Below are 72,089 nucleotides of genomic sequence, written 5' to 3'. Positions count from 1 at the left end.
CAGAAGGTAACAGATTATAATGCTCCAGGACCTTGCAAAGGTAGGAATGAGCTGACATTTTCAAGTATGCAAGAAGAATGTTGTGGATAGAGTGGGTTGAATGAGAAGGAAAATTGTAGGAACTAAGTTGGAAAGGAGGAAGTGGAGATAGGAGGGCAAGTTCAAGTAGAGCCTTGCAGGAATTTGTATTTATTCTAATGATATGGTTTGTATTTTCAAAAGATCATTCAGACTGCTGTCGGAGATGGTCTTATGGGACCGAGAGCGGAATCAGGGAGACTGTTTAGAAAGTTATTGCAAAAATCCAGGTGAAGGGTAATGGTGGCTTTGGGGCCAGTGTGGTAAGATGTTTTAGGATTTTAAATATATTTTGTAGGAAAAATAAAGAAATGAAACTCCAGGTGAATAATGCAAATGCAATAAAATCTACTTGGCTATATATTTATTCTTAAGGGAACAAGACAGAGATACCAGGAAAAAAAAAAAAAGGAAAAAGAAAAAGAAGTATAGAAAGAGGGATTAGCTAGATAGAAGACAAAAAAGACAAAGAATTGTGAATCTTTGAGGCTCCTTAAGGATGATCAAGGTCGGCTCCTTATTTTTTATACTGAGCTTCGAATCGATGGTTCTCTGGGACTTTGTTTTAGGTATTTCTGCAGGATATGTTCTGTGGTCTGGATTGCAGAATTTCAATGTGAGAACAGCTGAAAACTATATGATTAAAAAACAGCTTGACCAAATAATCTTTATTAGATTTTACTATTGAACTTCATATCTTAAGTGAATACAAAATCTCCTTCTACTTACGTGGCCTAAAGGGGAGAGGCAAAATCACAGTGTCTATGCTTCCTGCTCCTGACAAAATAATATAAAAATATTTTAAATCCTAATGCTCTATAATTTTGAGTATTTCTTCTGAATTATTTGATGCATGTATTGGTGTGTGACTATGAAAGTGTGTAACATCAATGTTTTATTCTACTCTACACAGAGAAAGGGAGTCCAGCCTGCAGTTCTTGTTTTATATCAGGATGAAAGAGAAGGGAGATGAAGTTCTCCCCAGGTCCATTTTGCATGAATTTTGTGCATTCTTTCAAGACAAGAATAACTGTCAGATCATAGATATTTTATTTATATTTCTAACTATCTGAGTTAGGGTAGTAATATAGAAATAATGTAGGGATTGGTGTTAGATTTAGAGTCTGCTCTCCACCACTTAGTAGTTGCATGACTTTTTGAAAGACAGTCAATATATCTAATCCTCAGATTCCTTCCCTTTGAAATAAAGAAAATAGTACCTAGTTTGTATCATCAAGTGAGACATGCATGTGGCAGTGCTTTATACATTTTAAAGCACGCTAAAATGCCAGGCATTTTGTTATATGGTTATTTAGGTTGACCTCTATATTTCACATAATAGATATGAAAGTATATTAAGATGTATCATCATGCACAAAATTGGGCTTCTAGGGCAGAGCTCCCGCCATTATCCTGGAATATTGTCCAAACCCCAGGGTCATGGAAAAAGTGAGGATTGGAAGGGAAAGAAGATAAGGAGCCAAGAGTCACATTAAAATAAATGTTGGTAAGGGAATTTGAAGGATGTTATAGAACAGGGGTCAGCAATTTTTTTCTACAAAAGACCAGAGAGTAAATATTTTAGGGTCCGTGGGCCACATGGTCTCTTTTGCAACATCTCAATTCTGTCATTGTAGCATGAAAGCAGCATGGATTTTTATGTCTGTGTTCCAAGCAAACTTTACTGATAGAACAGAAATTTGAATTTTGTATAATTTTCACGGGTCATGAAATATTCTTCTTTTGTTTTTTTTCCAACCTTTTAAAAATGTAAAAATCATTCTTAGCTCGCAGTCCATACAAAAGCAGGTGGTGGACTGGATTTGGCCCAAGAGCCATAGTTTGCCAACTGCTGATGTCATCCATTCCTCTCTCACCTGAATTAACCGTGAGAGACAACCCAAACCTACTAGTTGCTAATTTATCTATTAGGGACACTTGAGAAGGTAGGATAATTAAAACTTTGCTGTGAGAGAACTTCATTCAAAAATCCAATATTGAAAAAAACTCGACATCCTGAGAATTTTAAAAAGACTTCATTTAAATAAGGAGAATGACTTCCAAACACTGAGCTCCAGCAAATGAAGACTTATTGTGGACTTCCACTGATAAGAGTGTCCAGCTAGATTAAGAAGTGTGCTAATTGACACATGTAAGTTTATAAAAGATAAATAGAGCTTCATTTGTAGAACACATAGGCTGTGTTGTTATGCACAGGCAGACCAAATTCTCTGTTGCTAAGAATCCTGTCAGATTAAATCAACCTGCAAATATATAATTGTGACATCTTGTTCTCATTGGTACAGTGCGTGCCACTATAGTCATTATCTCAAAGCCCTTTCACTCTGAAGAGCATCAGTGTTTAATTATATTCTTTTATGAGACCTCATTTGTAGACATCATCCCCTTTCAGAGTTGGCTTTGCTGAGGAAAAGTAGGTCATTATTCCCAAGACTGTCCCCAGTAAGCCTCTCCACAGTGTCCTTTTAAATAAAGCATCTTGTGGAACCAAAACTCCATATTCCTGCTTCCAATTATTTTTTAAAAGCAAAAAGTTTTAATATTCTGCTGCATAATACTACAACTATGTATTTATTTTCATTAATTAATTTTAACAAATACTCTCCCTCCCTGCATCCTCCAATCTGCTTTCTATCTCTGCAAATTTGCTCTTTCTCATCCTGCTTCAAATTCTTTAGCTGTAAGCTGACAGATGAGCTCATTTCCCAATTCCTACAGGCCCTCGCTGTCCTCAACTGGACCCAAGAGATGGGAAGTTGACAGTTTTGTGGTCTGTTAAGTTTAGCAGACGGGTCATATTCTTCATAACAAATGGGGACAAGCAATATTTTATGTCCATATTTTTAGAAAATAAGCTATGGTTATGAATAATTTGAGAATAATGTCCAATAAGCCCTGTGAGGAAAGGAATTACAGTTAACACGTGAGGTGAGAGTTGCTTAAGAGCAGGGGTTGACAAACTATGACCTGTGGACCAAATCCAGCACTCTGTCTATTTTAGTAAAGAAATTTTTATTGGAACACTGCCTTCTTCATTTGTTTCTGTATCATCTATGACTGTTTTCATGCTACAACAGCAGTGCTGAGTAGCTGTAACAGAGATTGTGTGGCCTGCAGAGTGTACAACATTTGCTTGTCCTATATAGAAAAATTTTGCTGATCCATGCTAAAGACTGTAAAATTTACAAAGTTAAAGAAAAATAAATAAACTCGGGTTAGTTTTTGACAACACTCAAAGAATTTTGCAGAATTAAATTCTAGCATGCTATTTTCAACATAAAAATGAGACACGGTGACTGAAGTATTTTTGTTCCTTAGAATTCCATAAATGCTATTCTATTTCTAATAAGAAACTTTTCCTTACTAGAATCCATCCACCAATGCCAAATGAAACATTGTGGTTAAATACAGCTTAGAAAAATAAAGGAATATATAAGCATCTCCTCTAGCAATTATGATTTTTCTCATATGTATTTTCCTTTTGAGAGTCCAAAAGTAATCCAAAGAAACCATCATCTAACCCACTCGATACTTACCATTAATTATGATTTACTTATAAAGGCCCTCTGTTACATGAACAAGGGCTCAGTATGTGGAATGGCAGCTTGATTTTCCTTCTTTTGACATCTGTTAAAAATGAGCTATGATATCATCAATCATATTAACTCTGTGGTATTGTGTTATTCCTTGGGTGTTCCCAGGTTTCATCTGACAAGTTTTTCTAGGATTCAAACTATAAATACTTCCTCCAGAGACTTTAATTAGAGGTACAGTTATAAATCCAGGGTACTGTAATTGTTTAAAATTTTTAAATACAAACTTCTGTGCCCCCTCTTTCAATGTTCACAAAATTAATTCTTTACCATAATTTCCTATGAATTTAGGAAACCAGTAGAACCACCGGAAGCTGAATATCTAAAGAAATAAAGGTTTAATAACCCAGAACTGAAGATAAGAATTTGGGGAGTAATATTAAATTTGTTCTAAAATGATATAAAACAATATAAGAAAATAAAAATTATCATGAATTTGGGCAGAATATAGTAATCTGTACAGTGATAACTAAAGGATAATTAAGCATGGAAATGTTTATCCTTGAGAATTACGAAGTATTTTACTGACAATTTCTGGTAGTATTCATTTATACATTAAGGAACACAAAGAAAATAGTTTTGTTTAAAACAATGACTGACTGGAAAATAGCACAGTATTTTCTCATACCTAGACTATCTCTGTTTCTTTTTTTTAGATATCTATCTATAACCTGAGAGTTTGGAACCTAACTTGCAATTAAGTGTCAAAATGTTGCGTGCTTTTTTTTTTAACAGCAAAATAACATACAGAACATTTTGTCATAATAATTTAACAATATATTGATTTCAAATGTGGTTGAATGGTTTTCAATTCAGTTTGTATTAAATAAACTTACACTATATTATTACCCATGGCAAGGAAAGTACTGTGAGAGATTTCTAGATTTGTTTCTGGATTGGCCCAGAATATAGGGGCAAATGAATGAATGTCAGGTTCAAGGCTCCCAAGGACAGGCCTGCTCTGGCTAGTATTAAACTCCTCGTTATGCCTGAATGGACCTTCCTCTTTCAACTACTCCCCAAACTTTGCATAATATTTTCTCTCTGCTTTACTAATTTTTCAGCAAGTGATTTCCTCCTTATCTGTCAAGATCTGGATCGAGTATCAACTCCTCTGTGAAGTTTTATCAAATTCTGTTAGACAGAGTTAGTCATTTCTGCACCTGTGTTTTCACAGTACTTTCCACATTCCTGAGTTATAACTATTTGCTTATGCAACTCTCACCCACCAAACTGGGCGTACTTGTGGGTAGGACTTTCTTTAAATCTTCAGCCTCTACCAGTGTCTAGCACCTAGTAGGTGCACAACAAATGGTCATTAAATAAATGAGTAAATGCAACCAATTTAGTTGGTGTTATTTCCTCAGTGATGTCTTAAAACACCAAGGATACTCAAAAAATGCTGTGGGAACCCTCAGCCTTTTGAAGAGTCTTTTCCTTCTAAAAGAAAACTTACTAATGGGACTCTCTGCCTCCTTGCCCCCTGCTTCATAATCATCTTGAGGCAGGATCTTTCTAGAATACTTATTATCTTTCAATTGCACTATTTTTTCATAAGAATTGACTCAATCCTGAATAAAGTTAGGGAACATTAGCAAATGAGGCCTTTACACTCCAAATATCACTCCTAAAGTGAGTTTACACTTAGAAAATTATATAGAAAAATTAATTTGCAAAGCTTCAGAAATTACCATGATTTAGAATTATTGACAGGAGGTAGCCTACTGTATTGTTCATATTAACAATAGTTATACCATAAAACATCAAACTGCTTTGAAGAAAAGTAAAATCATAAGACAAAGTTTTTCAGGGCCCATATGTCTAAAGCATATTATCAGAACTGTGAGTGAAACAACTTATATGTTCTAAGTCTCAACAACACTGACTTTCTCTATATCACATTGGAATCCAGATTTCCAGTCTCACTACTCTGAATTCAGGGGGTAAATAGTTACTAAAATCTGTGTATAGCACATGGGCTTCTGTTTTCTTATTTTTTGAAGAGGCATGAGCTCACCAGATTTGAAAATATCTACAGAAGGGAAAAAAGAAAGGATCAAAAGCAAAGGGATGTGTTTGTGTTTACGTTTCTGTCTGTTTTTCTCTATGTGTATTATATGCAAATTACATATAGATGCACATATATGTGTATGGTGTATATACATATAGATTATATGTAGACATATATCTATTATTATTAATTTTTCAATCTGAAAGGCCTCTTCTGATTTTTTCCCCCAACCTTTCATAAGGTGAAGTTTCATCAAGCCACATCATGTGACTCTCCAGGAACCTCACTGAATGGGTCTGACTCATCGTCTGGGAATTTTAAATAGGCATGTGCTTCCATGAGAGTTAATACTTAAAAACACACATGCACACAGACTGGCAGTGAAAGAAAGAAAGAAACAACAACAAAAAAAGCAAGTGAAACTATTGCTTAGCACAAACATTCAGGTCAGACACTGGCCACTCAATATTTCACAGTTAATTACCAGGTGGAATTACCTTTAGAGTAAAGGTGGTTGCTCAAGTGCTTAGGAGGCAAAGGCAGTAAATCTACAGTTTATATTGTTAAGTCAGCCAGTTTGGATTAAGCAGTGAAAGAAACTGCCCCTGAAACAGTTGACCCTGATTCCCCTCTACATAGGAAGTTTTCCTCAAAACCGAGGGTTGTCTGCCCACTAGTGGTGAGATGGCAGAGTTTGTGCCCAGAGTCCCTAGAGGATTTTATGCCAAATTCTATCAGGATCAGTGTGAGGATGGCGACAGTTACCCAGTCTGATTTTTAAGCAAGGATTTGGGGATCTATCAATTACAGCTCTAATGGAGATGTTAGTAAAAATAACACAGGGTAAGTCAATTTTAAAGAAAAGTTTTTGTTTGCTAGAGTTACTTAAAACTCTTGATGATGAGTAAACATTGAATTAGGTACGGAGACTTCTAATCTGTTACCAAACGTTCAGCTGTGTTACTAACATCCGGTAAAAAGCTGATAACTTTATTCTCTCTCTCCTCCTAGATCTTCATAAAATCCCTCGCTGATATTTTCTGGTTTGAAAACCACTGAATATTCTTCCACTGCCAATGAAATAAATGTGAAAAACTTTAGGATGAAATTAAAACTTTCATTAATTTGGCCCAAACTATGTTTTCATCATTATCTTTAGTAAGTGCCTAAATGAAATCTATATTCTAGTTAAACTCAAGCACTGTTCTTAGCAGAATTTTGGCAGTTTGTCCTCCATGCTTTACTTGCTACTGCCAACCTGTTGTATCTATCATGTTCTAATATCTACCTATAAAAATATTACCTTTGATTCAAAGACAAATCCTAGATCACTGTCAAACTCTAGTTCTCTTCAATTCCTATAACTAGCATGTATCTTTTTATGGAACTAGTCAGAGTCTACTTTCATCACCATTTTTGTATCTCAAACAATCAGATAGGTATATGCCTTCTCAATAGGCACTATATCATATACTCTTTTTTACCCTCCTTATGTCCAGCAAAGTTATTTTCCTTGTAATAAGGTGTCTGCAAGTGTTTGTTCAAAATAAAATATGGAAATAAGTCAGTTATTTGATTTCTAAGTGAAGACTCAAATGTAACCCAGTTTTGTTGTGGTCCGAGGCAATGCCCCTTAATAGAGCTACTCCTCTCTGGGTTTAGTTGTCTCTGTCACTCCCTAGGAACTTAGTCTTGCATTATGGGTAGGAGGCCGCTGGATGGCATATCAACTTCCTGGGAAAATAGAGATTTTCTCTGACCTTCACATGAGTAGTAGATTTCACCTTTATATGAGTATTAGAATTCATGATGTGCAAATTAATGGTCTCAATTTTAATACACTTTGAAATAAAAATGTGATCCCATTAGTACCCTTGAAAAACAAACAAGCTCTAAAAATAGTATATCTCTTATAATTGTTAATAAATTGGATATTTCTCTTTCTAATTTGTAACTCTTAGCTCCTCTAACCACTCAAATTTTTAACCTCAAAGACTGATGCAAAAAGTACATTGGTTTCATTCATATATTCATGTAACATTTTACAAAAATTTCTTCCTATTGTTTTCCTTTAGTTCCATTTTCATAATTGTTCAAGATAAATAACCTGTCAACTTTTCTTCATTCCAATATGCTTCCTTCCTTGATTAAAGAAAGGTTGAACTCATTAACTAACCAAGAGAAACATTTCAAAAACGTTTTGTCTTTCTCTTTAAATTTCCTCTTTAAAATGACTGTATCTCTCTCAAAAGATAATGGAAAAAAAGTATTATATTCAGAAAGTCCATATAATTTGGTTCTTTTCAAATATGAGGTGGTGCACTTCTACTTATTTGTTTTTGTCTATGTATTTAATTATCTAAATTATCTAGTGGCAGCTCACCTATTCTTTTCCCTTAACATCAATTCTGTCCAGGACGAGCTGTTGTGATCTGCCTAAAAATTGAGTTTCCCCAAACAATCCCACCAGATGAAACATACCATGTCAGCTTTTTCAGGAACTATTCATTTAGAGAGTTTAAAGTTTCAAAATCCAAACTTGGTCCAAAATCCAAACTTGGAACAAAACAGTTACCTAAATTTGATTATACTGGCCCAAATAAATTCAAAAGAGAATATATAAAAATGGAGAAAGTAATTAAACCATCAACCTAGGAACTGTCAAGGAACTGCACTTTTTAATCCCTTCTCCCCAAAATATCATCAGAAATCATACTTCAAACACGTGAGAGAAGAGATGGGATGGGGATAGCTGGAGGACAGAGAGTAGCTGGTAATGTAGTATGGAGGTGAGGACAGTTGTGTTGTTTAACTATGAAGAATTCATCATTATATAATTAGAAAACTGTTTTCAAAAATATTGCAATTCCCTCCTTCATTCCTTAAACATTTATTGAACATCTTGTGTGTCTCAAGTACTGTGAGAGGCATTGGAGGAAACGTGGGAAACATCCTCTGGAATATCCGTCATCAGTTACAGTTTTGAGTCTTTGTGGACTGAGGGGTGTTTTACATAAGTCTTTGTTATAATATCAACTATGACCATATAGACTCCCAGCCACTACAGGCATGCACTATTTTTCAAATCATTACCTTTTTTCCCTATTTACTTACTGATTAGATCAATTTTCATAGAAATATAGCATAGTCATGGAAAAAACCAAAAACCCTGGATTCATTGATATGCAACTTGTCGTTGGTCATTGGTTTGTATGTTAGTTACCCTTAGAGAAAAGACAAGATTAGTTAGAAATATATGAAAACAACGAGGTGAAAAGAAGAAATGACATAGTAAGAAAAAAAGGATAATGATTTTTCTATGATATTAACGTTTAAAAAATATCTAATCTTTCTAGCTCATTGGTGACTTAGGAAAGTGGAAACAATTTACAGGCTATCATCTTTCAGAAATATTTTATTTTGTTATCTATCTTAACAGGTTTGTATCAAAAGGGACATCCTTTGCTATGCAAAGATAGTCTTTAAAGCATTTATCTCTCCAGTCTACAAGTTAAAACAATTTGCCCCAACAGGAAAATATGGGTGTAGATTATAATGAGTATAATATCCCAGGGCAGGAGGTTAAGATAAAAGCTATTTCACCTTTTTATAACAGGCAGGGAAACCAATAGTGTTCCATTATTGCCAGTGGTGTATACTTTCCTTTTAAAGTCATTTCTTATATGAGATTGTTAGTTCACATGTAGGCAAGACTAGATACTATGGTAGTAGTGAAATGGAATATTAGAGACATATTTTTCAATTTTATATAATTCCTATTTTGTTCCAGAGATGCACTCAAGAATTGTTTTAAGTTTGTTCACTCATTAATTTTGTTATATGACAGTAAGAATTTCTCATGTTCAGGGAAGAATCATGGAATTATAGGGGTGGAAGAGAATTTACTAGTTATTTAATCCAATCACATATTTTAGAAATGAAAAAATTAGGGACCATAGAGTTTCAGTGATTTACCCAATGTCATATAGCTAGTTATTAAAAAAAAAAAAATCACAGAACAGATTTCTTATGGGTCATAATTTGATATTCATTCCATAACACGTAACACATTTCCTCCTTGATATTTTGGTGGTAATGATGTTGTCTGAGTGTTTCATGTGAAAGGCTTGAAGTATTCTTCTTTGATATTGCATTGATTACTATACCATAGGCTTCTACCTTCTAGATCAAATCCAATTGCAATTTCTACAAAATCTTTAATGGCTGATAGTTCCTGGGATAAAGGGAAGTTATTTTGGGTTAAAGAGTTGGGGAATGGTTACCATGTTGCTAGAAGAAAATTTCCAGCATAGGCCAAATTCAGGCTCATTAAAGGTATGGGAAAATTCTTAAAGTAAAAAAGTATTGTCAATTATTACAAAGTTAATGCATTCCTGTAAAATACTTCCAAAACACTAATACTAAGCACCAATGACCATGGATGCAATAACGAGTAAGGAAGTCTTCCTTTCTCTCTTGTCAAAATTTTTAAATTCACTCATTAAGAGTATACTATTTCTTTTTCAAAAAAGTAATTGTCATTTACTCTTTCTTTTTTGACTAAGAAAGGAATACATACTATCTGTGAATGTGCTGAAGAACTGAAAAGACAGAAGGAAATAAGAATAACATCTAATAGCATTGCCCAAAGAATAAAAAAAAAATTCTAATGTTAAATATTATTAATATATTAGAATATTTATAGCATATGTACATCCTTTTTAATAGGGAAAATAATTCTCAGAGAATTCAAATTAAGTTTTTTATGGTAATTTCATTAAGATTTCCTCATGCAAGGGGTAAAGTATAGAGGAATACTATCCTATGGAAAAGTTCAAACTCTAGTGCTGAGATTTAAAGGCAGGATATGAGCATTTCTCAGATTTTATATTTTGTTCTAGTGAGAAGAAAAATTCTTTCTTTGTAGTCAATGGTTTGCTTCAAAAAGGAAATGGGGAATTTCAGGCATACTTAGGGCAGTGTACTTAATTTTGAAGTGTTATGACCAGCCGCTCCCAGACTTAGGCTTAATGGCTGCTTTTTTTTAAAATTCAGTTTTATTGAGATATATTCACATATCATGCAGTCATCCATGGTGTACAACCAACTGTTCACAATACTATCATATAGTTGTGCATTCATCACCTCAATCTATTTTTTGAACATTTTCCTTATACCAGAAGAAGTAAAAATAAGAATAAAAAGTAAAAGTAAAAAAGAACACCTAAATCATCCCCCCACCCTATTTTTCATTTAGTTTTTGTCCCCATTTTTCTACTCATCTATCCATACACTGGATAAAGGGAGTGTGATCCATAAGGCTTTCACAATCACACTGTCACACCTTGTAAGCTACATTGCTATACAATCGTCTTCAAGAGTCAAGACTACTGGGTTGCAGTTTGATAGTTTCAGGTATTTATTTTTAGCTATTCCAATGCATTAAAACCTAAAAAAGGGTTATCTATATAGTGCACAGGAATGCCCACCAGAGTGACCTCTCGACTCCATTTGGAATCTCTCAGCCATTGAAACTTTATTTTATTTCATTTCGCATCCCCCTTTTAGTCAAGAAGATATTCTCAATCCCATGATGTTGGGTCCAGATTCATCCTCAGGAGTCATATCCTGCATTGCCAGGGAGATTTACATCCCTGGGAGTCAGATCCCACATAGTGGGGAGGGCAGTGAGTTCACCTGCCAAGTTGGGTTAGCTAGAGAGAGAGGGCCACATCTGAGCAACAAGGAGGTATTCGGGGGGAGACGCTTAGGCACAATTATAAGCAGGTTTAGCCTCACCTTTGCAGTAATGAGCCTAATAAGGGCAAGCCCTAAAATAGAGGGCTCAGCATACCAAACCTTCAGTCCTCAATATTTGTGAGAATATCAGCAACAACCCAGTGAGGCAGCCCAACACCTCCACATTTTCCCCCAGCTCCTCAGGGGGGGCTGCATATAAATTTTTATTCTCTGCCCAAATTACTTTGCAATGTGTCGCTATTTCACACTAACCTGTACAAACCTACCAGGTCTCACTTCCTATTCAAAGATCCATGTAATTATGGTATTTGAACAAACTGTATTAGTTAAATTGTTTAGGAAATAAAGATTCTGCACCAACTAAACATCTCTTCCCTTGGTCTCACATAGAAGTTGAAGTTTTAAAACATAGCCAGTATCGTTCTTTACCCTTTGGCCTGATTTGCCCTAGTCCTAACAAGATCTGCTTCATTCATATCTCTAGTTGAAGTGTGGACTCTTTTTCAGCTTTTTAAGCACTTTCTATATGTGCTAATACTGACAATCGTACCTGCCGAGTTCTAGCTATGAGTTTCAGGTGTCACAGATACCCAGAGTTCCAGGGATCGATCAGGTTATACATAAAGGGAGCAGCATCTCGAAATCTGAGAATTGCCATTACAATTTAGGAATAGATGGGATGGCTGTAAGAGCTTATTATCTAGGGACCATTACAGTAAGCGTTCCCCTAATAAGCTGTGCCCTAAGATTCAGTTCTGAGTTTACACACTGTAGTTAGTCCCTATCGGTGAGGCATTGTAGTGTTCGCCTTTGTTTCTGGCGTAGTTCATTCAAAATGCTGCCTACAGGATCCATTCACCTCATTGCGTGTCTCACAGCTTCACTCCTTCTCACAATTGCTCAGTATTCCATTGTATGTACACACCACAGTTCACCGTTCTGTTCCTCAATCTATGTACCCTTAGGCCACCTCCAGCCATTACAAATCATGCATACTGTCTCCATAAACACCAGTGTGCAAATGTCCATTCATGCCCCTGCTCTCAGATCCTCCAAGTATAGGCCCCCTAATGAGGCTGCAAGACCTATGGGACCCACATACTTAGCTGCTTGTGGAACTGCATGACTGAATGTCTGCTTCTTAAAATGTGTACTGGACAGATTCTCAGCCTTTCAAGACCTTTTCTGGACACTGGTTATTAACAAAATTTGTCAATAGCAAGATGCTTAGTGTATTTAGATTAGCTGCTCAACTCCAAGTACTAACAGAGAGATACTTTCACACATCCTTTCTTAGGCATTCCAAATGACTTCCATTGGCATAGATCCAGTCATTTCACCTTAAATAATCTTTGCACTCCTTAGAATACCTTTCTATCAGACAGACTGCAATTTGCTTCAAGGCACACAAGATACCTTTTGAAACAATACAGTCTCATTAAAACTGTGTTGAATCTCTTTATTCTAGCAGCCTTTATTACAATATCTATTTTTACACCTAATTTTTTTCCTACTTTTGAGCTGATTAAGATTGTGAAACACGAAGTAAAATCATACCTTTAGCTTTCCAACATTTTAGATCATTTGAATGATCAATACATTTAAAATATTTCATAAGGAAATGAAAGTAAAGATGTGCAACCACATGTACTTTTGAACTTTAAAACTGGTAGTATAGGGAAATGAAGGACTAATTCATGATGTTCTGAACATTAAATATGTAGTTTATCTCAGAATATAAAAAGCTGCATGTTTTCCTCTGAGAGAAGTCTTTATTAAAAAAATTAATTTAGGCCTTTTCTCACTTACTCTATGCAAAAGGCAATATGCTGAAATCACAAATCATCAGTATTTATTTGATATTCACATAGCTTAGACTTCAGAATCAGGTTCCTTTAGCAGTCTTCAGTACTTGTCCCTTTCTTTTTTGTAATACTTTCTAGTTGACATCATAGATTGTGTCATTTCTCTCTTGCCCTTCAGAAAGCCGATTCCCACTCTTTCATCAAATCTCATTTCTTCTAGCCCATCTCCTTAAAAAGGTATGTTTACTTGTTTTGATAGTGGTTGTTTCTTACACAAGAAACACATAAATTATCACTGTAAAAGATTCAAACTTTACAGAGTCACTTAGAATAAACTGTAGAAGTCACTCCGTCACCAACCACATGCAATATTCTCGTAAGCAATAACCCCTGTTAATAATCCAGGGTGATGCTTCTTGTTTGTTTCTTTTCTCTATTCATTAATGTGTGTGTATGCGTATACACACACACACACATATATATAACTTTATGCATAAATAAAATTATAGTACATCCTTGTGCTGTGACATGATTTTTCATTTTGCAGTGAGTTTGGGAGCATTTTCTCTGTTAGTTCATGGGTCTACCTTTTTCTTTTCACTTGCTACATAGCATTCCATAATATTGGATAGTTGATTTTTATTTAGAGCTCCCTGCTTGACACATTTTAGTTCTTTTCCAATTTTTCAGTAGTTTATATAAATCACAACAAACCCTGTATACATATATCATTATGCACATGTGTAAGTATTTCTTTGGGATAGAGTCCTTGGAGTAGAATTCTGGATCAAATCACATATATTTACATTTTTGATAACTACTGACACATTGCTCTCAAATGATTTTTTCTTTTTTTCTTTTTTTAGCCAACACTGAATATTAGTCAGGGCCACTCAGGAAAATAGAAATCATTCAGTCAGGGTAATAGAAACCATACAAGTTATTTAAAAAGATAAAATACTATATAAAAAAGCTGGTTAAACAGGTATTGGAAGACTTAAAGGCAAAATAAGGAGTAGTGAGTGAGCTCTGAACACTGCAGGAAACAACTACCATTCCTTTTTGTTTGTTTGTTTGTTTGTTTGTTTTTTATTCTTTTATTTTTAATTTTTATTGAGATTGTTCACATACCATGCAATTATTCAAAGATCTAAAGTGTATAATCAATTGCCTACAGCACCATCATACAGCTGTGCATCCATCACCACAGTTAATTTTTTTTCAATTTTTAAAACATTTTCATTACTCCAGAAAAGAAACAAAGACATAAAAAGGAAACTCAAATCCTCCCATACCCCTAACCACCCCCCTCCATTATTGGTTCATAATATTGGTATAGTACATTTGTTACTGTAGATGAAAGAATGTTAAAATACTACTAACTGTAGTATATAGTTTGCAATAGGTATGTATTTTTCCTATATGCTCCCCTATTATTAACTTCTAGTTATAGTGTCACACATTTGTTCTAGTTCATGAGAGAGATTTCTAATATTTGTACAGTTAATAACAGACATTGTCCACAACAAGATTCACTGTTTTATACATTCCCATCTTTTAACATCCAACTTTCCTTATGGTGACATACATGACTCTGAGCTTCCCCTTTCCACCACATTCACGCACCATTCAGCACTGTTAGTTATTCTCACAATGTGTTACCGTCACCTCTGTCCATTTCCAAATGTTTAAGTTCACCCTAGTTGTACATTCTGCTTATAATAAGCAACCGCTCCCCATTCTTTGGCCTCATTCTATATCCTGATAAATTACATTTCTTGTTTATGAGTTTACATATTATAATTAGTTCATATCAGTGAGACCCTGCAATCTTTGTCTTTATGTGTCCGTTTTATTTCACTCAATGTAGTGCCCTCAGGGTTTCTTCATCAACTTCTGTTTTTAAGATGGTTTTTTTCACACACCATGCATTCCATCCTAAGTAAACAATCGATGATTCCCTGTATAGTCACGTATTTATGTATTCACCACCATTCACTGTATAAGGACATCTCCATTTCTTCCACAAAGGAGGAGGAAGAGTCAAAGAAGGTAGAGAGAGAGGAGAAAAAGAAAAAGAGAGAGAAAACAAAACAAAACAAAACATGACAGCTAGGAAGCAACAAAAGGAAAGATAGCATTAAACTAAAGTAGAATAAAGAGTCAGACATCACCAATGCCAAGAGTCCCATACCCTTCCCCTATGTCCCTCCCTCCATATGCATATAGCTTTGGTATATTGCCTATGTTATATTAAAGGAAACATAACACAATGTTTCTGTTAACTATAGTCTCTAGCTTTCATTGGTTGTATTTTTCCCCAAATCCCACCCCATTTTTAACAATTGCAATGTTAACATTCATTTGTTCTACCTCATGTAAAAACATATTTGTACATTTTATCACAATTGTTGAGCACTCTAGGTTTCACTGACTTATGCAGTCCCAGTCTTTATCTTTCCTCTTTCCGTCTGGTGCCCCACATGCTCCTAGCTTTCCTCTTTCAACCATACTCACAGTCATCTTTGTTCAGTGTACTTACATTGCTGTGCTACTATCTCCCAAAATCGTGTTCCAAACCTCTCACTCCTATCTTTTCCTTTCTGTCTGTAATGCCCCCTTTAGTGTTTCCTGTAGAGCAGGTATCTTTTCATAAACTCTGTCATTGTCTGTTTGTCAGAGAATATTTTAACCTCTCCCTCATATTTGAAGGACAGTTTTGCCAGATATAGGATTCTTGGTCAGTGGTTTTTCTCTTTAAGTATCTTAAATATATCACCCCACTCTTTCTTGCCTCCCTGGTTTCTATTGATAAATCTGCACATAGTCTTACCAAGCTTCCTTTGTATGTGATGGATTGCTTTTCTCTACCTGCTTTCAGGATTCTTTTTTATGTTTGATGCTTAATAATCTGATTATTAAGTGTGTTGGTGTAGGCCTATTAGGGTCTATTCTGTTTGGGGTATGCTGCACTTCTTGGATCTCTAATTTTATGTCTTTTATAAGAGATGGGAAATTTTCATTGATTATTTCCTATATTATTGCTTCTGCCCCTTTTCCCTTCTCGTCTCCTTGTGGGACACCCATGACACGTACATTCCTGCATTTCATTTTGTCCTTAAGTTCCTGGAGACATTGTTTGTATTTTTCCATTCCTTTCTCTATCTGTTCTTTTGTGAGTAGGCTTTCAGGTGCCTTGTTCTCCAGTTCCTGAGTATTTTCCTCTGCCTCTTGAGATCTGCTATTGTATGGTTCCACTGTGTCCTTCATCTCATGTGTTGTGCCTTTCATTTCCATAAATTGTGTCAGTTGTTTTTTCGAGCTTTCGATTTCTCCATTATGTATGCCCAGTGTTTTCATTATATTATTCATCTCTTTTGCCATATCTTCCCTAGACTTTCTGAATTGATCCAGCACTAGTTGTTTAAATTCCAGTATCTCAGTTGAAGTGTAAGTTTGTTCCTTTGACTGGGCCATAACGTCACTCCTCCTAGTGTAGGCTGTAGTTTTCTGTTGTCTGGCAATCTGACCTGCTTGGTTACCCCAATCAGGTTTTCTTAGACCAGAATGGGCTCAGGTCTTGGAAGAAGGCAATAGTATCACATTTTCCTGAAGGTGTGTCTTAGAAGATTGGTACACCCTGTGAGGCCTCAAGTCACTGTGCTTTTCTGCCCAGCAAGTGGCACAGGTATGGCCCATGGCTGTTTTCCCCCAGGCTCTGTGGTCTGGTTCTGAATGGAAGGCAGGTAGTAGAGCTTGGCACTGCCTCTTTCCTCGTAGGGAAGATATACCCCCTGGTATATCTGGGGAGAGGTCATTAGCATTTGAATAGTCTGTGACTCTGTTATCTCTACCCTTGTCTGGGTCTAAGCGCTGGGAATTGAAAATGGCTGAGGCTTTCTCCACTGAGCTGAAAAAGGGACAGAATGACCCTCTTCAGGTCAGTCTGCATCCCCACTCAGTTTCACCTGTTGGCCAGAGACAGCACCCGGTCCTCTGGGCTCCCCCTCCCTCCCAGAGAGGTCCTCCAGCTCTCCAAGGCAGTCGTCACCAAAGCCTCTGCTTGTTGGGGATTTGTAGCCTCCTAATTAAAACCCCAGTTGGAGCTCAGCTGAGCTGTATTCGCTTGCTAGGGGAGTGCTGCTCTCTAGCACAGCAAGGCTTTGCAGTTGGGGCCATGGGTGGAGGGGGCTGCCAGCTTGGATCTGCAGTTTTCACTTACTGATTTTATGTTGCAATCTTGGGCATTCCTCCCAATTCAGGTTGGTGCATGATGAGTGGATGGTCACATCTGTCCCCCCAAAGTTATTCCAGATTATTTACTATTTGTTCCTGGTTGTTTATTAATTGTTCCAGAGGCTGACTAACTTCCACTCCTCTTTATGCCGCCATCTTCTTCTGTCTCCATCCTATGTAATTTTAATACTAAGTTTCATTCAAAATTCTTGATTCTTTGCTGAACTGTGTGCTAAAGGGCCCATATAAAATGCTTTATTTCCCAATATGAATTTTCTGAGGGGAAATCCAGTTGAAGATTTCCCTGAATTGAGTAGAAGTGTTTCCTCAGCACAAGAATATTAATGCTATGACTGATTATTGAAGACATGATTTAATTCATAACACCAATAAGAGTTTCATACAGTGTGAGTTCTCACTTGCATAAAGTGTTGCTGTAAGAATAAATGACTCTGCATGATTTTTCACTGTACCATTCCTTTTTTTTTTTTCCATTTTTATTGAGATTGTTCAGATACCATACAATTATCCAAAGATCCAAAGTGTACAATCACTTGCCCCTGGGTACCCTCATACAGCTGTACATCCATCACCACACTTAATTTTTGTTCAATTTTTAGAAACTTTTCATTACTCCAGACAAGAAATAAAGTGAAAGATGAAAAAAGAAAAAAAGAAAAGGAAACTCTAATCCTCCCCTATCCCTAACCAACCCCCCTCAATTGTTGACTCGTAGTATTGGTATAGTACATTTGTTACTGTTTATGAAAAAATGTTGAAATACTACTAACTGTAGTATATAGTTTGCAATAGGTATGTATTTCTTCCCTATATGCCCCTCTATTATTAACTTCTAATTGTACTGTCATACATTTGTTCTGGTTCATGGAAGCGATTTCTAGTATTTGTACAGTTGATCATGGACATTGCCCACCATAGGATTCAGTTTTATACATTCCCATCTTTTGACCTCCAACTTTCCTTCTGGTGCCATATATGACTCTGAGCTTCCCCTTTCCACCTCATTCACACACCATTCGGCACTGTTAGTTATTCTCACATCTTGCTACCGACACCCCTGTTCATTTCCAAACATTTAAGTTCATCCTAATTGAACATTCTGCTCATACTAAGCAACCACTCCCCATTCTTAAGCCTCGCCCTATATCTTGGTACCTTATATTTCATGTCTATGAGTTTACATTTTATAATTAGTTCCTATCAGTGAGACCCTGCAATAATTGTCCTTATGTGTCTGGCTTATTTCACTCAGTATATTGCCCTTGAGATTTTGTCATCAACCCATTTTTTTATTTTAATATGGTTTTGTTCACTCACCATACATTCCATCCTAAGTAAATAATTGATGGTTCTCTGTATGGTCATATATTTATGTGTTCACCACTATCTACATAAGGGCATCTATATTTCTTCCACAAGGCAGGAGGGAGAGTCAAAGAAGGTAGAGAGGCAAAAGAAAGAGGAAAAAAAATGACAGCTACGAAGCAGCAAAAGGAAAAATAACCTTAAATCAAAGTAGAATAAAGAATCAGACAATACCACCAATGTCAAGTGTCTAACATGCCTCCCCTATTCCCCCCTATTATCTGCATTTTACCTTGGTATATCACCCTTGTTACATTAAAGGAAGCATGATACAATGATTCTATTAGTTACAGTCTCTAGTTTATGCTGATTGCATCCCTCCCCCAATGCCTCCCCATTTTTAACACCTTGCAAGGTTGACATTTGCTTGTTCTCCCTCATAAAAGAACATATTTGTACATTTTATCACAATTGTTGAATACTCTAGATTGCACCAAGTTACACAGTCCCAGTCTTTATCTTTCCTCCTTTCTTCTGGTGTCTCACACGCTCCCCACCTTCCTCTCTCAACCGTATTCATAGTTATCTTTGTTCAGTGTACTTACATTGTTGTGCTACCATCTCCCAAAATTGTGTTCCAAACCACGCACTCCTGTCTTCTATCACCCTGTAGTGCTCCCTTTAGTATTTCCTGTAGGGCGGGTGTCTTGTTCACAAAGTCTCTCATTGTCTGTTTGTCAGAAAATATTTTGAGCTCTCCCTCATATTTGAAGGACAGCTTTGCTGGATATAGGATTCTTGGTTGGCGGTTTTTCTCTTTCAGTATCTTAAATATATCACACCACTTCCTTCTTGCCTCCATGGTTTCTGCTGAGAGATCCGCACATAGTCTTATTAAGCTTCCTTTGTATGTAATGGATCGCTTTTCTCTTGCTGCTTTCAGGATTCTCTCTTTGTCTTTGACATTTGATAATCTGATTATTAAGTGTCTTGGCGTAAGCCTATTCATATCTCTTCTGTTTGGAGTACACTGCGCTTCTTGGTTCTGTAATTTTATGTCTTTCATAAGAGATGGGAAATTTTCATGAATTATTTCCTCTATTATTGCTTCTTCCCCTTTTCTCTTCTCTTCTCCTGGGACACCAATGATACGTACATTATTGTACTTTGTTTCATCTTTGAGTTCCCGGAGACGTTGCTCATATTTTTTCATTCTTTTCTCCATCTGTTCCTTTGCATGTAGGCTTTCAGGTGTTTTGTTCTCCAGTTCCTGAGTGTTTTCTTCTGCCTCTTGAGATCTGCTGTTGTATGTTTCCATTGTGTCTTTCATCTCTTGTGTTGTGCCTTTCATTTCCATAGATTCTGCTAGTTGTTTTTTTGAACTTTTGATTTCTGCCATATATATGCCCAGTGTTTCCTTTACAGCCTCTATCTCTTTTGCAATATCTTCTCTAAACTTTTTGAATTGATTTAGCATTAGTTGTTTAAATTCCTGTATCTCAGTTGAAGTGTACGTTTGTCCCTTTGACTGGGCCATAACTTTGTTTTTCTTAGTGTAGGTTGTAACTTTCTGTTGTCTAGGCATGGTTTCCTTGGTTACCCAAATCAGGTTTTCCCAGACCAGAACAGGCTCAGGTCCCAGAGGGAAGAAATATTCAGTATCTGGTTTCCCTGAGGGTGTGTCTTAGAAAATTGCTCCACCCTGTGATGCCTCAGGTCACTGTGCTTTTCTGCCCAGCTGGTGGCACCTGTTAGCCTGTAATTCTTGACTGGTGTGAGGAGGTATGGCCATGTTCCCCCAGGCTCTGGGGTCTGGTTCTGAATGGAAAGGGCCCCACCCCTTTCCTCCTAGAGAAGACAGACCCCCCCCCCCAGGTGGAGGTCATTAGCACCTCAATGGTCTCGCTCTCTGCTTGTGCTGTCTCCACCCTTCCCCGAGTCACAGTCCTGGAAACTGAAAATGACTGGGGCTTTCTCCACTGAGCTGAAAAAGAAACAGATAGTCCCCTTCAGACCCAGTCCAAGGCGACCCTCCGGCTCTCCAAGGTCAGTCGTCACCCAAAGCCTCTGTCTGTTTTTTGGGGATGCGTAGCTGTAGTGAGCAGTTCACACTCGCTACTTAAAACCCCAGTTGGAGCTCAGCTGAGCTATATTCGCTTGCTGGGAGAGAGCTTCTCTCTGGCACCACTAGGCTTTGCAGCTTGGGCTATGGGGGAGGGGGTCTCACGACTTGGATCTGTAGGTTTTATTTACAGATTTTATGCTGTAATCTCGGGCATTCCTCTCTATTCAGGTTGGTGTATGATGAGTGGATGGTCTTGTTTGTCCCCCCGCAGTTATTCTGGATTATTTACTAGCTGTTTCTGGTTTTTTGTAGTTGTTCCAGGGGGACTACTTAGCTTCCACTCCTCTCTATGCCGCCATCTTGCCCAACCTCAGCTCCAAAAGGAACTTTTTATTATGGGTCTTAGGGTCACTTCCCTCTCCTCCTTCCCTATCCCTAACTTGCATCATTTCATCCATCTGTCCATTCAGCATTTCAGAGTCTGCTGAGTACAGTGCACTGGGGACATAATACTCTGTACCATTCCTTTTTAATTGTGAGGAAACAAAAGGAATAAGTTGGGGTTATTAACAGTTATGAACTTGCAGTATGGACTCTACAGAGCTAGAGCCCATACCACTGGGAAGGGATGTCTGACCAGTTGGCGCTGGAACATGAACACTCCAGAGTAGGACCTCTGAAGAGTAGGGAATGTCTAGAGAAAAACTGGAAACTGGAACCAACAGCTGTACTAGAACCAACTGCCATTTCCAAGATGAAAAATTATAGTTGGAGTGATTTTGAAAGCTACAGAAAGCAAACAGGTAGGGGCAGATCAATCTAAGAACAGTAGTTAAAACTGAAAGGGGCTTTGCAGAATCCAATTCATGCATGAATTCAACTGGATTGTATAAGGTTGGAGTGCTGGAGCAGTCTGAGTGCTATAAAGTCTCAAAACTAATAAACTAAGTCTGTTTTCCAGTACAAATCCCCACATAAAAAAGTTTCTAGGAATTTAATCCAGTTTGAGAAGGATATGGACAATAGTGGGCAAAAAGATGATCAAGATCAGGATTTGGCTAACTTTTATTGTAAAGGGCCAGAAAGTACATATTTTAGGTTTCACTAGCCAGAGAGTCTCTTTTACAACTACTCATCTCTACCATTGCAGCATGAAAGCAGCCATTGACAATACATAAATCAATGGCTGTTCTGTATCCCAATAAAACTTTATTCACAAAATAGGCAATGGGCAAGATTTGGCCCATGGGTAAGCATGGTTGAAGGAATCAGGTGAGGCAGTTCTTAGGAAGTATAAAGGTACATCTTCATGAATTTTCAAAACAGCAAGAGAGGGAGATCTAAAGTAGTGATGGTATAAATGCTCTTGGCCCACTACTCCCTGTAAAAGTACAGAAAAAAGCATCTCTTACAAAGAAAAAAAGAAAGCAACAGAAAAGGAGTGAGGTTGAATCCTAAGAAAATTTATTGCGAGACAGCAATATCAAAGTATAGGTTAATATGCCTACAGACAATGAAATCACACAGAATGGTATGTCCAGAAAAACACATGAAAACTGTAACCTCTTATTTCAAAATGAACTAAAAGAAATTAAGACTATAATAAAAACAACCTATATCAGAATTAGGAAAATTGACTGAAGAAAAGGAATATTTGAAAAGATATACAATAGAATTAAAAAACAAAGTATTAGTATTTAAAGAAGACAGCTGTGAAATAAAGACCAAATTAAAAGAAGCATGAGCAAGAATAAACACAATAGGTGATGCTTTAAGAAAAACATAAGGGAAAAAAGAGCATTTTTAGAAATCAAGGAGATATATAAGGATAAAAGGATTTTAGAAAAAGTGATAGAGGTAGAAAATAGGCAATGAAGATCCATATATATATAAGTGTTCTTGAAAAAGAAAACCAAAGCAATAGAATGGAAGAAATACTAAAAAGCATGATTTGCCAAAATGTCTCTACAATGAAGGCAACCTAAAAATACATATTGAAAGTCACACTATGTTTCTTTGAAAACTGACCCCAAATAGCCAATATTAACTTATAGTCCAGAAAGTTGTTGGACTTTAAAGAAATTTTTTTAAAAAAAGACCAAGGCACGTATTGTCATCATTGTTTATACCAAACATCAGTGGAATAAGAAATATCAGATACTCAAGGAAAGACGATATGAGCTAGAGTTTTATATCCAGCCCAAATAACCTTCAATTCTAATCATTGTCAAACTATTATGAATGTGCAAGAATTCAAGTGATATTGTTTCTTGGGCCCTTCCTAATGATTCTCCCAGACAACAAGTTTCAGAAAACAGAAATGACTGGAGAGGCATCAACCAGTACTGTGGGTCTTAAATTCCGTATAATTGCAGAATATCAGAGACAAAGAGAAATTCTTAAAGACAAAAATAAAAAGGATTATTTTCAATAATTAGATTGACAGATGAATTCTCATCAGGACCAATCAGGACCAATTGCCAACGATTAGTTTTATTCCTAGGAAAAATAACTTTTAAGAATGATACCAAAATAGAGACATTTTCTTAAGACAAAATTTTTTTTAGACCAAAAAAAAGTTTGCTACCAAAAGATCCTAATTAAAGGAAATTCTAAAGGTATAAGAAAATTAACAGATGGATTGTATGAAACATTAAGAACGAATGAAAATCGAAGAAAATGGTAAACGTATGGCTAAATCTAAACAAATCTAATCAAACTTTAATTGTATAATGCAACAATAATGCTGTCTTAGTTAAAAAAGTCTCCAGATAATACTAAATGATAACTATGTCAGCAGAGGGTGAGAGTGTGAAGACATACACCACAAAATAGGGGAGGTATTGGAGCACTTTAGGTATTAAATAATAATTGTGAAGTACTAGGATGTTCCTTTTATCATTATCTTTGTATATTATACATATTTTATAAAATTTATTTTTAATTGCCTTTATATTAATAAGAAAAGCAAATTTTGAAAAAATAAAACCTTGTAATTTTCAGTGGTTGCTTTAAATTGGTAAGAGTATTTTTTAGCAATATTGTCAAATTTATTACTTGTGATACGCTAACCACAAAGTGTGAGTTTTTCTGAAGACCTGTTTTGTTTCATGTTATATAAGCCACATATAATAAAGAAAAAACAATTTTATTTTTTTATTCACGGGAAGTTACAGTTAGAATAACACTAAAGTCAAGATAATGTAGAGTATTAACTACTTTCCTTATTTGCTATGTGATTTCCCCAGCTAATTTCTAGTTTCTTTTCTATATATTAAGGTAATTACAGTCATTAGTATTACATTGTGGTAAAGAGACTATCACTATTATAGTTTCATATGAGCACCATCATGATACCTAAAGTGAGAAAATGTGAACATCTGTCCTCAGAGAGCTTCTATGTAGTGATATGTTAAGTCAGCACAGGGCACGAGAAGGGAGGAATGGAGACAATGGAGGAAAGAACTTGGAAGCTTTAAATGAAAGTGAATGTTAATCATGAAAAACACTGATTAAAGTGTAATGATGTAAAAGTTAATCTAGCTACTATGCAATTAACTCAAAATTACAACCATATATTTTATGTGTAGTCACATTCTAAGAAACATATTACATTTTGAAAAATGGAAACACTTTAACAGGATGCTTATGGGAGTCTGCTGACAGATAGCTATACCAATTTGATAATTAACTTTTTAAGACTAGTTCACATTTTGTGTTCCTAATTAATGCCTACTTTATTTTTGATACATTCTATGTTAGGTTAAGTGCCAGTTAAATGCTGTGCAAGCTCTAGGAGAGGAAAACTCTCTAAACCTCAAAAACCGTGTGATTTTATCATTAGATCACTCAACAGAAATCAACTAAAAATACCACTTCCTCACTAATACTCTAAGAAATTTACCCTTGAATGACCTAGTGATTTCAAGTGATCATAATGATCATTATGATAATATTTTCTAATTATATAGTCACTTGTAAAAGTTTAAGGTAACTTGCATAAAATCCCCCACTAATCTCTGTAAGATCCCAACAGATATACTTAATTATTACATCATTTGCAAATGAAAGTAACAGTCTCCAAGGTAGGACTCTTACCCAAGAACACAATGGAAGACAGATGGCAGAATGAGAACAAGACCTGAAATCAGAAGACATGGAATGAAACATTGGGGAAGTTTGTTTAATCTTAATTTTCAGTTTCCCATTAATACAACAGGGATGACAATATTTACCTCAATAGTGGCTGGGAGGATTAAATAAACTCGCCAGACAACAACAATTACAACAAACCATACTAATAGCTAGGGTTTACTCATTCTAAGAATGTGCCACAAAAAATCCTAAATTCTTTGAATACACAAATTTATGTCAGTCTCATGACAGTGCTATGAATGAAGAGGGGGTTCTTCTCCCCATTTTACAGATGGGAAATCTGAAGCACAGAGGGCTTAAGGAAGATGCCAGAAGTCACAGTTAGCAACTGGTCGAGCTTGGGAGTGAATCAAGGCATTCTAATTCCAGAACCCCTGCTCTTAATCACTAAGCCATTCAATTCAATAAAAGTTAACTGAATTTACAGGCAATTTCCTACCACTGTTTTCTTCAGTATACCTGTGTTCCTTAAAATGGTATGCTCTTAAGACCTCAGGATATTCAATGTTGTGCACACTATGCTTTTATCAACCGTGGGGTAATATGGCAATTTTCCTGGATGTACAGTTAGAAGTACCTTGAAGAAAAACTGAGCATTAGTACATTGTAAGTAGATTTTAATTTTAGATATATAATGAATATTATTTTTTGAGCATACTAGTTACTGACATATCATATATAGAAAAGTACACAAATGATTTTTGTGCTACATGGATTTAAAAATGAAAACATACTTGGCACCAATATCCACATCAAAAATAGATAATCGTTAGCACTCTATAAGCTCTCCACAATCCCCAACTCCCTACCTTCTCCCCAAGATTAATCACTACCCTGACTTCCAATACCATGTATTATTTTTGCTTATTTTTGAACTATATTTAAGTGGAATCATACCCAATGTATTCTTTTGTCTTTTCTGTTTTGGGCTTCATACATTAATTGTTCTATTTGTTCAATTCACCCATTTGGTTATCCACAGTTACATCTCATTTTTTCTCATTGCTGTGTAGTATTACATTATATGAAAATATGACAATTTATTAATCCTTTCTATTGCTGATGAATATTTAGATTGTTTCTAGTTTGGGGATATTATGTATAGTGATGCTATACTTGTGCTTCTTTTTTTGGTGAATATATGAACAAATTTCTATTGAGTATATTCTAAGAGTGGAATTGCTGTATGTGTTGAGTGACCAACTATCCTGGTTAGCCCTGGACTGTCCTGGTTTTAGCTCTTTGACGTGAGAGTCCTTAAGTCCAAGGAAAACCAGGAAAGCTGGTCATCTAGGTATGTGTATATTCATTTTTAGTAGATAGTGCCAAAGAATTTTCCCAAAAAATCCAACTAACACTTCCACAGTGTATGGTATTTGCCATTCCATCATGTTCTTGGAAAATATTTGGTGTTCCTAGTTTTAAGAGTTCTGGCATGGATGGGTCTTGACTTTTTATTTATTTTTTGGCAGTTTTATAGAGATTTAATTTACATACCATATACATTTCCACCAGTCACTGCTTCTTATCCCCACTAGCAATAGGTATTATCTGTCTTTTTCACTTAACCATTCTGCAAAATTTGTACTAGCATGTCACTGTGGTTTTGATGAATATGGGTTTGAGCACCTTTTACATCCTTATGGGCCATTTGGCTCTATTCTTTGTGAAGTTTCTGTTCTAGAATCCTGTCCATTTTTTTATTTAATTATCTGACTTCTTACTATTGATTTATTGGTTATATGTGTTGCAAATAACATCTTACACTGTCCCTTGCCTTTTCATTCTCTTAACTAATGTATTTTGATGAACAACAATTCACACTTTCAATGTAATCCAAGTTACCATCTTTTCCTTCATGGGTAGTGCTTTCTGTCAACTGTTTAAGAAACATTTTTCTACCCTATGGCCATAAGATTATTGTCTTTTGCTACTTTCTAGAAGCTTTATTATTTTATCCTTTATATTGAGACCTTCAGTCCACCTGGAACTGGGTTTTATTTGAAGGACAAATCAAGATTCATCTTATAAAAAATGGATATCCAATTGGCCCAACACCATAATACTCTGCAGTGCTAATACTGTCATAAATTAAGGATCTATTTGTATATTTACTGTTTCTGGGCCAAATATTATGTTCTGTTTTTCTATTTAATGATCTTGCACCAATACCACATTATTTTATTTACTGCAACATTATACTAAATTTATTTTTTTGATATCTTGTCCAAAATATCCTTCCACTTGGTTCTTCTCTGTCAAGAATGTCTAAAAACATTCTTGGCACTTTGAATTTTGATACATATTTTAGAATTTTTTTCCAGTTTACACAAAAAAATAAAACATGGGAATTTGGGGGATCACATTGAATCTTGAAATCAATAAATGGGTAACTGATATTGTTACAATATTGAGCTTTCTAATTCATTAGCATAAATGAATTTATACATTCATTTATGCATTATTTAATTCCTTTCAATAAAGTCTTAGCTTGGTATATAGAGATCTTTTATATCTTTCATTAGATTTATTCCTATCTATTTGATAGTGTGGTACTGTTATAATTGCATAATTTTTGAATTATGTTTTCTATCTGCTTGTGGCTGGTATATAGAAAATCACTTGTTTTATATAATGAACTTGTATCCAGCAACCTTATTAAATACCAATTAATAATTTGAATTACTAATTTTAATAACTTATCTGATTCTTTGTTATTTTATATTGATGAAATCATATCTGCAAATAGGTCAGTTTTATTGCTTCTTTTGAATTGATAAAAGTGAACAGAGAATGTTGAAAGAACAGATGAATCTGGGCTTCCTTGTCTTGTTTCCAACCTCGGAAGTAAAAATTTAAACATTTTATTGTTACTGTGAGGTTTGCCATAGAATGTGTGTGTGTGGGAAGACTGTCAGATAGTGTAAGCATCTATTCAAATTTGATAGATAATGTCACAATGTTTCCAAAGTGGTTAATCCAACTAACACTTCCACGGTGTATGGTATTTGCCATTCCATCATGTCCTTGGAAATTATTTGGTATTCGTAGTTTTAAGAGTTCTGGCATGGATGGGTCTTTACTTTTTATTAATTTTTTGGCATCTTTATAGAAACATAATTTATATACCATACAATTCATCCCTTTTAATGTGTACAATTAAGTGGTTTTTAGTATATTCACAGATATGACAGCAAAGTCAACTTTAGAATATTTTCATCATCTCAAATATAAATCGCCTGCCCTTTAGCTATCACTCCCCTATCCTGTCATCACCATCCATCCTTAAAAAAACCACTAATCTACTATCTGTCTAAATAGATTTCCCTGTTCTATATATTTCATATGAATGGAATCATATAGTATGTCTTTGGTGTCTTGCTTATTTCACTTAGCATAATGTTTTCAAGTTCAGCTATGTTGTAGCATGGAGCAGTACTTCATTCCTTTTTATGGCCAAATTATATTCCATTGTATGGATATACCACATTTTATGTGTTATCAAGTAATGGAAATTTGGTTTGTCTCCATCTTTTGAATTTTAGGAATAATTCTGCTATAAACATTTGTGTATAAGTTTTTGTGGGGACATATATTGTCATTTCTCTTGGGTGTGTCTGGGAGTAGAATTGCAGGGTCATATATGGTAACTCTGTGTTTAATCATTTGAGGAACTGCCAGACTGTCTTCCAAAGTGGCTACACCATCTACATTCCCAGCTGCAGCATATGAGGTTCCAATTTTTCTCAGTCTTCTCCAACAATTGTTATTATCTGACATTTTGATTCCAGTCTTCTACTGTGGGCACATCCTAGTGTAAAGTTGTATTGCCATGGATTTTGATTTGAACTTGCCTGATAACTAATGATATCAATCTTCTTTTCATATGCCTTTTATTCATTTGTATATCTTCCTTGGAGAAACTTTGGTTTGAATCCTTTGCCTCTTTTTAAAATGAGTTATTTTTCTTTTTATTATTGAGTTGTAATAAGTGTTTATATAGTCTGGATACAAGTCCCATATCAGATGTCTGATTTGAAAATATTTTCTTCCATTGTGTGGGTTGTCTTTTCCTTTTCTTAATGGTGTCCTTTGAAACACAGAAGTTTAAAGTTTGATGATTTCAAATTTATCTGTTTTTTTTATTTTGTTGTTCCTGCTCTTTGTGTCATATCTAAGAATCCTTTGCCAAATTTAAGATCATGAAGATTTACTCATGTTTTATGAGTTTTATTATTTTAAAGTTATGTCTTTGATCCATTTTGAGTTAATTTTTGTAAATGGTATGAAGTAAGAGTACAACTTCATTCTTTTGCATACAGGTATCCAATTGCCCCGGCACCATTTGTTGAAGACTATTCTTTCCCTCTTGAATGTATTGGTGCCAGTGTTGAAAATCAGTAAACCATAGATGTGTGGGTTTATATCTGGATGTCAAGCCTGTTCTGTTGATCTATATGTCTTTCCTTGTGCAAGTGCCACACTGTCTTGATTACCATTGTTCTGTAGTAAGTTTTGAAATCAGAAAGTATGGGTCCTCCTACATTTTTCTTCTTTTTTAAGGTTGTTTTGGCTCTTCAGTTTCCCTTGCAATTCCTTATGAATTTTAGAATCAGTTTGTCAATTTCTACAAAGAAGTCAGTTGAGATTCTGATGATAATTGCAGTGAATCTATAGATCAGTTTGGGGACTATTACTTCTTAATAATATTAACTCTTTCAATCAAAGAACATGGGACATTTTCCCAAATATTTAGATCTTAACTTTCTTTCAACAATGTTTTGTAATTTTCAGAGTCAAAGTTTTATACATGTTTTGTAAAATTCATTCCTAGACATTTTATTTCTTTTCATGTTATTTCAAATGAAATTGTTTTCTTAATTCTATTTTTGATTGTTTAGAAATACAGTTTTCTTTTTTGTATTTTGATCTTTTATTGCTGCAACCTTGCTGAAATTGTTTCTTGTTTCTAATAGGTTTTAGTGCATTTCTTAAGATTTTCTAAATACAGAATTGGGTCATCTCTGAATATTGATAGTTTTAATTCTTCCTTTCCAGTCTGGGTGAGTTTTATACTTTTTTGTGTGTGTCTAATTCCCCTGACTAGAACTTCCAGTACAGTGTTTTATAGATGTGTTAAAAGCAGAAGTCTTTATTTTATTCCTAATCTTAAGGGGAAAACATCCAGTTTCACCATTAAGTATGATGTTAGCTTTGTGCTTTTCATAGGCACCCTTCATCAGGTTGAAGAAGTTTCTTCTATTTCTAGTTTATTGAGTGTTTTTACCATGAAATTCTGTTTGTCAAATGCTTGTGCTGCATCTTTTGAGATGAGCCAACTTTTTATCCCTGGGATTAATCCCACTTGGACATGATGTATAATTATTTTTATATGCTGGTGGATTTGGTTTGCTAGGATTTTGTTGAGGATTTTTGGGCCAATATTCACAAGATATATTGGACTATCACTTTCCTTTCTTATAATGACTCTATCTGGTTTTGGTATCAGAGTAATACTGGTCACAGATGAGTTTTGAAGTGTTGCCTGCTCTTCTATTTTTTGGAAGAGTTTGTGAATATTTGGTATTAGTTCTTCTTTAAATGTTGGTAGAATTTAGTGATGGAACCATTTGATCCTGTGCTTTACACTGTGTATAATTTTATTTTGATTATTTCTTCATTGTTCACTTGCTATGGATATATTCAGATTTTCTATTTCTTCTTGAGTCAATTTTGTTAGTTTGTACCTTTCTAGGAATTTTGCCATTTCATCTAAGGTATCTAATTTGTTGCCATGCAGTTGTTTATAGTATTCTTTTATAATCCTTTTTATTGCTGAAGAGTCAGTAGTAATTATCCCTCTTTCATTTCTGATTTTAGTAATTTGAATATTCTCTGTTACTTGATCAATCAAGTGAAAAGTTTGTCAATTTTGTTGATCTTCTCAAAGAACCAGATTTCTGTTTCATTGATTTTCTCTACTGTTTTTTAATTCTCTGTGTCATTAATTTCTTCTATAATCTTTATTATTTCCTGGCTTCTTCTTGCTTTAGGTTTATTTTGCTCTTCTTGTTCCATTTTCTAAAGGTGGGAAGTTAGGTGATTGATTTGAGATCTTTTTTTCTTTCTTAATGTAGGTACTTATGGCTATCGATTTCCCTCAAAACACTGCTTCAGCTGCATCCGTAAGTTTTGATATGTTGTATCTTCCTTTTTTCATCTCAAAATATTTTCTGATTTCTCTTTTGATTGTTCCTTTCATCCATTGGTGTTGTTTAAATTCCAAATATTTGTGAGCTTCACAAATTAATTCCTGCTTTTGATTTCTAATTCCATGCCATTGTGCTCAGAGAACATACTTTGTATTATTTGTATCTTCTTAAATTTACTGAAGTTTGTTTTATAGCTTAGCATATAGTTTATCATAGAGAATGTTCCATGGGCACTTGATTACAATATGTATTCTGTGGGGAGATAAAGTGTTCTATAGATGTGTTATGTCTAGTTGGTTTATAGTGCTGTACTAGTCTTTTATTTCTTGTTCTTCTGTCTAGTTCTATCCATTATTGAAAGTAGCATATTGGCTATATCAACTATTATTGTTGAATTGTTTATTTCTCCCTTTATTTCTGTCAGTTTTTGCTTCATAATTTTGGTTCGCTGTCACCTGTTTATAGATAAAATATATGTTGTAAAGTTATATATATATAATATAAGCATATACTTTTATAATTGCTTTATCTTCCTGTTTTATTGATCCTTTTATAATTATAAAATGTCCCTTTATCTCAAGTAACTTTTTTTGTTTTGTTTTAAAATCTGTTTTGTGTGATCTCAGTATGGTGGGGTATTTATTCTTAGCAGATAATTTTTTATGCATTTAATGAGATGAAAATATAAGTTTTCTCCTTGATTCAGTCAGTCTCATGAATTCCACTGATTGATTTTCAAATGTTAAATCATCCATGCATTTCTCGAATGAACCTGATTTAATCATTATATATTATCCCTTTTAATATATTGCTGGATTTTCTTTATTATTCTGTTTATCATGATTTCAGCTATGTTCCTGAGTGAGATTTACTATAATTTTCCTTTTTTATGGTATTATGGCCAGCTTTTGGTTTAAAGGTTATGCTGGGACTCTTAAGAAAAACAGGGAAATGTTCTCTGCTTTTCTGTTTTGTTTTTTTTTTTTTGCAGATTTGGTGTTGATTTTTCTATAAATGTTAGAATTCACTGGAGAAGCCCTCTGAGTTTGGAGTTTCCTTTCAGAAAAAGTTTGTACTTACAGACTAAATTTCTTTAATAGTTATTCAGATTTTAAATTTCTTTATGTGTTAGTTTGAGAATATTTTTGCAAGAAATTTTTCTTTTTCATCTTATTTTCGAATTTTTCCAGAACGGAATTTTCCATTAAATTATTTTATGATGTTTGAAAACCACCATAGGTCATCTAGTAATGTCATTTTATTTTGACATTAGTCATTTGTACCTTCTCTCTGTGTGTTTCTCCCCCCTTTCTCTCTCTCTCTCTCTCACATGCGCACACACACACACACACAGATACACAAACATATCCATCACACAAGAGATTTATCAATTTTAAATTTTTCAAAGGGGCACCTTATTGCCTGTTTGATCCTGTTGTATGACAGTACTATATTTCCTTCATCTCTTCTCTTTTCACTGTTATTTCCTTCCTTCTACTTTCCTTGATTTAATTTACCTTTCTTTCTTCCAATTTCCTGTGATGGATGTTTATGCAATTGGGTTTTTGCCTCTCTTTGTTTCCAATTAGACAAATTTAATGCTATATGCTTTCCTATAATCACTGCTTTAGCTGCATCCCATTTACATGATCAGCCATTCAAAATAGTTTCTAATTTTCATTGTGATTTCTTCTGTGGCACATAGGTTATTAAAGAGCATGTTGTTTAATTTACAAACATTTGGGTTTAAAAAGTTTTTCTTTGTGTTATTGATTTCTAACTCAATTCCACTGATATCAGAAAGCAAAGCCATTTGATTTCAATTCTTTGACAATTTTTTAGACTTGCTCCATGGCCCAATGTGTGAATCATTTTTTTAAAATGCTCCATGTGTATTTGGAATTGTGGGTACAGTTTCTGTGTAAGTCAGATTTTGCTTTATATATTTTGAAGCTATGTTATATAGGAAATAAAATTTGAAATTGTTATATCTTTTGGTATTTTAAAACTTTTGCTATTATTATGTGTTTTCTTTATTTCTAATAATGCCATTTGGCTGAAAATCTATTTTATTTGACACTAATACATCTGCAGTGGCTTCTTTTAAGTTAGTTCTTATGTGTCTGATTTTTCTTTCTCATGAGTTTTGTTTTTCTTATGTTTTAATATATCTCTGGCAAACAACATATAGGTATGTTTTGTTTGTTTTTAATCAAGTTTGATTCTCATTTACATTTCAAAATGCCACAGTCTAGCTTCTTTATCACAGCAGTAAATTTTCTTGGACCAATGACCTTCATATTACAAAATCTAACACATACTCTCTAATTGATATGTTCTTTGTCTCAGTGGTTTATTTTATAATGCTGATCATTTGTTGTATCTTGAAATTCCCTCCTATTGACTTCAAACACACTATACTCCTGTGTTTCTTCTCTATACCTTCAATAGTTCTCCTTCTACATTTTTTTTTTTTTTTGCCTCTCTGTTGTTCATCCTTTAAACACTATGGTTTTCTAACTATGCTGGTTTTAGCCCATTGCTCTTCTCATTCAACTCACTCTGCTATGGGATTTTTATTTGTGCTTATCGATTTATCTTCTCCAATGTGCTGGCAACTCCCAAGCATATATCTTTATTTCTGATCTGTTCCCTGAGTTTTAGGCTTGCATATGTTAAAGTCTGCTATAAAATCCACTTGGACATTCCACAGATATCTTATACTTAATAAGCACATAATTATAAATGTTATCAGTCTTCTAAGATCTACTTTTTCATCTGGACTGCTGATATGATTTAATGGAACTAAATCAATTCATAAATAAAACAATAATCACCCTAGTTCTTTTATTGTGTCTTTGATCATGGAGGCATGCACTCCTTTGTATGAATAAATTCCTACCTGGAAGCCCAAGCAAATGATTTGCATTTTCCCTGTAAATCAAGGAAAATCAGTGCTGCTCTTGTTGAATGCCTTAAAGTGTGTATGTCATAGGGAGGAGAGCATGGATTCCCTTTTATCTGACATCCATTTCACTATTGATTGTGGTGACCACTGGAAAAATATGGTTGTAGAATCGTTTGCATTAACCTGCCTCTGCTCTTACCATTCTCTGTAATTAGAAATATCATCTAGCATTTTATGAGCCAATTGCAGCAACTGCTTCTATGTCTCCTCACATACACACCAAGCTGTTTCTCATTTGAATGATGTTTCAAATGATTTTTTCTTTCCCTGTAATGCCCTTCCCTTTTTCTTAGCTAGAAATTCCTTTCTGGTCTTTAAAATTCACCTGAAATGTCACCTCTTTTAGGAATTCTGAGTCCTGTGTTGTGGTCTCTAAGTGTGCTCCTGCAAAAGCTTGTGGAAATATCTGTCATCTTTCAAATCACATTAAAATTATTTTTTTCCTATTCTGTCTTTCCCAGTAGGCTCCTAAAGTCCTCAGAGTTCCTTTGTCATCTCTGTACTGCTTAGCAAAGTGCAATGCATATGGTAGATGTGAATAAATGCTTGTTGAAATGTTGAACTAAACTGCTCTGTAGTATATGAATTCAAAAGCCAATAAAAGAAAATTGAGTATTTTGTAAAAGCACCTTATAGATTACAAATAATTCTCAATTCAATTTTTCTAATTTGAGATCTGCAAGAATTTCATGAAACAGGAGCACAACTATTATTTACTCATTTTTATACATAAAAATAGGAAATTTCAGAAATGCAGGCTTTTACATTTTTGGTTAATTGTTAGAAACTGTCTTTGGTGTATGAAACTCAGCATTTTTTGATTCTAATAGATTTTCATTCACTGTAGAATTATCAAGGGTGGTTTTTGATCTCAAGTTCTTTGACTCTTACCTTCAGATAATTCCTTGGAATTTACCTCATGATTCATCAGTATTTTGATGATATCCCAAAGGAAATGAGCTAATTATATCTGACTTCTATATCATCATTGTATTAATATAGTATTTTTTCTGTGCCTATTCTTTAAGATGTCAAAATGCTTAACGTACCCTCCTTAGATATTTCCATGTCTACATTAATAGGGCTCACAACAGCTAGATTTGAGCTCTATGGAATTGTTTTTCCTTATTACCCAATTTCAGCTGTGAGTATGATTTGGGAACTTTCTTCCAGAACCTACCTCTTTCCCTCATTTCATGTAGATTTGAATCTGCTGGGAGTCTGTGTTTTTTACACCTTGTCCTTACTTGTAGTGGACAATTATTTTACTCTATTCCTTTTTTTTCTTTTTTAGTTCAAGCATACCTGTGTGTTGACTCAAACGCTACTCCATAAAGGTTTAACTTGCTTCTAAATATTAAGATAGCACTTGTCAAATTTCTCTAGGTATTGTCTCTGTATTACAATAGAGGTATTTTACCTTATTCCATTTTTCTTGCTGTTCTTAAGTAAATGCATTTATCCATGTGTTCAAATAATTCATGTGAACAAAAGGAAAATACTTGACCTCATTTTATTTCTGGGTATGGAACTCCAGATGGTAACAGTTATTGCTGTGGAAAGCTTTGCCATAGAACTTTTTAGAAAAGGGTTTACCGGAACACAAATTTGTCATCAACTTTAAAGAGAATCATGTTTTCTGCTGTCCTGAAATATTTGGCCTACTTTTAAGCCAAATATCTAGTGTACTATGGGTATTTTTATTTACATAAATAACCTAGGATTATTGCATTATGCATATTTTCAGGATGAAACAAGGAAATTTCACCTAATTTTTATAATATTGAAGTATAGCATGATAAATAGATCACTTTCAATAAATTTAAATTGATTTAAATCTCCTAATCGATCTCTTAGATATCCTCTTGCTGCTACCTCAAAAAACCTATATTAAGTAGTATGATTGCTCCTTAATTACTATTGAATGCTGAGGAAGTGTTCCAAAGCATCTATTTCTTTGCCATTTAGATCCTCTCCAATCTTCTATGCCATTAAAATGAACTACACTAGAGCAGGGACTTATTTTAATGACCACAGAACTCCCAGAACCTAGAATATTGTCTGTTATGCAATCAGCATTAATAAAAGTTCATATAAAGAATGAATCTTAGTTTTCTAAAAAATTAGCAAATACCAATATTGGAAAGACCTTAAGATGTCTATTTACTAGAAGACTGATCAAACACTTTCATGTCTGTTTTTACTGTATCAATTAGATGAAGTTGATAAGGAGGGATGGAAGGGAAAAGGAGATATATTTTGGATGTCTTTATATTGTCCATTTACCATCAACTGACTGGACTATTATCACAGATCATAGTGTGCTCTTTCTCTCTATTATTATACACACATACACACACACACACACACACACACACACACATATGTATATATGTATTTCTCAAGAGGGGGAAAGAGATTATGCTGTATTAAATAAAATATTATGATCTATTGTGTGCAGGTTTTTTTTAGCAATTGTCCTGAGAATTTTGATCTACTTGACTGGATGTATAAGATAATAGGGTAAGAATAAGAAAAAAATTAAATATGTCCTTTGTGAATAATGCTGAATGTTTTTACTGTAGCCCTTTTTGTCTCCCAGAGTGTCATATTCACAGTATTAGCAGCAAAATCATAGCCTTTGACACCTCATGAACCTGGCTTAAGTCCTTTCTCTTTCCCTTACTTATCAAGTGAACTTTGCCAACTTACCTAACCTCTCTGTAGCTCTATTAAAAATAGGTAAATACCTCAAATTGGTTTTGATCTAACATCATAACAAATATGAATGTGCCAAATTATCCCATGAGAAAAATGCTCTATAAATGCTGCATATTTCATACAATAAATATTTGTTGTAATGGATATAATTTGGAATTCTCCCAGTGAACTTCTCTCCAATGTTCACCAAATCTTTGTCACTAAGCATTGAGATGTATTTGAATATGACATGAAGAATTGATATCTGCATATCATGCAAAGGATAGAAACATATAACATTTTATTGGCCTTTTACCTGGTTCTCATTTCATGTAAAACCCACTTTCTGCTACTAACCTCTGGTCATATATTTCCTCTTTGTTGATGGAAGCCAAAAGTGATTGAATTTGAACATTATGATAATATAATTGGAGACAATGAGTTACTATAGGATTATTATTCAAGCAGAATCATTCCAAATAGATTCCAAAGAGAAATAAGTACAGACCAAAAAATTAGAAAAATGACAGTAAGAGTAAAAAGGACATATGCTGAGGATCTAAGATGGTGGCATAGAGAGGAGTGGAAGCTAAGTAGTCCCCCTGGAAAAACTAAAAAAAAACAGAAACAACTAGTAAATAATCTGAAACAACTGCAGGGGGACAAACTTGACTGTCCATTCATCATACACCAACCCGAATTGGGAGGAATGCCCAAGATCACAGCATAAAATCTGTAAGTAAAAACTGCGGATCCAAATCGGGAGACCCCTCCCCCACAGCCTGAGCTACAAAGCCTCGTGGTGCCAGAGAGAAGCTTTCTCCCAGCAAGCGAATATAGCACAGCTGAGCTCCAACTGGGGTTTTAATTAGCGAGTGTGAACTGCTCACTGTGAGGTACGAATCCCCAACAAGTAGACAGAGGCTTTGGGTAACGACTGACCTTGGAGAGCTGAAGGGCCGCCTCAGACTAGCTCTGTTCCTTTTTTGACTCAGTGGAGAAAGCCTCAGCCATTTTCAGTTCCCAGTTCTGTGACCCAGACAAGGGTATAGCACAGGCAGAGAGAGACCATTGAAATGCTAAAGACCTCCCCCTAGGGCATCTATCTTCTCTAAGAGGAAAGGGGTGGGGCCCAGCTCTATTACCTGCCTTTCATTCAGAACTTAACACCAGTCAAGAATTGTAGGCTAACAGGCGCCACCTGCTGGGCAGAAAAGCACAGTGACCGGAGGCATCAGAGGGTGTACCAATTTTCTAAGACACACCCTCAGGGAAACCGGATACTGAATATTTCTTCCTTCTGGGACCTTAGCCCATTCTGGTCTGGGGAGGCCTGATTGGGGTAACCAAGGAAACCATGCCTAGACAACAGAAAACTACAACCTACACCAAGAAAAATGAGGTTATGGCTAGGTCAGGGAAGCAAACTTGCACTTCAGCTGTGATGTAGGAATTGAAACAACTAATAATAACTGAATTCAAAAAGTTTAGGGAAGATACGGCAAAAGAGATGAACCATATAATGAAAACACAGGACGTACATCGGGAAGAAATTGAAAGTCCAAAAAACCAACTTGCAGAATCTATGGAAATGAAAGGCACAACACAAAAGATGAAAGACACAATGGAAACATACAACAGCAGATCTCAAGAGGCAGAAGAAACACTCAGGAACTGGAGAACAAGTCACCTGAAAGCCTACACACAAAAGAACAGATAGAGAAAAGTGGAAAAATACAAGCATCATCTCCAAGAACTTAAAGACAAAACAAAAAAGCAAGAATTTACATGTCATTGGTGTCCCAGAAGGAGAAGAGAAGGGAGAATGGGCAGAAGCAATAATAGAGGAAATAATCAATGAGAATTTCCCATCTCTTAGGAAAGACATAAAATTATGGATCCAAGAAGTGCAGCATACCCCAAACAGAATAAATCTGAATATGCCTACGCCAAGACACTTAATAATCAGATTATCAAACATCAAAGATAAAGAGAGAATCCTGAAAGCAGCAAGAGAGAAACAATCTATCACATACAAAGGAAGCTTGATAAGACTATGTGTGGATTTCTCAATAGAAACCATGGAGGCAAGAAGGAAGTGGGGTGATATATTTAAGATACTGAAAGAGAAAAGCCACCAACCAAGAATCCTATATCCGGCAAAACTATCCTTCAGATATGAGGGAAAGCTTAAAATATTCTCTGACAAACAGACAATGACCGAGTTTGTGAACAAGAAACCTATTCTACAGGAAACACTAAAGGAAGTACTGCAGACAGAAAGGAAAGGACAGCAGTGAGAGGTTGGAAAACAATTTTGAGAGATAGTAGCACAGCAATGTAAGTACACTGAACAAAGATGACTGTGAATATGGTTGAAAGAGGAAGGCTGGGATCATGTGGGACACCAGAACAAAAGACGAATGATAAAGACTGGGAGGGACTGTGTAACTCAGGGAAACCTAGGATGCTCAACGATTGTAATAAAAGGTACAAATATGTTTTTACATGAGGTGGAACAAATGAATGTCAACATTGCAAGGTGTTAAAAGTAGAGTGGGATTGGGGGGAAAACACAATCAATGCAAACTATAGGCTAGAATTAACAGAAACATTGTAAGATGCTTCCTTTAATGTAACAAAAGCAATATACCAAAGCTAAATGCATATGGGGGAGTGGGGAATAGGGGAAGGGTATGGGATTCCAGGCATTGATGATGTTGTCTGACTCTATTCTACTTTAGGTTAATGCTGTCTTTCCTTTTGTCACCTTCTAGCTATCAAGTTTTTTTGTTTGTTGGTTTGTTTGTTTTTCTCTCTTTCTCTTGCCTTTTTCTTTTGCTTCTCTGCCTTCTTGGACTCTTCCTTCCTCTTTGTGGAAGAAATGTCCTTATATAGAGAGTGGTGATGGTGCTCAATACATAAATACTTGACTATATGGGGAACCAACGATTGTTTACTTAGGACGGAATATATGGTGTTTGAACAAAACCATCTTAAAAGAAATGGGTTGATGAAGAAATCCTGAGGACACTATATTGAGCGAAATAAGACAGACACGTAAACGCAAATATTACAGGGTCTCACTGATGTGAACTAATAATATGTAAACTCATAGACATGAAATATAAGTTACCAGGATATAGAATGAGGCTAAAGAATGGGGAGCGGTTGCTTATTATAAGCAGAATGTTCAACTAGGGTGAACTTAAATATTTGGAAATGGACAGGAGTGATGGTAGCATGTAATGAGAATAACTAACAGTGCCAAAAGGTGTGTGAAGGTGGTGGAAACAGTAAGCTCAGAGTCAAGCATGTCACCAGAAGGAAAGTTGGAGGTTAAAAGATGGGAATGTATAAAACAGTGAATCTTGTGGTGGACAATGTCTGTGATTAACTGTACAAATATTAGAAATCTCTCTCATAAACTAGAACAAATGTATGTCACTATAACTAGAGGTTAATAATAGAGAGGCATATAGGGAAAAAATATATACCTATTGCAAACCATATACTACAGTTAGTAGTATTTTAACATTCTTTCATCAACAGTAACAAATGTATTATACCAAAACTATGACTCAATAATGGAGGGGGGGCTGTGGTTAGGGGTATGGGAGGGTGTGAGTTTCCTTTTTTTTTGTCTTTGTTTCTTTTCTGGAGTAGTGAAAATGTTCTAAAAATTGAAAAAAAAATAATTGTTTTGATGGATGCACAGCTGTATGGTGGTGCCGTGGGCAATTGATTGTACACTTTGGATCTTTGGATAGTTGTATGGTATCTGAACAAAAACAACAACAAAATAGTAATAATACTACAACCCCCCCCCAAAAAAAATAATAGAGGGGCATATAGGGAAAAAAAATATACCTATTGCAAACTATATACTATAGTTAGTAGTATTTCAACGCTCTTTCATAAACAGTGACAAATGTGGTATACCAATACTACAAGTCAACAATGGAGAGGAGGTGGTTAGGGATATGGAAGGATTTGAGTTTCCTTTTCTTTTTTTTTTTTCTTTTTCTTCTTCTTCTTTGTCTTTATTTCTTTTCTGGAGTAATAAAAATGTTCTAAAAATTGAACAAAAATTAATTGTGGTGATGGATGCACAGCTTTATGATGGTACTGTGGGCAACTGATTGTACAACTTTGGCTCTTTGGATAACTGTATGGTATGTGAACAATTAAAATAAAAGAAAAAAAAGGCTATCAAGAGTTTAAAAAAAAGGACATATGCTATGTTTTATGAGTATTCATATGGAGTTTTTATATAAAATTTTAACTTTTAGCTCAAAGTCCTAGTTAATTTTGGACAAAAATTGTCAAAAAATCTATACATTCTTTCCCACTATTTTTCAGATAATTCTATACCTTGATTTGATGGATTCAGTCAGTGTGGGTAGGATTTGGACCAGAAATGCCAGAATAGATATCCCCATTGTTAGCATTCTCAACAACTGTAAAATTCCCTAGCCCTTGTCCAAGAAAGGCTATGGGTCATAGTGTAGGAATAAAATAGGGAGACATCTCCATGTTTCTGTGTGTGGGCAGAAGCTCTTTTATTAATAAACAGAACTTATTCTCTGGGGCCTGTTTCCCTAGTAGTCCATTCACTTAGAAAACCAAAATGTCATTTAATTGGCAGGAAAATTACTTAAATCTCTGTGACAAACTCAAAGAAATACATCCCGTAGATGGAAAAGGAAAGAGAAAAGGATATAAATTAAATGTTAATTATAAAGATGATCAAATGTAATAATATACAAAATTCATCTAGCTCCTCAGTAATTGATACAAAATTACATAAATTTGGGATGTGTAATCACAATCAAATTAATATTATAAACTAAAAAATAAATTGCTTAAAATTGATGCTTAGGTTCCATTGTGTTGACAGCTATCTACTAAATCTGTAGAGAAAGCTAATTTAATAGGAATGACTTGCATTTAAAAGTCAGTTCAGATTTTAGGTTAATTGGCATCCACTTAACTTGTGAAGTCTACCTTGTTAAATATAATTTTTTAAAAAAAAATTAATGCCAATAGAAGTGAGAAAATCATTTGATACAAGGTAGCAATTAGCTATATAAAACTAAATTCAAAAGAATCTAGAAACCAGTAAAGATGTAAACTCCTTTACTTGCCCTTGAATTTACACATAAATCACATGTCAAAATTAAATACAGGAAAATAGTCTGCCAAATAATATACAGAGAAATCAGAAGATCCATAATAAATGAAAGTACAAAGATTAAAATAGAAAAGAATGAAAGAATGCCAGATAACCTCAAAATAAATTTTGTTCCTTTTTTTGTTCTATATCCAATACTTGATTTTATTATTTTAATATTGCTGAACATTCTTTAATTTTGATGTAGCATTGTTTTCTTATTAAGTCATATTCTGTCCTTAGTTTTCTCATATGTAAAAAGGGGGTAATGATAGCATTCTTCGATATGAAATGTTAAGTATCTTCTCTAGCAAAATAAGGAAAGAAATAGAATTTCACGGGGGAAAGAAATGGAATACGGTAAAATAAAGAAACAATACAATTCAATTTTAAAACTGCCTGTTAGAGGTGGAGGAGAAGAGAGGGAAAAGTTTAGAAGAAAGGCAATACAGAAAGCACAAGAAAAATGCAAAGATATTCCAGATCTATTGATAAAATCACGCATACCTAGTTGGGCTTAGCCCAGCAAAGCAAGAGTAATTTAATATCTCTCCCCCACCCCTCTCTCTCTCTCATTGTCACCTGATATATATCAGATTTGAGAAGAAAAGCTAAACAATGAAATCAGCAAAAACCAAAAAAGCATTTAATACCTATATTTGATATTTAAAAAACTTTTATCAAACTAGAAAAAGAATAAAATTCCCTTAATGTGATATAGGATGTCTATCAAAAACTATAGTACACATAAGTTTTAACAATGAACAGTGGTAGAAAAATTCCTTTAAGGTCATGGAAAAGGCTGCCAAGTCCAGAGTCTCTTCTTTGTAGCGCACAGTCAGTGAATGACAAAAGAGAAAGAACTGTAAGAATTAGCAAGAAAAATCCAACTGTTTATTATTCACTGGTGATTTGACAGGTTATAAAAAGAACAACAAAGAATATTCACAGATTATTAGAATTGATAAGAATAACATAGCAGCAGTAGTCATGAAGAAAAAAACATAGGAGATAAAAAGAAAAAGAGAAAGAAACACACAGGAAGTAGGAAATTTTAATTTATTTCTCTTAGTACATGAACCAGATCAAGTAGATGAGTAAATATATAGAAGACTTATATCATGTAATTAATAAGGTTGATATGATTGATGTATGGAATTCTCTCTGAAATAAAAAATACACATTCAGGTACCTATGGCATAATTACAAAAATTTTTACCATATGTTATATGACATGAAAAATCTTAATACTTTTCAAAAGGTATGAAAGACAGCATTCCCTTCTAATCACAAGGCAATAAAAGTAAAATTAATAGCAAATTTAATTATTGGCTTTTCTGAAAAGAAGGTTGTTGGAATTTTGATAGGAATTGCATGGAATCTATGAATCTCTTTGGGTAGGATTGGCTTCTTAACAATAGTTATTCTTATAATCCATTAACCTGGACTGTCCTTCCATTTATTTAGATATTCTTTTATTTCTTTTATCAATTTTTTTATTCAATTTTATTGAGATATATTCACATACCATACAGTCATCCAAAGTATACAATTGTTCACAGTACCATCATATAATTGTTCAGTCATCACCTCAATCTATGTTTTGAATATTTTCCTTGTACCAGAAAAAGTAATAATAAGAATAAAAAATAAAAGTAAAAAAGAACACCCAAACCATCCCCCCTCCCCCCCTATTTTTCATTTAATTTATTGTCCCCATTTTTTTTACTCATCCATATACACTGGATAAAGGGAGTGTGATCCACAAGGCTTTCACAATCACGCTGTTGTCCCTTGTAAACTACATTGCTATATAGTCGACTTCGAGCGTCAAGGCTACTGGGTTGTAGTTTTAGCAATGTTTTGTAGTTTTCTGTATACAGGTCCTTTACATCCTTGGTTGGATTTCTTCTTATATATTGGGTCCTTTTAGTTGCTATTGTAAATGGAATTATTTATTGATTTCTTCTTCTGGTTGTTCATTGCTTGTCTATAGAAACACTACTCATTTTTAGGTGTTGATCTTCACTGAATTCATTCATTGGCTTTAGGAGCTTTCTTGTGGATTTTTCAGGATTTTCTATATATAAAATCATGCCATCTGCAAATAGGGAAATTTTTACTTCTTCCTTACCAATTTGGATGTCTTTTTATTTCTTTTTCTTGACTAATTGCTCTGGCAAGACCTTACATATAATGTTGAATAACATTGGTGATAGTGGGCATCCTTGTCTTGTTACTGATGTCAGAGGAAAGCTTTCAGTCTTTCACTATTAAGTAGGATGTTAGCTCTGGGTTTTTCACAGATGCCCTTTACCATGTTGAGGAAGTTTCCTTCTATTCCTAGTGTTCTAAATGTTTTTATCAAAAAGAGGGCTAAATTTTGTCAAATGCCTTTTCTGTATCAATTGAGATGATTGTTTTTCTTCTTCATTCTGTTAATGTGGTATATTGTATTAATTGATTTTCTTAACTTGAATAACCTTTCATACTAGGGATAAATCCCACTTGATTGTGGTGTATAATTCTTTTAATGTGCTATAGATTCAGTTTGCTAGTATTTTGTTGAGGATTTTTGCATCTATATTCATGAGAAATATTGGTCTGTAGTTTTCTTTTCCTGTGTTATTTTTATCTGGCTTCAGTATGATGGTGATGTTGGCCTCATAGAATGAATTAGGGAGTGTTCCCTCCTCTTCAATTTTATGGAAGAGTTTCAACAGAATTGGAGTAAAGTCTTCTTGTAATGTTTGGTAGAATTCCTCTATGAATCCGTCTGGTCTTGGGCTTTTCTTTGTTGGGAGGTTTTGGATTACTGATTCAATATCTTTACTAGCAATTGAAATGTTGACATTTTCTGTTTCTTCTAGTCAATATAGGTAGTTTGTGCATTTCTAATTATTTATCCATTTTATCTAGTTATCTAATTTATTGTTGTATACTTGTTCATAGAATCCTCTTATAGTCCTTTTTATTTCAGCGGGGTCAGTAGAAATCGCCCCCTTTTCATTTCTAATTTAGTTATTTGTATCCTCTCTCTTTTATTCTTTGTCATCTAGCTAAAGTTTTGTCATTTTATTAATATTTTCAAAGAACCAGTGGAAGGGTAAGTGGTCCTGAATAGCCAAAGCCACATTGAAAAAAAATAATGAAGTTGGGGGGCTTATACTTCCCAATCTTAAGCTTCCTGATCTAAAAACTTATTACAAAGCCACAGTATTCAAAACAGCATGGTACTGGAAGGAGGACAAACATATAGACTGTTGGAATCAGATAGAGCTCAGAAGTCAACCCTCACATTTATGGCCAATGTATTTTTGACAAGGGGTAAAGACCACTCAATTGGGAAAGAATAGTCTCTTTGCTAAATGGTGCTGGGAAAACTGGATATCCATTTGAAAAAAAAATAAATAAAAAGGAGAACTCCCACCTCACACCTTATATAAAAATCAGCTCAAAAATGGATCAAAGACCTACATAAGTGACACAACTATCCACCTCCTAGAAGAAAATGTAGGGAAGCATCTTCAGGACCTTGTGTTAACCTTTACACCCAAAGAACAAGCAATGAAAGAAAACAAAGAGATAAATGTATCTCATCAAAATTAAAAAAAAAAAAACTTTTGTGCCTCAAAGGAGTTTATCATGAAAGTAAAACCGTAACCTACTCAATGGGAGAAAATATTTGGAAACCACATGTCAGATAAAGGTTTAATATCCAGAATATATGAAGAAATTCTTCAACTTAACAACAAAAAGACAAACAACCCAATTAAAAAATATGCAAAATACTTGAATAGACATCTCTCCAAAGAAGATATATAGATGGCCTGAAAGCATAGGAAAAGAAGCTCAACATCATTGGCCATTAGGGAAATGTAAATCAAAACCAGAATGAAATACAATTTCACTTCCATTAGAATGGCTGATATCTTAAAAAAAAAAAAAAAGAAATGTAACAAGTGTTGGAGAGGATGTGGAGAAACACGGACACTCATTCATTCCTGGTGGCAGTATAAAATGGTGCAGCCACTGTGGAAGACAGTTTGGCAGTTCCTCAGAAAGTTAAGTATAGAATTACCATATAACCCAGCAATCCCACTACTGGGTATATGCACAAAAGAATTGAAAACAGGGACTTGAACAGATATTTTCACGCCGATATTCATAGCAACACTATTCACAATTGCCAAAAGTTGGAAGCAACCCAAGTGTCTATCAACTGATGAATGGATATACCAAATGTGGTATATACATATAATGGAATATTATTCAGCCATAATAAGAAATGAAATCCCGATACATGCAACAACATGGATGAACTTTGAAAACATCATGTTGATTGGAATAAGCCAGACACAAAAGGACAAATATTGTATAGTCTCACTAATATGATATAATTAGAATAAGCAAAGTCATCGAGTCAGAATCTAGAATATAGGTTACCAGGGGATAAGGTGGTAATAGGGAATAGGAAATTAAAGCTTAAAATGCATAGGGTTCCTATTTGGAATGATGGAAATGTTTTGGTAATGGATGGTGGTGATGGTAGCACAACTTTTGAACATAATTAATATTCATATATATATGAATGTGGTTAAAAGGGGAAATGCTAGGTTATATATATGATAACAGAATAAAAATTTTAAAAACTCCGTGGAACTACACTACAGAAACAGTGAACCCTAGTTAAATCATGTACTGTAGTTAATAGTACAATTATAAAAAAATGTGTTGTTTGTCCATTGTAACAGATGTTCCACACCAATACAAGATGTTAATGATAGTGTGGTATGTGGGAATCCTGTATTTTATACATGATTGTTCTGTAAACCCACAACTTCTCTAATAAAGAAAAATATTAATAGAAGAACATACAAATACTTATTCTAAATATGAAAATATAAAAATGCCCCTTTAAAGAACTCTTGGATGAAAGAGGAAATTCAAGCTATTATGCAGAACAATGAGACAATATCAGTAACGGAAACAGTACTATAAGAAACTCTGGCATTTAGCCAAAGACAATACCTGAATATAAATGGAGAGCATTAAAGGAGAGGCTAAACCTGCTTATAATTGTGCCTAAGAGTCTTCCCCTGAGTACCTCTTTGTTGCTCACATGTGGTCCTCTCTCTCTAACTGAGCCAACTCGGCAGGTGAACTCACTGCCCTTCCCCCTACATGGGATCTGACTCCCAGGGATGTAAATGTCCCTGGCAACGCAGGATATGACTCCTGGGAATGAATCTGCATCCAGCATCATGAGATTGAGAACATCTTGACCAAAAGGGGGATGCTAAATGAGACAAAATAAAGTTTCTCTGGCTGAGAGATTTCAAATGGAGTCAAGAGGTCACTCTGGTGGGCATTCTTATGCACTATATAGATAACCCTTTTTAGGTTTTAATGTATCAGAATAGCTAGAAGTAACTACCTGAAACTATCAAACTGCAACCCAGTAGCCTTGACTCTTGAAGAAGATTGTATAACAGTGTAGCTTATGATGGGTGACAGTACAGTTGTGAAAACCTTATGGATCGCACTCCGTTTATCCAGTGTATAGATGGATGAGTAGAAAAATGGGGACAAAAACTAAATGAAAAATAGGGTGGGATGGGGGGGATGTTTTGGGTATTCTTTTTACTTTTATTTTTTATTGTTACTCTTATTCTTATTCTTTCTGGTGTAAGGAAAATGTTCAAAAATAGATTGGGATAATGAATGCATAACTATATGATGGTACTATAAACAGTTGACTGTACACCATGGATAACTGTATGGTATGTGAATGTATCTCAATAAAACTGAATTTAATTTTTAAAAAATGGAGAACATTAAATATATTAATTTAAAAATAAATCTATTACTCATCTGACTCAAAAATTTAGGAAAAAGATAAATTGACCCAAGGAAAAGTAAAGTAAGGAAAGAAAAGGAAGTAATAAATAGAAAAAAACAAGAGATAAATAAGGTAAAATACATAAAATTAGTAGAATAAAGAAATTGGTAAGAGATTGTGTGTGTGTGTGTGTATATATATACATATATATGTATATATATATATTTATATATCTCACTATCACTAGCTATCCAAATTGAGGAATAAATGGATGGGGATGGAGTTGGGCAGGGGGTTATGGCAAGGGATGGGAAAAGTGCAAATCAACTAAATGAGAATTGTATGTAGAAATAACCATCAAATCTAAAGACGTTTTTAATAAAGTCAGGCATCATCTTTTTACAACCATCTCAAATATATGAGAACCTTATTAAAATTGATACAACTACTAAAAAGTATAAATAGATAATTTCTGTAGAAGATATTGGGATGCTTGTTTTTCAAGAACTAGCTTCTCAAACACCTGGATAAAAATGATATCATTGTGAATTTCAAAACAAAATTTTTGAATGAAATATCATGAAACAGAATCCAAGTATTTTAATATGAAAGAAGTTTCAATGTTAGGAAAGCTATTAATATAATTTATCATATTAATAGATCTAAGAAAAATACCATAATAGCGTCTCTAAATTTGCTGAAAAGGAATTTGGCAAATTTTGATTACCATTCTTGGTTTTAAAACACTCAGTCTTTTCTTAACATGAATTGTATATCCATTGCAGCATAAAAGCTAGTCTTATGCTTAATGGAAAACATTAGATGCATTCACACTGCAGTCAGGAACAAGGCAAACTACCAATATATCATTATTACCCAACTTCGGCCTGGGGGTACTAGAGATGACAATTAAACAAGAGAAAGGATGATAGGTATAAAAATTAGAAAGGGATGGGTAAAATAATGACTATTTGCAGTTGACATATATGTGTATTTTAACCTTCTATGAGGATGTACTAGAAAGCTACTATACACATGAATAGAATTAATGTTAGAATACAAAATTTATTAAAATAAATCAGTAGCTTTATATATGCAATTGACAATTAGTTCAATTAGTTAGATGCTACAATGAAACATAGATCCCATTTATAATTATGATAAAAATGATAAAATTCTTAGGAATAAACTGAAAAAGAAATTTGTAAGACGTCTGTGAGGAACCAAAAGAAAATAAATTAGGAGACACACTATGTTCTTCCCTTCGCCGACAAAACATAGCGAAGATACATCAGTCTGCATAAATTTATTTATGAAGTTAATGTGGTCCCAGGAAAATACTGCCAGGATTTTTATTTAAATTAGCAAACTGATTTCAAATTCAGAGTTTAAGGAAATCACTAAAGAAGAAAAGAAATAGTGGGAAATAGAGGCTGTATTTTCCAGATATTAGAAAACATAATACAAAGCCTTTCTAATTAAAACAGTATGGTAGTGATATCTGAATAAATATATCAATGAAACAGAAAGTCCAGAAATCGACTACAATACATCTCTGTCACTTTAGTATAAAATAATGATAGCATCTCAAATCAGTGTGGAAAAGATGGAAAAAGACGGACTAATAAAAAATTAGTGTTGGGAAGGCAAATTTAGACCTCATACTTATACTACGATGAATTCCAAATGAATCACAGTTTTCAAAAAATAAAACTATAAAATTACTAGGAAAAAACAAGTAATAATTTGTTATAAACTTGGAGTGAAGGCCTCTCAAACTGACTCAAAATTCACAAGCCATAAAGGAAAAGATGATAAATTTGAGAACTTATTAATGTTAAAATAAAATTTAAAAACTTCCAGATGGCAAAAAAAAAAAAAAAAAAAAAAAAAAAAAAAAAAAAAACCACAAAACCCTACCAGTGCAGTAAAGGAGCAATTAAAGAAAAACCAGTAAAAATTTTTGCAGCTCACATCACAGAAAAAATTCAACAATTCTCCCTACTGTATGAAGAACCCAAGAAATTGACACGGGAAAGAAAGACCAATAACCCAATAGAAAATTAGGTAAAGTATAAGTGAGAGAAAGATCAAGATAAGGAAATGCTGGGTGTTTAATCTTACAATAAGAGAAAAGTGAATGAGATGCCATTTTTTTTCATGTACCTAAATAAGTGGAGAAGTTAAATAACATATTCTGTAGGCAAGGCCACAGAATCAGGGACTCCCCTTGGTTTATAGTTGGGGTATTAAATTCTTACAAACCTGATAGACGGCAATTTGGTAATGTTTATCAATATTAAAACAAATATAATCCTTGAGCAATTTCACTGCTGGAATCTCATACCTGTGAAATTAAATATACAAAGCTGTTTATTGCAGTACTATTTCTAATAGCAAAAGATTGGAAACAACTTACTATTCATCCATAGTGGGCAGGTTAAATAAATAACAGAACACAGTTGAAATGAACATGAGAAAGTTCTTTCTATATGCTGATATGGAAATATCTTCTTGAAAAATTGTTAAGTTGAAGAAGCAAGGGACGGAAGAGTATGTTTAGTATGTAACCTTCTGGGGGCAATGGGGAAGAAAGAAAAATGAGAATAAATTTTGATTTTCCCATATATTCAGAAAGAAATATTGGAAGAACACACAAGAAACTAAATACAATTGCTATCTGAAAGTAGGGTTTACAAGGAAGAACTTGCTCTGATGTTAAATAGGGGTGGAAGGGAGATACCCATTTAAATAGGAAAATCATTTATGTATTGAAAATCATTCATACAATGAAAGGAATGGAATATGAAAATGTGCATATGAAAAATGTTACAACTGATGCATATTAAAGTGCCAGGGTGTGATGGTTAATTTCATATGTCAACTTGGCTAGGTTATGATGCCAAATTATTTGATCAAGTAAGCACTGCCCTGATTGTTACTGTAAGGATGTGCATTGGTAATCAAATGATTGCATCTGTAGTTGCTTACATTTATAATCAATAAAGGAGATTGCCCTCAGCAGTGAGGGAAGTCTGCTCATGCAATCAGTTGGAGGTCTTAAAGCCAGAACTGAGTATTTCAGAAGTCCAAAAGAATTTCTTCCCAGCTTGTCCTTGGAAATTTAAACTGCCTTCATCAGTTCCCAGCCTGTGGCCTGTACTATTGAATTTGAATTTGTCAGTCCTCGTGGTCACATGAACCAATTCCTGTAATAAAACTCATATATATGTATATGTGCAGGAAACACTGTAGAGAGGACATTCAATTATGCCCAGGTAGTAGGGAAATTTGCAGAGATAAAATCCTAATAGTATTAATATTGGGTCTAGAAGATCTAGTAGAAGTCCACCAGGGAAACAGGTGGCAAGAGTGAAAATGTGCTTCAATAATATAAGGTGAACCAAAAACATACATACACATGCTCAGGTTGGTAGGACCTGAAGATTTTTCAAGCTGACCCGGCCCAAGAATCATGGTAAATGAGGGGTCTTCAGTCTCTCTGTAATGCAGTCTACTTGGCTTTAGAAATTTTTGTCTTCCTTGAGTGTGTGTGTATGTGGGTTTGGGTGTGTGTGTGTGTTTATTCTTATGGGATGAATATCAAAATAAGATAAGGTTTAGGAAAAAGAGCTTTGTTAATATCCAAATTATAATATTAGCACATCAATGTGTCAGATTTTGTCTACAAAATTAACAGAGCAAACCCATCTATGGTAAGAATTGTGTTGACTTCTTTTACCAAGTGAGTGATAGATTTAAGGTTGAACAATCTTTATTTTCCCTCTCTGTCCCCTTTGTGATGATTGGAAAAAATTGAAAAATGATGGAATCAGTTACAAATCATGGAATCATCTTCCATTTCTCACCCTTCTTCAAATTCCACACAGTTTCTCACAAAATCCCACCTATCCCCTTGCTGAAATCTCCCCATCGCTTCTCCCACCTTAGTACTTTCACATTGTTAAAACCACACTTCCCTACCTCTCTAACTCCCATCCAGAGTCTTCGCTCATCTTTCTCATCCAGATTCATAATTTCCTAATGTGGTTTCTCATTCTCAGGTTTCTTCATCCTCCAATTTGAGGACACTGACATAGGAAACTGTAAGGAAGATTTATGAAGTTACTAGGCTTAAGTGTTTTCCTGAGGCATCCAGGGACTTACTGAAGCACTTTCCGAATTTTCTTCCAGGACACATTGTTTCCTGTATCGACTGCTACACCAGTGGCCAATAATACCTCATAAACTTGGACACTCCTGCTTCAAAATGTGTTACAATTCAGGTAGGGTTAGAGCTGAAGCTTCCTTTATTTCTTACATGGAACTTTTTACCAAGAAATTAACAGTATCACCAAAACTGCTTGGGTACTTTCTAGACTTTTTAGGAGAACAAATTGTTTTCAAGCATTGGTAGGCAGTGTAAGAATCTATTTACATCTGTATTATTTACTAATTACAAATCATTATTAGCTATTGACTAAGAAAAGCTACTTATATACAACTACTAGGCAACACTTTGTCAGACTTTTTCTAATTACAGGGATTGGAAAATAATAAAACTGAGGTTAAAAATAGTTCATAATCTATGTATTTATAGAATGCAAACATATCTCCTCTCATTTCTACTAGACCAAATGCTTGTGGTTTTGTTGGACCTACAAAATATCTCAGTACAAAAATAAGACTTGTAACAGGAAGGTTGATAAATTTTCTGAATTCAAAGATAGGATTCCTCAAACTTACTTCCCAACTAAACTTGTTCCCTGGATTTCTTAAAGCTTGTAATCAAGGAGGAAAACCAACACAGTCCCATAAAAGACAGCTGCAAGGGAAGTAGAGATAAGTATTTAGTTTCACTTCGAAAACATGAGCCCACTGCCAACATGTTTTGGGCTCCTGTACAAGTCTTTCCAGAATTACACAATGATTTCAGAACAGAAGAGAAAAACACTGGCCAGAATTACCTTTAGTTTAGCACATAGTTCTTCAATCAAGAATGGACAGACAGAAGTCAGAGCATTTGTACCTATCATCTACTATGGAGGTCAATTTAATGAAAGATGGAAAAGACCACTGCTCCATACTTGGACCTGTCTACAGGGCCAGTGTTAGCCCAGCTGATTTCAGTGGAGTAGAGTGGTATCTACAGGTTCTGTGTCATGAAAAGAATATAAAACTTGAGTCAAATTCTGGTTCCCATGGACTTAGTCCTTCCAGTTCTCAATTTCCTTGTGGTGTAAATCATGTTTACCTTATGGAATTGGTGGAATATTGTGGGAGCTAATTCTTTATATAAGAAGTTTACAAACTGCATAGTACCTTGTAGATGTTTAATACATTGTTCCCAGCTACTAGTGGACACTACTAGACAAACAGACCGAGAAAGACAAGTCAGTTGGGAGGACTTGGAAATTACCTTTTCAAGTAGTTGTGAAATGACATGACAAGACTTTTTTTTTAGAAAAGAGAAAGACGTATGTGTCCCAAAAACACAGGTTGCATGAAAAAATTTGTGCATATCATACTAAAGTGAGGTCTATTATATTTACATAAACTTGAGTGGAATGAGAAAGTAAGATGAATTGAATGATGACTCTACAGGTAGACATAAGTGATTGCCAATGTTTTAGTTTATGTATATATTATTAAAACAATCAAACAAACAAGTAAATAGTGCCAGGCACAGATCAACAAAAACTTGTCACAAATAAATAATTAAAATAATACAAATATACTTGAGTCTCCCTTAAAAATGTTAAATTATTTAAGGACAGCATTTTAAATCTTGTCCTATCAACCAGATTTCAGTTAAGTTCAATAATGTCAGCTATTAATAATGCTTCCTCTTCTGAAGATCCCCATATTTTTCTATATTCCCCAAGTAGACTGGCAGTTCTAATATGCTAACACATGCAAGACCTCCACACGGTCTCTATGAACAGGAACCTGTCTAATGAATGTGCTAACTGTTCTGTGTCAAAAGGCATTCATTGGCCCCTGTTTCTTCTTCAGTCCAACAGCAAAACACCTTGTCAATTCAGTCAATTTTGTCAAGAACAATTCTTTCGTGAAGTAATGAGTTAAACCAGTTGTTATGAGTAATTTAACAAAATAAACATTTGAATGACTCAGTTTTTTACTTTCAGTGGGTTCTGCTGACAGGTTTTTGGTGATTTTTGCCAAATACTTATACCATACATGTGTGTGCCTCTATTAGGGAGATTGCTATTTTCTAAGAAATGGAAGAGAGAAGAGTGTCCTCTGTTTCTTAAAGGAGTACTCATACCTCTCTGAATGGCTCCTAGGCTTTTTGCTGCCAACTTCAGGCAATATAATCAAGGCTTGTGGGTCCTTCTATTCCCTCCTCCCCTTTTTGTCACAGGTCACCTGGGATTTAAAAATTGCTCCTCAAAATAATTGGGAATCTGGTCTAATTCAAGTGCTGACAAATTATTTTTATTGAGACTTCATAAAAGGGTCCCTCTCATAAAAGAGAAGTTTCATAGAAGAGTTCTCATTTAAAGGCATTCCTTTAAATTGATTTTTATAATGTTTTACAATATATACTGCTACTCTGATTAAAACAGATGTTGGGAATAACATGCAATTTAGGATATTGTCCTGTAGGATTATTGCTAGATAGGCACTGGAAGCTGGGGAGAGACTTGAAACAAACAAACAAACATACCCCTTCTGGTTGTCCATTCCATAATCAAATAAGAGGGAGACTCCCACTCTTAACCTTTTGCCCACATCTGAGTCAAAATGGAAAGTTGGCTCTGTGAGTATTCAGCTGAGTTCTTAAGCCCAGCGTCTGGTCTGAGACTAGAAAATGCCCTGCCAAAGGCTTTCTTGATGCTTATGGTATTTCCATCTTGGAGCTTCTTAATGCTCTCATGAAAGGCTTTGAGGAATCCTATATAAAGAAATGTGTTAAATTTTATTGACCTGGAATATTTTTAAACAAATTTGAAATGGAATCCTGAAATTGAGAGACATCTGTTACAGTCTCTTGAAGCTAATTTTTCTTGGAATGTATTTTGGGGAGATGCTCGCTTATACAAAGATCCTTTATCTGTATCTGTATATGTATCTGTATTACTTTATAACGATAGTGGAATGGTGTGGAGGAAACACTCATTATAGGAAAATGGGGAGAGGTAAAGAGCAGCAATTGCACAGTTTTGGATGCCATTGGCGGGAGTACCAATTAGTAAATAGAGCCATCATTTTTGCTGAAGAATGAAAAATTTGTTTTAATACTTGAAAATTGGTGTATGTGTAAATATGTATATGATAATTTTAAGAAAGTACATGAAATGAAAGGCACTTTAAATGGAGCAGGAATTTTCAAAACTATGAAATTATTTTCTTTGTTTTTCTAGAAAATTTATCTAGGAATATCTTTGGAGAGTGATTCAGAGAGAAACATTCCTCTCTTCCTCCTTAAGTTTTCAATATATGCTCTGCATAAGTAATGACGTTTCCACGTGTGTCCATCACAATCACGTAATGAGGGTTTCACATGGCCCACTTCTCTTAGCATACTAAAACTGTCCTCTTAGGGCACCTGTAGTCCAGCCTAAGAGAATGTGGAGTAAGTTGGTAGAGCAGCTTAGGGCTGGTCCCAGAGGGCATGCTGGGAGCACTGAGGAGAATGTCAAGCACTTCATCTTACATTCTCTCTGTAGAGCTCGAATATTTATATAAGCCACTGACTGGAATGCAAACAAAGAAGTAAATGGTTAGCATATTTTTGGAGTAGTTGGTTCTTTCAGAAGCAGAGGTTTAATGTTAAGGCTCCTCTTGGAACTCAGGGAAAAACTGATGGGAGAATATGTCATTTGTGTACGTGCTATAAATATACAACACTACAGATGTGTGTCTGTGAATCACAAAACAATATGCCCAATAACAATTGCTTATTTATTCTTTTGCCAAAAATCTATTTCCTGAATTATGGGTACTGATTAGAAAAGAAATATGAAGGAAAGAGAGGGGAAATTTCCTGTTTGTTAATTTAGATTAATCACTTTCCATGAGAAAAACATTCAAATTCTGATTCAGAGAGGAAACAACCGAGACGCTTGTTGTCTGCGCAAAGCAAAGCTTTGATGTATTTAGAAACAAAGGGTATGTGTCTGCCAAGGAACTGAAAATGGTCTGAATATCTATTGTAAGAAATAACTTTTCCACAGGCTTTCTGATCTGGAATGTTCTTTAACCTGAATCAAATTATACACACACACACACACACAAATATACATTTTGTTTAATACAATTGTCATTTATTTGCATAGTACTAAATGCTTTGATAATAGAATTCAATAATAAAATAATAACTATAACATTAAAATGACTTAGTCCAGGCAGTATTGACAGATGATAAACACACACTGGATGAAAAGCAAGTTATCATATAAAAATCATCATAGTTACAGATGAATGTATAGGCTTCCCTTCAACCCCTCAATCCCTGTAGTCCTGATAATTTTGCTCTATCTCTTCAAACAAAGCATTCAACAGACCCAGCTCAGTTTCCTTTTTTTTGAAAGTCCTTTCACTTTCATACCTGTTTGAGTGTGCAATTTAAAAATTATAGTAGAAAGCTTTGTTCTCTGGCATATGTTAAGTTCGTGGGCTAATAAAAATGACTATGACTAAATTGCATTAAGACTCAAAAGTTCTGAGGAGCACTCCTATAAAAGAATCTGCTCAATGTTCTGACATTTTTCCCTATCCACCAGCATTCAAAGTAATAGCAACAGTATCTGGCATCCCCTAGAGGTGCTGCTTCAAAAGTGCTGATGCTTACAGGAGTATAATTGGAAAGCCAAAAATTGTGGCTAGTGTAGCTCTAAGCAAGTGGTCCTTGGGAGCATGAAGTCACACTATGTCTTCTCTGAGATATCTGGGCTATCTTAGCTTGAAGCTTAACTCATAGGTGGGTCAGTGGTCCCCCCAACCCCCCGTAGTCTTCATCCAAAGAGCATCTGGGGATGGTCTTCTCAAAACAGATTAAAAATGACATTGGTCATTAAATGTCCTCAGCTATGATTCTACTTCCCTCTGTCATCATAACAGGAATTTTCTTGCCAAAACACGGGGTTCTTATTCACTAGTTCCTGGGGAGCACACATTCTTCAGTGGATAAGAACATACTCTCCAGAACACTTAGGTTTGAGACCTGACTTCTTTACATAATTCCCGTGTGATATTTGGAAAGTTGTTTTTACCTCTCTATGTTAGTTTCTCCTTTCCATGAGAAAACATGGATAAATTATTATCCAGTTCATGGGTATTAATGAACGTAAAATACATTCAAAGTGATGAGCATATACAGGTATGTAGAAAATAATTTAAAAAAACATTAGCTATAATAGTGATCTGAACTGGGCTTGGAGAAAATATGATAGTAATTGAGTTGGTAGATATGAACTGATGCTGGGTTCTCAAATGGAGCTCTAAACAGTATGTTCCCACTAACAAGGCCATTTAGTCCTATGATAGAAAGGTGACTAACTGGAGAAATTTGAAACTCAGCTCTCTACGCAAGGATTATAAATACCCCTCTCTATTATTTATAAACAATAATAGGGAAGTGATTGATTTACTAGGGACTGCTGACTAAATAACTATTTATTAGGTATAAATCAGGCATAATATAATCTGCACACTGTGGACCTGAAAAGTCATATAAAGGTAGTTCTTATTCTTAATTTTTTTCACTGATTCTGACCTAAATAAAATGAAATTCAATAAACTTTAAAGACCAGGATTTGTGTTTTATCCAATAGCAATGCATTCATATGCCCTAATCAGAGAAGTAAGCTCATTGCTTTCATCATTCTTTGGGGGCATGTGGACACACACAAAGACCAATGAAACATAAATTATACATATTTTTTTTTTACTTACAAAATGATCCATCTAAAGTTTCCATAATATCTTCTGAAATTCTTATTTTAAAGAAATACCATATTTCTGGTGTAGTTCATCTTAAATCTTCTTGGCATATGTTGTACAACTTGTAGGTAGAAAGAAACTGCTGGTTTAATGACAATATAAAAAAAGCAAGCAAGAGAAGTGTTAAAACCACCAGGCAAGCAAAGTACTCTCCTCCCAGTTCTTTAAACATGCCAACATTCCGTGACTTGATTTCCTTTTGATGGTTGTTCCGGTTTGTTAGCGCTGCCACAAATGGATTGGCTTTTATAAAGGGGGTTTATTTGGTTACAAAGTTACAGTTCTACAGCCATAAAACTGTCCAAACCAAGGCATAAACATGAGTATATCTTCGCTGGAGAAAGGCCATTGATATCCGGAAAACCTCTGTTACCTTGGCAGACATTGTGCTGGCGTCTTCTTGCTCCCAGGCTGCATTTCAAAATGGCATTCTCTAAAATGTCAGTATCAGCTTTCAATGGCCATCTTCAAAATGTGTTTCTAAGCTGCAGCAGCGAGCTCCTTCTGTCTGAGCTCTTACGTAGGACTCCAATGTTTAAATCAAGACCCATGATGAATGGGTGTGGCCATACCTCCATGGAAATAATCTAATCAAAGGTATTACCCACTGTCGGGTGGGTCACATCTCCATGGAAACAAATTAATCCAAAGATTCCAACCTAATCAACACTCATAAGTCTGCTCCCACAAGACTGCATCAAAGAACATGGCGTTTTAGGGGACGTAATACATCCAAAACAGCACAATGATGCAACACCTGAATTAGGAACTTATAGTAGCCCCATCTCCCTATAAATGTGGTCAACTGTAAAGGCAAGATTAAGGACTCTGCTCTCAGAAAGCCATTGTGTTGTTTCATGACATCTAATCTAGTTCTAGAAATCAAGCCCTGCATATAAATTTTGATTACTGTGGGTTTCCATGACTTCTTAACTGTGTTCTCCCTATTCCCTTAGACAACCTGAATATTTTGCAATTAAAAGAATGGACTACCAGAAAAGGCCTTTCTTCCAGCTTGATCTTCCATGCTGCCCACTGTGTATGTAACCTCAGCCTCTGGAGTCACTGCCTACTTTCTGTGATGCTGTTCTGAGAGAACGCCAGGGCTGAAAGGAATATACCAAAACCACTGAGGTCGCTTTATAAACAGGCTGGGTTTGAAGGAGGTTTTAAGAGATCTGAGGAAATGCAAGACCCATTGACGTTCTGCCCAGGGGAAGAACACCCCACCCCCTCGCTCCCCAGTTCTATCTTGCTCAACCCATGGAAAAATATTCAATCAGACAAGTTGCTGAATTTAAGGTCAAATTGAAATTCTTTTCCCACCCCTTTCATTTTTTCCAAGCCAAACATTTCACTGGCTCTAATGCAGAAAGCATAGAAGTTTATCCTTACTTGCCCTAGAAACCCTGTTATTTTCCTCTTAAATAACCTCTCTCTGAGCTTTGAGCTTTTAACCCACTACCAAGTAAAGTTTCATCGGATTTACCCTTCTCTGATTTGTCTCAATTTATACCTCTTTACTTTGTAGAAACACAAGCCATGCTTACCTACACACAACCAGCCATTTTATGCCAGCCATAAGGCTCCTCCTCCAGCTACTGTCACAATTTTCACCACCTCTTTGAACAGATGTCCTATAAAGTTTGTCTAGAAAGACAGTCTCAATTTTCTTACATTCCATTTTCTTTAATCTACTCTAAGTAAGTCTTTATTCCCACAAATTAACTGAAACTCCCTCATGTAAAGATTACCAATGAACTTCATTGTACAAAATCGAATGGTCAGAAATGTAAAATGTAAAACTATACAATTTCTAGAAGAATCCATAGGAAACAATTTTTGTGACCGTGGGTTAGGCAAAGATTTCTTTGATATAACACCAAAGGCATAATCCATGCAAGAAAAAATTTAAATATTGGACTTTGCCAAACTTAAAAACTTCTGCTCTTTGAAAGACACAGTTAAGAGAATGAAAATACATTCTTTGAATGAATGAAGGATCTACTACTTTACTAAGAGAATGGACCTACTACTACATATAATAACATGGATGAATCTCAACTGCTTTATGCTAAGTGAAATCAGCCAGATCCCAAAAGCTACATACTGTATGATTCCATTTATATGACATACTTGCAGAACTACAAAGGCAGAAAACAGATCGGTGGTTGGGTGTTGGGGGAAGTGTCAACTATGAAGAGAGACTGGGGATTTCTGAGAGTGATGAAAAGTTTTATGTCTTGATTATAGAGGTAGTTACACAACGATATTATGTTTCTAAAAGTTTACAGAGCTGTACACTAAAAAGGGAGAATTTTACTGTTTGTAGTTATGCCTTATTAAATAAAATAGAAAAAAAAGCCATGAACATTTACATCATAAACATTCTCAACTTACAATCTTTCAAACACAATCCAATGGTTAGTTTTAAGTCCACCTATTATCTGACCCCTCAGCAGCATTTGACAAAGTTGATAATTTCTCTCCCTTTGTGAACACCTTTATTTTCCCAACAATTCTGGCTTCCCAGGTAACTTCTTTCCTTGTTTTCCATTTATTCTACTGGCTGCTCTTCCTCCATCTCATTTGCTGACCCTTTCTCCTCTTACTAACCTCTAAATGTTGAAATGACTTAGGTTATTTTAGGCAAGGTTACCAGGGAATGGACTTCTTAAGGCGGTAAAATTGAATACAAAAACTGAAGAAAGAAGGAGAATAAGTCCTTTTAGGATCAGATAGATAATTTTTGAGACCCAGTGCAAAATGAAAATATCAAGCATCTTTTTCAAAAATTATTAAGGATTTCAAGGTGGTGACAGCAGAGCATTAACCCAAGCTCAAGGCCTTCTGTGCTTGGGGCTTGGTTTGTTCAAGTTGCACATCCATGAAACTGGCACTTCTCAGCATGTCTACTGCTAATGCCCAGATCAAAGCCATTTCTCTTGGGACAGTTCCAATACCTTTGTAACTGGGCTACTGGTTTTCACTCTTTTTTCCTTACATGAAATTATTCACATAGCTGCCAGAGTCGTCTTTGAAAACCAAACTAGATCATGGCACGCCTCCGCTCAAAACTTCTCAGTGACTTTCCGTCACTCTCAGTATGAAGTCCCGAGTCCTTACCAAGGCAACGGGACCCCATCAGATATGGCTTTTAATTTTCTGACCTCATTAGTCACCACTCCCTCCTTCATTCACACTGTTGTAACCACACTAGCCTCCTTGTTTTATTTCAGACAAGCCAAACACCTTCCCTCCTCAGGTCCTTTGCACTTGCTAGTCCATTAACATAGAACATGATTCTTCCAGTGAATTGTAAGGTTTATTCTCTCTGTTTTCCCAAATTTCTGTTCAGCTGTCACTGCTTAAAGGAAGCCTTACCTGACTACTATAAAATAGCACTCCCACCCTGTATTCCAAGTCTCTCTGTGTTCCCTTCCACTGAATAATTTGTTCTTTATAACTCTCATCAGAAGTTATAGTTTATCACTAGTTTATCATCTTATCTCCTCTACAATCAAGTAACATTCATGAGAGCAGGACTTTTTCTTGTTTCTTGCTGTATATCTGGTACATGAGTGTGCCAGTTTGGATATGTTATGTTTCCTCAAAAGCCATATTCTTTAATGCAGCCTTGTGGGGGCAGATGTATTAGTGTTGATTACATTGGAATCTTTTGATTTAGTAACTCAATTAACTGTGGGCAAAATATTTGATTAAATTATTTCCATGGAGATATGGCTCCACCCATAAAGGGTGGGTCTTGATTTAATCACTGGAGTCCTATAAAAGAAATCACAGACAGAAGGAGCTCAGAGCAGCTGAGAGGGACATTTTGGAGAGAAAGGAAGAGCTGACACTGATGCTAACACACGGAGATGCTTGGAGATGTTTGGAGATACTAGCCCGGAGTTTTCTCTGGAGAAGCTAAGAGAAGACCACAGCACTTAGATGCACAGGAGATGATGAAGATAAGAGAGCCCCAGAGACATTTTGGAGAAAGCTATTTCAAAACACAACCTGGGAGTAAAGGAACAGCAGAACCGCCAGCCACATGCCTTCCCAGCTGACAGGAATTCTGGATGCCATCAGCTGTTCCTCATTTAAGGTATCATCTTGTTGATGCCTTAGTTTGGACACTTAGAACTGCGAACTTATAACTTAATAAATCCCCACTATAAAAGCCAGTACATTTCTGGTATTTTGCATAATGGCAGCTCTAGCAAACCAGAACAATGGGGCAGTGCTAAGTGCACAGTAGACTCTCAAACACACATACACACACACATACACAAATTCTCTTCTTTCCTTTACTACTTTCTATTCAGTTCTCTCTTTGCCCTTTCATTCATCCATAAGTAAATTAATATTAGATTGAGCCATATGAAATTGTGAATATTTTGTCATTTTAGATCTACAAAATGGCAGTTTCTTATGATTCAACTTAACATGGTTGTAGTAAAAACAAAACAAAATAAAACCCATGAATATGTCCATGGCACATTTGACTAAAATGACAAAGGTTTTAGATAGGAGAGTGCAGGCATAATAAAGAGAATATTATTACATATAATTAAAACCTGACTATAACACAGTGGATGCCTCTACCTTTCTGTGGACATTGTAAACTAAGAGAGTGGCAGGATACCTGCTTTCTAGGAAATAAGAAGAAATGAATGGGTTTCCTATCAAAAACTTGTTAACCCATTCCTGGCAACCACAACATTGGAGACCAGTCCACATTTTCACAAATCCATGTTGTCTTTTACAGTCTTATTTAAGTAATATCTGTGCAATCTGTAAATGGCTCCAAACCAGAGACATGTAGTATAATCATAATGGCATTCACTGACAGATATTAGCTCTTTCTCTGATAATCCATTGAAAAGATTTTTTATTTTTCTCTTCAGAACACCAGCTAGTATTAAATTTAAGAAGTGCCCAAAATTATATTGTTTTTTTTTTTCTATTTCTAACAACTGAAACATGGTATTTGCACATTACAGTTAGTTGCAAATGGTTATTGACAGCATAGATCTTGCATTGGTATGCTATCTTTAATGAGATCTATTTGTACCTCCAACCTTTAATACTGTAGATGGTTTAATAATGAATCATCTTTATCGTTCAATATTCTCAGCCCTTTTTATTTATGTACATTCTCTCACCCAAAGTTTTTCCTACAGCTTTGTTGGTATCATATAGATCTATTGATGTCTAAAGCCCATCTGACTCCAAACTTGGTGGAGTTAATATCCATTTAGTAGGTTTGCCAATTGAGCATAAGATTAGGAACTTCTTTCCTTATTCCTTTCTTATTTTCTCCTGTCAACTAATGTAATTTACAAGCATATGCATTCGTTAAGCATACTCAAAATCTGCTATTTATACTTTTGAAAAAAATCTGGCAATGATCAAGTTTACCCTTCTGATGACTCAGTTTTTACACACAATCATGAAACCCTGCTGGTTCACTCAATGCTACAAATCGTCATCCTATGAGGAAGAAGTACAAATGCTTCTGGTTATTATCAGATACTAGGTCAATAAAGAATTATTAATAGCAAGAAAATCAATTCAGTTAAAGGAAGGTGGCATCTTTGCCTGTGAAAACAAATCAGAGTCTCCTTGTAATTAATAAGAACCTAAAATTTTATCTCATGTGGCTCTTTTTTACTACACAGTTCTGAAAAATTCTAGCACATGAGAGAATTGCTTAAAAATTTAAGTATCAAAGCATGATAAAGACTCACAAAGGGATTAACCCTATAGTATATGTCCAAATTATGCCAGTTAATTTGAAATTTGTAATATTAATCTGTTTAAATTTTTATAAAACATTTTATTAAGTTAGCACATATAGAGCATCTGTGTGTGTGTATGTGTGTATAAGTAAGGAAAAAGAGATGGAAATGATAGTTTTGTGGTCTACAAGATGGTCGACCCAAGCCGATCAAGACTCATCTCTTTGGCAGTACATTAGGTAATGACATTTCAGGATCCTCACCCTCGCCCCATTCACACCCTTTTAATGGCCATCATAATTTTAGGGTTCATTTGTTATGAGCCCTTAAAATTATCTCAAAAGTGTCTCTGACTCTCCAGCTTCAGTTCTCTTAGTTAACTAGTAATAGTATGTCAGTTTCCACATTCCTGGGATTGGGATTTTTGCTTGATCCAGATCCTCTACTTATCACGACCCAGAGCAAGGGAAAATCCACAGATGAGTTTTGTAGCTAGAGATTGAGTCACACCATCCCTGTTCACGACTGGGCTTAAGAGTAGCAGTGGTACAGAAACATGACAGCCTGACCCACTTGCTTCATTCCTAGGTTATTAACAGGAGCTGCAATAGAGGGGTCAGTGACTAACTTTATTTTTTTCTACACTACTCAGGGGTGATCAGGCCTTGAAAAAATTATTTCCTCCAACTAAATTACACACAAAAATGAAATAAACTCCAAAATGTCTGCAAATAAAAAGCAGGACTGCCGTATAATCCAAAATGCTCAGGTTTTAGCATGATCAGCACAGTTGTACCTTCTGGCAACTATTCGTAAAGCCAAATTATAACCAGAAACCCCTCCATTAATTGATTGTGCACCTTCACTATTCCATGGGCTGGATATATTCAGAGGGTATTTAGTGAGTATGAAATCATGAAAAGTTAATTAAATGGACCAATTATTTAATAGTTTCAGGCCAAGATAAGCTTATGTATTTATTTACACTTTGCCATTGGGAACAAAAATATTCAAAAGTCTAAAGGTAAATGCCCTCTTTCCTTGATCATGTTCCTTGGGTTGTTCCACTGTCCTTTTATTTATGCTGTTTCCTCATGTATGTAAATACATTCAGTCAGGTTTAATTAAGTCCTGATGACCTTAATAACAGCTATCGAGCATTGTTTTATCTCACAGTTCCTTTCTTAGATGGTAAACTTTTTACTCCTTCTAGGTTGCCAGGAGGCACCTTACTATAGCTCCCAGATATTGATGACATCTATTATACTTTGTATAATATTTTGGTTACCCTCACTTAACATAAAGTTTGATCACCAATAAATGTATAAGCTTCTGATTTGCTTTTTCTTAAGAATTTCAACACATGGACCATGAAACTCCAAACATAAAGAATCTGATGATTACAAATCCATCATCTTCCACTTGACATCATGCTAACCCTGCAGCCTGCTTGAAGGTGATTCACTACAAGAACCAGTAAGGCTGAACTCAGACAACTGGTTAACGATTAAGAATTCTCCAAGCCCAAGGCTATTTTGATATCTAACCATCCCTAAGCTGGATGCCCTTAAATAAAACAGAAACATCCATGGGTTGGGGAGAAAAAAGAACGCAAACATAGTCATCTTATTTGTCCATTATTATTGGACATTTAAGTATGTTTGACTAAACTTGTACATGTGGACCCTTGGGAAAAGTAGGTATTTTAACTCACAAATTTATCTCCATCTTTCTAAACTACATAGTTTTGGTTGAAAAAAGACATTCAAAAAGTTATAATGGTTTAATAAATGAGATGTTCCTAGGAAAGTTTATAAAAGAAGGAAAAGTGAAGAAAATAAAGTGCTTTTGGAGAAAGTAATAGATCTTTATTGCATATTCCAGTTCTCACTTGTAGGGGATTCCCTGTAAGAAACAAAGATACTATTCATGTTCTCTAAATCTAACTATTGCACAGTTACTCAGACTTTTGAATTTGGCAGGATATTCCCTACTTTACTATAAAACAGGCCTTTCTTGATTTCTTTAAGCTGCTGAAGATTGGCTTTGCTCTAATAATAATTCCCAACACAGGTTGCACAATAACATCACCTGAGAAGCTTTTAAAATAAAACTGATGTTTTGGCTCCTCCATAGAGCTATTAAGTCAGAATTTTTGAAGGGTGAGAGCTAGGAAGTAGTGTTTTTTAATATGTATTTTTAGTTGAAGTGTAATAGGAAGACAGAGGACTGTGGATGTCATAAATGTATAGCTCATAAAATTATCCCAAAATGAACACACCTGTGTACACCACTCTGAATAGGAAATAGTACATCACCAGCATCCTAGAGACCCCATTCATATCCCCTTCCAATCAGACATTAGTGTTTTTTAAATGTGCCTCAGGAGATTCTGATGTAAAGCCATGGATGAGAACCACTATATAAACTGCTAATTGTTTTCTATACTAATTTTTTATTTTGATTGAGTTTAATATTTTGTGTTGTGAGGAATAGGAAATGAATAGCTGCTGAATACATACACAGTCTTAGGGATTTCACAAGCATTATTTCATTTTATCTTTATAACATCCATTTAGAATTGTTAGCATTACATCCTTTTGTACATATGAGGATACTGAGGCTAATAGAGATGACATATTGTATGGAATTTGTACCGGTAAATTGAGAAAGCTGGAGTGCAAACACAGGTCAGCTCAGTGGCTTTAAAGTCCGAACTGGAATCAGGCAGACTGAGGTTTGAATCCAAGCTCCTCTACTTATTCAAATGTGTAACCTTCAATCAACTGGTTCTGATTTATTATCAAGAAAATGGAGGTCATACACTTGCTATAAGGATTCAATGTAACTGAGTTGGAACAGTGTCTGGCAACAATTATGGTTAGTGTTTTAGTCTTATTTCTGTTTCCAGAGCCAACTTTTCCCACTATTCCAGACTGCTTATTCTAAAAACCCACAAGTGAAAGGAGTCCATCTGGCAGTTTCATGACAGACCCTTAATGAAGTGATTATTCAAGGAATTAATTTCTATGAAGACCACCAGGATTTTGATTCATGTGGAATGGAAGCCAGAGAAGAAGGCACTTGCAATATTTAAACTACAGTGTCCAAAAAGTGTGAAAACAGAGGAAAGAGTTTATACTTATTGTGGCTTTTTCAGATTAACAATCAGACCCACTGCTTTAAAGTTAGAAAGAGTTCACCTGAAAAGGTATCCAGATGTTGAAGAAAAATATAGAAATGCTAATTAAAAATGAAACTGGCATGCCATTTTATGAGTTTATCCTATGTTTCCTGCCTTTTGGGAATATATATATATAGAGAGAGAGCTCTAATAGTGATATATATTTATATACACACACACTTTAAAATAGGTAAGAAAAAAGAAAATCAGGTTAATTTAAAAATAAATCCTGGGGATTTCCTTCTGTTTCCCTGAGATTCAGCCTACCAACCCACAGAAGCTTTAGAAAGTCAAGTGATACTCTAAGTGAGGAAAACAACATTACATCACTGTTGTCCTTTCAGGTTAGCAAACAAAGGCTGTGTATAGCAAATGCTGTAAATCTGAGCCAGATACCTTTGCCTTACTAAGCTACAATGTTAGGGAATTTCCATTACAGCCTTGTGAATAGCCACTTCCTAATTAGGACCTGTTACCTCACTTGACCTACCCTTACTGCTAACCATGTGATTCTTCTAGGAAAAAAAATGTCAAGAAATGAGACTGATTAATGGTCTTGTTTGACGGACATTTACTCTTCTACTTTGTAATGTTGGGAGATAAGGAATAAGAGCTTCCTTAAAAATTCAACCATTTAGATGACTTGTGCTCTAAGAATTCCCTAAATAAGATAATACATTTATAGAAAGAGCTGTGGCTAAGAGTCAAGAAAGTTACTTGACATCTTATTCTGACACTTAATCTGTCAAGTTCTCTAGACTTCAGCTGCCTCGTGTAAAATTTTGCTTTTACCTCAGTTTCCCTATGTGATTTGACTTTGGAAGGTCAAGGACAAAAACTGAAAGATACCACAATTTTTGTTGTTTATTTTTAAAGCTTCAGGTCTATGTGCCTGTTAAAGAAGAGATTTCCTAGACAAGTCAGTCAGAGAATGGCCAAATAATCAGAAACCCACTGTAATATTATAATATCAATACATCTTAAAGTCACTGATACCCAGTTTCGATTCTGACCAGATACCTCTGAACTTATTTACTTCTCTGGTCTTGAATTCTCAACATATTAAATTAGCAGATTAAATCCTAGAAAACTTTAACACCAATAAATAAATAAACATATAAAAAATATTGTTGAATAAATAATCCTAGAAAACTTTAACACCAATAAATAAATAAATATATAAAAAATATTATTGAATAATAACCACCATCATTATGAACAGGCTTAAATCTCATACAAGAGTGACAGGACAATACTTTAGTAAAAAGGAGTTTAGAGGACTAATGGAAACATCCAGTCCATAAGATTTTGGGGCCACAAAAGCATTGCACTAAACTATTTAAAAAAAGCCCATCTTTAGAAGCCACGCTAATTTAATCCAATCCACTTGCCTCAAGGATGTAATGAGGATGAAGAGAATAAGAAAGAGATGTGAAAGTAGTTTGAAAAGAATCAAGTGATCTTGAAATGTAAGGAATTAGTATTAGCTGCTGCTATTTGAAAGGCAGGATTTGACTGGTTCCATATAAAATTGGGTAGTCATAGATAAAGATTTTACCATAATTGTAAGGTTCTACCATAATTGTAAAGTTTGCAATCACTTTAATAAAGATAAATTTTCTAGTAACCCTGTTAGGCATATTTTGCACACTTTAGGATTTAACCTTGTTCTGTCATATACCCTTCTGTACGCACAAGCTCCACAGAGTAAAGGTCAGATAGATGGTGAGCCATTTGAAAACCAGAGGATGATACTATTCCTAGTAGTTTGTTGGGCTATCTGGCATCAATACAAATCAATGTTTCCCAAAGTGGATTCATATAACTTTAAGCTTCCTCAATCTTGACCAGATAATTCTTTGTTGTGGGGGTTGTCCTGTGTGTTGTAGGATATCTAGGAACATCCCTGGCTTCTACCCACTAGATGCCAGTAGCATACCCCGTTACTTGTGACAACCAAAAATGTCTCCAGGCATGGCTAACCCTGCTCTGCAGAGCAAAATCACCCCCAGTCAAGAACCACCTGTTTAGTGTTTTATCCCTCACAAATGAATTTACGATGAAATTCATATGACAAATTTTGCTCTTAAAAATTTACACTGAATATTAAAGATTAAAGATTCTGAGAAGTCTTATTGCAAAGAAACCAATTTATATTTGTTTAATTCAAACTTTTCTAAATATTTTGACTACAGAATCAGCTTGTAATAGCTATTACAACTTTCTACACCAGAAAACACATTAGAAAATCCTGGAGTAAGTGAATGTTTACAAAAGTACTTGATTCACTTAAATATTTTTGAAGCTCTTTCTATAATGTTGTATTTCTATACCTTTAAGTTAAAAATTCTTCACTTACATGATAATAACAATAACCACAACATCAACAGTAATAAACCAACAAAGTTTTTATGGTGCATGATAGTTTACAACATTTCTTGGCAGACATTTATTATCTCCTTCTGGAGAGACAGGTATTAGTATTATTCTCATTTTGAGTGACGAGATAGAGTCTTAAGAAGGTGAAGTGACTTGCCCACACTCTTACAAACACTAGATGGGGAGCAGAAATCAAAGCCACCTTCTCAGATGTCAAACCTTTTGTAGTACTCAGGGCAGTGGCCATCTGAACATACAGTACCCTCCCCCCGCTATGCAATTAGGATGGGATTGCTCTTACCTGCCCCTTAACCAGGGTTAATTGGCTTCTTATGCTCAACTTAAAAGCATCTTCTCTTCACCGTGACTGCATCAGAGAAAGCGCCTATCCCAGGCCTAACTGCATAGTCCGTGGCGCTAGGAGTCCTTGCTTGGCTTAAGAGGATCCGGTCAGGAAGAGGTCTAGGACTTCAGTGCAATAGTTGGGGAAGGAAAGCTCAGATGGTCAGGTCAGCCGATCTGAAGATATATTTTTTTTCAACAGATGACTTTCATTGCATCTTTAAAATACCACAAATATTTCTGGCATCTTGTTGTTTCCATGGCTGGATAATTGTTAGATCTTATTCAACGGCCTGCTGAACTGTTCCTTTTTCAGAGACATAGATAACCATCCACAAATTTTCTGATATCCTTGTTTATAACTATCATGGCTTGATGAATCAGAGCAGCTGAATTTGATACAAATTCAATGTTGTTTCCTTCAAGAATTAACTAATCTTTCTGGGCTTGAGATATCAAACAAGCAATGCCTGACCTCATCTGAACCTTGCAGATATATATTTTCCCCCAAGAAATATCAGATTTCAACAAAAGACCCACTCTCCTGAATAATGATGTCGATGGGAGAAGTGAGCACACAGAGACATCATCTTGTAATGGAAGCCCAGTGTAACACCCTTGATCATGTTCTGTACATGATGAGATAGTGTGAACTGCAGCCAGCTCCTTTCTATTTCCCCACCATTTGTCAACCTGAAGCCTCCTCTTTTTATTCCCAAGAAGACTGAATTCTCCATTGGTATGATTGAACTCCCTCCACAGGGTTCCTCAGGGGCCCTTCACAATAACTGTGCATCTGTTCACTGTGACGTCAACATTTTCTGGAATGTCAACAGTCTGAGAACAGTCTTCATTCTTACAGTTTTAGATGTAAGGCTTTTGTCTGATGCAGAATTTTTTGCTGCCATATGGAAAACTTACCCAAGTAGAAAACCAAAAAATGGCCAAGGACAGACCAAGAGAACCCCAGGCTAAGAGAATCAGCATCCCAATCACCTTACCTAAAGCCATTTGACATTTATTTATATTTATGATATTTATCTGTCATTTGACATTTTCATTGATCCAATATTTCCTTTATTGTTTTGCCCAATTTGTGTTTGGGTTCCTGTTAATTGTAATAGAAATCATTCTTATTGATAACACCTGAAATAGAAATAGTAATAAATGCCATGCCATTTCAAAAATTAGTTATCACAGTGAAAAATAAGATAATTAATTTAAAATTATTTTATAAAATTTAAGCCAACATATATTAACATCAAAACTCCTAACTTAGATGTTTCTCAGCTATATGCTGTTAATCAGAAATTCGAAAACAGAGTAAAAACAAATTTCAGGAGATATGGCTAGACACAATTAGTATGATAACTCTAAAAATAAGTCACAGACAACCAGCTAACTGTTAGATACAAAAAATATCTGGAGAGAATGTCATGGGCACAGCTTTCTCAAAGGAGAAAAGCCAAGTGAACAAAGAATTTAGTATGTCACATATTGTAATGCTATTTAGGAAATTCATTTGAAAGGGTAAGAAAAATAAGATATTAGTTGCATGCTTTTTGACAAAATAGATGAATGATTATGCTTAATTATTTAATTACTGTGAAGAAGCTGGAATCAAGGGAAAGATTAAAATTAGTCCAAATATTTTTCTAGTTTCTCCATAAAATGATCCTTATAAGAAGTGTTTTTCTTTCAATTCCATATCTAAGGTCTATTTCACGCAAGAGAAAACTTTATTATTCCTCAGCTTTTTTAAATTTTTTTCTAATTTGGCTAGCTTTTTGTTCTTTGAAATCCAGACAAATTCATAGCAGTGGATAACAAAGAACAGTTCTTCAGATACTGTCACATCCCAGTGCCATTCTAAGAAATGTCCAAGGTGACATCACCTGAATCTCAGAGTGAGTTACTAATCCTTACCTTGGAGAAGCTAAGAAATAAGAACTCCTGGAGGCTACTGCTTACAACAATCAAAGTGAGTTCAAAGTGAGTTCCACATGACTCTGAACACATCCTCATTGCCTAAGGCAGTGACTTTTGTTTGCAGGAAAATAAAAGGGAGGGTTCTTTTGAGGCCACACTCTAATGGAGTCTTGAAGTAGAAGGTATTCCTAGATGCACAGAACTTCTAGGGACGTCAACAGCAATAATTTGAGGGGTGGTGGTGGTCTTCATTGTACACCCTGCTGTACTATGCCTACAATATGACTTGAGTACTTTCCATCATTCCAACTTCTAATGTCCTACAAAAAAAAAATAATTTCCTTAGCATTTATATTTTTTCTCTATCTAATTTCTCTGCTTACTCACAGTTTCTGATACCTCATAATTTTGGCAAAGTCTACCATTGTCTTTTCAGGCTGTTTTCTATAATATTTAACTGCTAAGTGATTCATTCTCTTAGAATTTCCTAGTTCTAATTATCAAAAGATACACTTACAGAGTCCATCTTTTGTGAGCCAGGCCACATCACAGTTTCCTCACCAGCTTTTAGATTGGCTGGTCTTTAGTCCAGTG

Source organism: Choloepus didactylus, chromosome 7 (genome assembly GCF_015220235.1).
Source record: "Choloepus didactylus isolate mChoDid1 chromosome 7, mChoDid1.pri, whole genome shotgun sequence".
Classification (NCBI taxonomy): Eukaryota; Metazoa; Chordata; class Mammalia; order Pilosa; family Megalonychidae; genus Choloepus; species Choloepus didactylus.
This window is presented reverse-complemented; position numbering follows the sequence as displayed.